The 72,089-nt window shown below is 43.7% G+C and overlaps 1 protein-coding gene across 2 annotated transcripts; it reads right to left on the reverse strand.

Annotated features, from left to right (window-relative positions):
* Positions 1-1,976: 1,976 nt before the first annotated feature.
* Positions 1,977-43,652, reverse strand: LOC147641218 (uncharacterized). Of its 2 annotated transcripts, XR_015269071.1 has the most exons (15): positions 42,837-43,652; positions 23,980-24,013; positions 23,473-23,495; positions 23,301-23,381; positions 23,010-23,157; positions 17,579-17,647; positions 15,302-15,409; positions 8,192-8,411; positions 7,919-7,974; positions 7,476-7,574; positions 7,171-7,257; positions 6,993-7,070; positions 6,673-6,758; positions 2,195-2,761; positions 1,977-2,138 (listed from the first exon to the last, which is right to left on the reverse strand). XR_015269071.1 is itself a non-coding variant. In XM_086819228.1 (14 exons), the coding sequence occupies exons 1-14, from the start codon at positions 43,595-43,597 to the stop codon at positions 2,548-2,550; spliced, it is 2,064 nt and encodes a 687-aa protein (XP_086675354.1). In that variant the 5' UTR covers positions 43,598-43,652; the 3' UTR covers positions 1,977-2,547. The 2 variants fall into 2 exon arrangements, 1 of the variants encoding a protein (XP_086675354.1); XM_086819228.1 differs by having other exon boundaries at positions 1,977-2,761.
* Between the last annotated feature and the right edge of the window lie 28,437 nt (positions 43,653-72,089).

The raw sequence follows: 72,089 nt of genomic DNA on the forward strand, positions 1-72,089 counted from the left end.
TATGTGTAGTCCAAGTAGATCTAACCGGATTATCCAGTTGATCTCATGTTGTGAGAAGTTGAGGTAGGGGGAATCTGATTGTACATGAAAACACTCTCTGCCCAAATGTGCTAGAGAGACATGCCCACTATGAGGTCTTGGTACCGCATCCTGGCTGAAGCAGTTGCTTCCCAGAAGGTGAAGATGTTGTCCAAAATGCTTTGATCCTCCTCGCTAGTCGATTAGTGGCAATTATGGTCATGCAAAACTTAGGACACATAAAAGTAACTCCAAGGTATATTTACTTCTGCATAATCTCTTATAGGACCTCTCTATATAGAAAAGATAATTTTGAGGTGACTACATAAGATGTGCGTTGAAGGTATAACCTTAGTTTTTCCCAAATTGATCGTAGTCCAGGCAAAATCTATCCAATGCATCTAAGGGTTTCTCCAAACCCTCGATTGAATCTGACATCAAGACGATGCTATCAAAACATAGCAATATAGGCACTAGAGATGGACCAATGGTGAGCTCTTGCCCCCAAAACCATCCACAAAGACTGCAATATGACCAATGTATAGACCAAAGGGTGCAAATGAGAGTGTGCATACCACCTAACCCCAAAAGTGCTACATATCTTCTTCCTTGCCCTCAACTAGCCATAAAAGTCAAGATACAATATGGCATGGAGTTTTTCATGATGCCCATGTCCCATCCTCTCTTCCATAGATTTTATCATGTAGTATTTCTCCATAGATTTACGCCATTATATGGTCAATCATGATAGTCTTTTAGTTACTCGGGTCTATGGAGTCTCTTGATTTGTGGATGGAGATGATGGTGTTGGTATTTCGAGAGGGGGGAAACCTTCACGCGATGCTCTGTTTTTTTTTTAAAGACTTGCAAGAATGGGAGTCAATACATGGTGCCCATTGGCAAGTGTTCCCCGCATGTAGATCCTCAAAATCTTTTGCTCTTCCATTATGCAACCTTCACACAAGGCTTTGTTAAGAAGACATGCGAGAATAGGAGTCAATATGTGGTGCACAAAAAAAACACAGCTTGTGTGAGTCTACAAAAGATGCATTGCTTCTCATGGGCCAAAATCAATCCATGTTCCCTTACACGTGAGAAGTTGAGCATGATGAGAGAGAGAGAGAGAGAGAGAGAGAGTCATTTTGGTTAGGCATCATATGAAGTTAATAGAGATTAACCTCTTATAGATAGCACCTCACACCTTTATTTCTAAAGCATGACTTTTGTTTGGATTTTCAAATTGCATTTTTTCTTCTTATCAAGGGGATATTTAAATTGAGAGCCTAAGAGAAATCACTCATCTATTTATGACCCACTATTTTTCTTCACGAGTGGTGGTTTGAACTAAAGCGTATGTGAAAGTATACATTTGTTGGCCATCAAACTTCATTTTATAGCTCGCTTTTCATTGTCACTCTACAAAAAAGGGGGGAAATAAATTGATACTAATGCACCAACTTTGGGCAATCAACTGACTTCAAGCCTCTAATACAATTGTTAACTTCATTATAGCAAAAGCATCCATGCACCCTTCTAGGTTGGCCACAACATAACATGGGATATCACTTCATCATCTATTTTATGATTATCATTTGGGCATTAAAAACAAAGCTTCTTGTGCTGGTTTATAATTTTCACATGCCAAAAGAAAAATTAGAACAAGACCTAGTGCTGTATAGAGGAAAAATATCGTTCTAAATGTGTAATTAGATTCACATTAGAAAGAAAAATATCGTTCTAAATGTGTAATTAGATTCACATGCCAAAAGAAAAATTAGAACAAGACCTAGTGCTGTATAGAGGAAAAATATCGTTCTAAATGTGTAATTAGATTCACATTAGAAATGTACATTTAGTATTTAGCTTGCTCGCCATGGGTGTTTTGCTTGAGGCATTTGCAATCACTACCCTAATCAAATGTTTAAAAAAGATTGCTTACATAAAAACACAACAGGAAATGGAGAAACGCATAAGAATTTAAAATACAAGACCCTCTCCGACACTTTGGAGCAAAGCCATGGCATGAACCCATAGACATACATAGAAGGGTTTTGATCGTCTTCATATTGCTCCTATGGTCCACACACATATATAGGAGGGTCTCACTCATGTACATTGACCTTCATGGTCCACACACATATATAGGAGGGTCTTACTCATGTACATTGACCTTGACCTTCATGGTCCACACACATATATAGGAGGGTCTTACTCATGTACATTGACCTTTATGTTGCCCTTCATATTTGCTCATAAATGATGGATCCATACATGTAAATAGGAGGGTCTAAATCATTCATATTTCCCTTTTATTGGAGCTGCCTTTTACATTGACTTTAAGATTTGTGTATTATACACCACTAAACAAAAAGCCTGCAATTATCCCTTAGTGGCAAAAGCTTAACATCTTCACCCCTTCAAGGGAAGATGTGAGTCTCTATTCACATTGATTCTTTGGAACTCTATACCACTTATCCTTGTTAGTGTGAGTTTATGTACAGTTTGCCAAAGGGTAGTTACCTTCTAAAATCAGTAAGATCCTTTTGCCCAAAACCGCCCTTCACTGAGTGGTAGCCAACGATATGACATGGGGGCAGGGATGGCCAGACCAGTTCTGAGCTCCTCCTTTTGTTCAGAGTCCACAATAGACTCTAAATTCATTACTGCTTCATTTATACACTCATCAGATGTTCCTTTGGCATGTGGATAATCACCACAATACTTGTTTGGTAGCAGTCCTCCCCTGTGGTGATCGAAAGCAAAACCAAATAAAGAAGCATGAAGATTTGCCTAGCTTGCCCTCGTGAATTGAAATTCCAGCTTTAAAAATAAGTATTAGAAGCACACACCTAACATCTTCATACAATGTGTGCACTGAAAACCACGTTGTTGTGAAGGGGGGCAGGCAGTTGTCTACCAGACTTACTGGGTTACCAGCTGTTAGTACTGGCTGCCTGCCAGTTTCTGTCTCTAAACATAAGCAAGGTATCACAATCTGCAGTGCTACATGCTCATCAGCTTCTACACAACGTGTGACAAATGCTAGACCTACGAGAATGCAAGATCCTATGTCCATCATATCTCCTTGGTGATCCACATCCTGAAGTAGCAATCCAACAACACAGCTGTGCATACCTTGGGCATTCAGCAGTTGCAAACATGTTAACCCTTTTCTTCCTTATACTCCAGTCACTAAGTCTATTACTCCAGAAGCATATTTTCCCAAGACACGACTAAGTGTTAGCAGCTTTTAGAACACGGGATGGTAGGCCTAGTTGTTAAAAATTTCCGTTGATCGGGGGTCAAACCATTCGTTTTCTTTCAGCTATGAGGGGTGATCATTTTGCATTTCCTTGGAACAGAGGAAGCAAAAACAATGTCATGAAGAGGCTATTGGTTGATGCCTCCTTGCCTAGCTGATTGACAAGCCCAACTGCCCATCAATTAGCAAAGGTAAGCTGGGCGCAAGTCTGTAGCCGGGTTGGATCCATGCTGGAGTTGGGTGGGATGGATGCATCTTTGCAAGGTTGGACAGATTTTATGTGGATGATTGTGGCCTAGATAGAGGAGGCTCTATTGCCATCTTGCCAGGTACTACCAAATCAGATCACTGCCCCGTTGTCTTGTGCATCAGGGAGGCAGAAGGGTGTACCCCATGTGTGCATCCCAGATTCTCTCTCAGGATGCATAGACCTCCCTGGAGGTTAGAGAGATTTGGAGGCTTTGTGATCATCCTGGCCCCCGGGAGAGGCATGCTTTGGCCCTAGAGCTAGCACTATCATTCTGTTGCCTTGGCCAAGAAAGAAGAGGCTCTGGACAAGGAGCAAGCTATCAAACACAGGTTGGCTGTGCTTCAGAGGGAACACGAGAAGCATCCTATGTCAGCATTTTGGACACAGATGGGTGGTAGGATGCAACAAACCGTTTTTTTCAGCACATGGACCTATGCACATGAGGGACAGTTTGAGATGCTTGCAGGATTCTCAGGGAGAATTTCTTACTGATCCAAATAAGGTGAGGAGTATTGCCTCAGATTGTTATCAGACCTTGCTCTCTACAGAGGCCCACTCTTTGGATAGAGATGTTGCACAATAAGAAAGTCTCGAAGTGCATGCCCAGGCATATTACGGATGATATGTGTGCCTCTTTGGATGCCCCCTTTTCGAAGGATGAGATGGGACATGCCTTGCACACCCTCTCAAAAGGCAAATGCTTAGGGGATGATGGCCTCTCTCCATCCTTTTTGCACTTTTGGGATTACACTGGTGATGATGTTACTACTGCTATGCAGAAGATGTGGTGTACCGGTATGATGCCCCCTTTTATCACAAAGGGTCTTATCCACCTTGTCCCAAAGATGGGGACGAGACCAATATTAGACAATGGAGCCCTATGCTTGGGATACCATTATTATGCATAAGCAAGAGCGAGGATTGAACATCATTGACCTGGAGGTGCAGTGTAACGCTCTACTTTGTAAGCTGATAGTCACAGGATTTCTTCCCGGCACTGAACCTTGGAAGAACTTTCTTCTGCAAACGGATTACGAAATAAAATTAGGGGAGGTGATTGGATTTACAGCCCACCATTTATCTTGTCGGATGCAGAATACCACTATGGTGAGATCCCTTCTGCGAGCCTGGGATTGCATGAGGAGCTTCTTGGTTAATATTCCTCCGCAGTTAGTTGAGGAGGCTTACAAGCATCCCATTGTGTGGAATGACTTGATCTTGGATGAATTTGGTAGACCTCTTGGAGAAACCATGCATATCCAGTGGGTTGTCTAGGTGACTCTTGTCCCCTCAATGTTGGATTGGAAGAGGAGGCTAATGAGTCTCACAGAGGATGAGAGAATGCTTCGCACCCAACACTTGAGAGGCACTAGTCAGAGGATTATGCACGTGAATTTAGCCATTCCTAACCACTGGATCACAGGGAACTTTGTGGAAGGTCCTCATCACTTATGGTTTGGGGTATTTTTCACGGATAAAGATACCTACTCAGGTCATGTGCCTTCCCACTTCGGGTGAGGACGGTGTACCGGTCTTTTACTCCATTCTAACTAGATGGCTCTTGGAGAGAAGTCTTGAGCAGGATGTGACTGATCCAACTCAAGGGATGATTACAAACTCTGGGAGCCTCTGGTTATATGATGGGTGTCCTATCAAATACTTGCACTGGGACCGCAATGAATGGGAGTGGAAGGATGCTATTAACCCCATGAAAAGCATGCCCTTCTTCAGTTACAATGTGCGGAATGCCAGACACTTGGTTCCGGGACAAATCTAGAGAGTCCCTACTTCTAGACCACATTGGGAGGCTTATGGGATCACCCTTGACATTCAGGGAGCTTTTTGGCAGAGGTGGTGGCACTCGTACAAGAAAACGAAGATTTCCTCTTTTATTTGGCTTTCTCTACACGGTGGCCTTGCCACCAACCAATGGAGATCGGTCATTGGCGCTAGCCTAGCTTGTTCGAGATGTGCAGGAGCTTTAGAGTAAGTTTACCATTGCTTATGGGAGTGCACGGAGGCATCGAGGATTTGGACCGCAATAGCACACCTTTTTGGAAGGATAAGGAGGGATGCCTACATTTGTTTTGGTGCTACTGTTTGGTTGACACAGTCAGGCCCGCAAATTAGGTTTGAAACGAATGACAGAGATATGATCATGCACGTTACTCAGGGAGTGGGTCAATGGTGTTGTCTTCAGGACATGCCAGAGTCAGGCTACATACCTCCAGCACAAAGATTGGACATTGCATGGGAGATCATTGCTAGCATCACAGCCTGGCACATCTGGAAGGCTAGATGACTGAGGCCATGGAGAGCACTTTGATTTATGATACATAGTGCATTTGCAGGATCTGGTGTGATATTATCCACACGCTCATGGCCACTTGGGCCAAGATTCAAGGATCTTCGACAGCTGCAGAGAGAAAACGTGGCTAATTTTATGAGAGAATGGGATCATGACACTTTTTTCACTCTCATATGGGGCCTTTCTGGCAGCACAAGGCACCTTATTGGTTGAGATTTCCCTCTTGCTTGGTCTGAAATCTCCCTTCCTGTAAATTTTTTTAATACTTAATAGAAGTCTCATGCAATCCATGCATGAGACAGCAAAAGAAGTAAATTGGGACCAATCTTGAGGCATAAGAAAAGTAGTGGCCTCCCAACTTAGAAGGTCTCTATAGTGGTAGTCCAGACATCTTTTTCCATTCCAGGTCTCATAGCCAGAGTAACGAGTGCCACCCCTTTCACCTAAAATCTGGAGCTCATTTGAATGCCTGCTGAAACTTTGAGCTATAATGACTCGTGTCTCTCTAAACGAAATCACGGAAAGAGTTAAACAGGTCAAGAGCCTCTTGTGAGGAGTTTTAAAGAAGGTGGGAGATCTCTTGGCTGGCATCTACCCAAGTCCATCAAGCTCTGTCTAGAAAGTGCAAGTGAGATGGGAGGGGGTTGGTTTCTTCTTTTATTGGTTTCTACTTTCAAGCAGGCAGAAAATGTGGGCATGCATGCAATTTACAAAAAAGTTTGTTCTTTAATGTAAAAACTATGTTAATGCAACGGAAAAGACACAAATAAGTCCCAGGCGGGATGGGGCAGGCAGGAGGGGGAGGGGGAGGGGGGGAAGGGTATTATGACATACTGTTTTGAGATATCGTATCGCTTTGGTGTCAAATATTTTGCTACTGTCAGCTTCAACCCACTCCCATCATCCATGGGAAAGTAGTACTGCTTCACCAACCATTTAACCGAGGAGCAAACCATTTTACAGAAATAATATGTTAGTAGATTAGGGGATAAAAATATACTAGCAATTCAAAGTTCAGGATTTCCTACTGCCTTGATCCAAGTGATTATCATGCTGTCCTTTCCCTTACATGAAACAAAATCTGGTCATACACAGCTGACAAAAAAAATGCCTGTGATGCATTGTGACTGTACAGTGGAAGCACATCTACTCACCTGTACAACGCCTTTGCCGAAGGTTTTCTCTCCAAGCACAAATGTTCTTCCATTGTCTTGCAGAGCACCTAAAAGAACCTGCCATCAAAGACCAAAGTTTTACAAATCACCCAAATTTTATATGGCACAGTTGGCTAGCCAGCATAAGTCTATATACAATGACGTTAAACTGCCTTACTTCACTTGCACTTGCACTATTCCGGTTGCTGATTGTCACCAATGGAGCATGGGTTAACACACCAGGATGCCTCAGAAAGATTGTTTTCTGCAAGTACATTTTTGGTACAAGATTCCAGTAAATTCTTTCAATTTGATATGGTGCACTGTAGAGATTTTGTAAAAACCTTTGTGATTGTTTATCATATATAAGCACACGTCGGTATCTATAAGGGCATCCCTAAGTGCACCCTCTTATGTGCACCTGTATCTGTGCAAAATGCATTGTTTCATAGCATGCAAGTGTGCTTGGAAAGTGTTGTATACAGGAAGGTTGCCGGCCACGTATGTGAAATCGTCAATGTCAGCCGTATTGCTACGCACAGTCTCCGTGATACCACAATCCTTGCAGTCCAACCAAAGAGCCTGGAAAAAACCAGTAAGAGTCATAGTTGAATGCCACTGATGGATGTAGCTTAAAAATTGTAAACCTGAAAGGGTCCACTAAAGGAGTCAAGCTACTTCAATAGTGAGTCCACTAAGTATAGAATCAAGCTCTTATGCCAACAGGCGCGTAAGGCGCGTAGCCCAGTGGTGAGGGCTTGTGACTGGGAGCAGGGAGGTTCTTAGTTCAAATCCCCCGTAGGCCCCTGTTGGTATTGTGGCCAACCACAAGTTGTAACGTCTTCAGGCGGGAAGACCAATCGGGCAGGTACCAAATTATGACTTCAGAAGGATCTACTCAAGGGGGTGAAGGAGCAAGCTCTTACTGCCATGGCTATAGCTTCCTCGAAAACACCACCAGGATTATTTCGCAGATCAAGTACTGCAACAAACGTCATCACGAATCACGTTCAGAACAATGAAAACTCCAAACTGCAGGTATTTGTTGTTGTCAAGACTAATGTAAAAGATAAGCCAACTATGCAGACATTACCTAGATATGAATTACATGCCTTTACCTATTCTTTAATATACATAGACTCAGTATCTGAAACAGCAGCATTAAGCAAAGAGATGCACACAGTGCAAAGGATCCTTACTATAACCGTCCACACCAAGAGCTTCTCCTTCTCTGATCGCAGAAGCCATTCTCTTAGTGCCATCATGGGTAAAATAATGCAGCCGCATGTATGCCATCAAGCGCCCATCCCCAGCATCTATCATTTGCATCTTCAATGGAGGGAGTGGAAGGGCTCTTCTCTCCAAAAGGAGTTTTCGAGCAACGGCAAAAGGATTTGCATCGATAACCTCCAATTCCACCTGGAACCATAAAAAGAACCAAAGAGTTAATTACTGGAGCACCGTGCCCATGAAAATAGCATCACCATATTCATGAAGTTTTTTCTTCCTATGCCAACCACATGACAATATGGCACTATCTGAGCAGGCCTGACACCCCAGCCCTCTGAATGACGGTGCAGTTTTTTTATTTACTAGGATGGTCTCTCAAGTCTTTTAAAATTAGATTGTGACCTTCAACAAGATAAAACCAAATGTCCTTGCAAGGGTGCATCAAATACTTTCTAGAATCTTCAATACCACATGGTGAAAAAAATTGTGTACTGTGACTTAACTTGAAGTTATTTTTGTTCCAGCCAAATCCTATAATTCATAAGAAAACTTAGAAGCTGCTCGTATATACAGTGAGAATCGTGAACGAAAATGCTCGACAACAACTTGGAACCAAGTTCTCACCATGCAAGTACATTGCCACGGTATATAGCTCTTTAGCACTATCCACTTTCAACACGAAGTGTTTATCCTACACTTTCAACACAAAGTGTTTATCCTACACTTTCAACATTGAAAGTGCTTATATAACGAAACAGGGGAATGTCAAGTTACCCTATGAGTAAAAAAAGGGGAGACTTGTGCCACCTCGCCACCATACCTTGTGTATGGTCTTTTTTATTTCCCACTCACACACAGATGCACATAAGAGTTGAAACAGTTAACGTCATTGACAGCTAATGATGGTCAATGTGTAGATTTACACAAGACCATACATGTGCAAATCCCAAAATCTCTTTAGGCACTTCAAATCAACCCGCTTGGATCTCTGCTCTGTTTTCTTATGAGCAAGAGAGGGTCTTTTGTAGCCCTACGGGCATTTTTTATATAACTAATGAAAGGATCTTTTCTCGGGAAAAAAAAAAAACTATGAATATTGATCAAGACATACTCAAGGTGGATCAAAGCTTGTAGAAAACATCATGAATATGAGGGACAAAAACTAGTATATGCAGAAAATTGTATTGAGATTAACACAAAAGGACACTAATTATGATTAGGCATGAGCCAAACTTACATAATCACTTGATCACGACTTGTACCTTATTTAGAGACTCCTCTACCCTATTTTTAGTTGCATGAGTTGCATGAACCATATGCACCAACCATTTGTAGGCTTTACACCAACCACTGACTACTAGCCTAGCCACCACACATTAAATTGGACTAAGGAGTTGGGATTACATTTATCCAACAGCAAGGAATGCATCCTAAATTTTGAAAATTGATGAAGTATTAGGGTTTAATGCTCTGATTTAGTAGGATTTTACAAAAGAAGAGAAATGCCCAATATTGATCTGCTGAAATGATGAAAAGCCCCAAATGTACCTTAGAAATGATATTTGTACTTAATTTACCTGTAAATTGATCTTGCGAAATGTTGAGTTGCAGGTGCTTACGAGGACTATTCTTCTTGTCTCTTTGCAGGTTGGGCTGCAGTATAACACCACGTACAGCCGGGGAAAGCTTCATGGGCAGCAGCTTGTTGCTGGTGGAGAGCAGTGCATAGATGATGGGGGGCGGCAACATGTGCATCAGATGGCGAGGGCTGCAACAAAATGCAATGGTGGAGTGGCATTGGGAGGATAGAACAATGCTCTAATACCATGTTGGATATAGTGGAGCTTGAGCTGCAGGCTATAGAGGTTGATAAACAAACATGGCTGAAGCTTAAGCATAGACAGTGAAAGCTTAAAGAGAGAGTGTTAGAATATACTCTAGAGAGAGAGATTTGCATGAGTCAATGATGGGATAGTTGTGTGTTTATTTCAATGAAAGCACAAGACCTTTATAGGCCCAACGATTCTTCTCTTGACATCATTGCTTATGTCACGTCATGTCATGTGCATCACTGATGCCATGGACATTCTCAGAGCAAGATCCAGAAGAGGCAAGCAGATAAAGACTAGGAACCAGATAGAGTCAGACTGTGGAGCACAAGTGGCCAGTTTGGATGTGGAGAAGAACCAGGGTACAGTCGGCTGAGTAAAGGAGCTGCTGGCTGTACCAGAAAACATGTCGGCTGACGTGGCAGCAGCAGGCGCATCAAAGACCAAAGGCACATCCAGTCGGCTGGATTTAAGGGGTATTAATGGACATGTAACTGGCCGACCAGCAGTCGGCCAGTTCATCATTTATTCCAAGGGGCTATAAATAGCCCCTCTTGCTCTATGTTTTACTCATTCCACCCACTAGGGGTGTGGGTCACTTAGAGGTCCCATAGGGGACAGTTTTAGGGTTAGCAACCTTTTTTATGAAGGCAGCCCATGGCTGTACAGATATGTACCTTTTGTACCATAGTATATACTGAAATTCCAGCACTTCTCACTCTCTCTCTCTACTCTCTCTCTACCTGCGTTTTTGCATCATGGTGCGTTTTTGCATCAGAAGGTCTTCAAGAGTGTTTAGGGCTGAAAGAAGACTACCCAGAGCTTCCGCGCGTTACATTGGTATCAGAGCATCAGGCTCAGCAAAGCTAAACACTGAATCAGTCCCAGATGATGGTGTACAGGTCCAAGGTACAGGAAAGTACACGGATTTGAAGCCTAAGGCAAGAACACAGATCGGGAAGAACTCCCAGGAGGTTTGTTGGTGGTGTTCCACAGTGCCAGATGGGGATGTCAGTTCCGTGAGCCAGATGGGTTCTAAGGGAACGGTCCCAAGGGAGGTTGATCCTCCAAGGGTGATGTGAGAGTGCCAGACACAGTTCCAGGAACGAAGACCAAGACGGTGTTCAGAGTCAGGGCAGGAATGGATTGTGGACTAGAGGAAGACCAGATGCATAGATCTTCATCAGAGACAGAGTGGTTTGGAGAACAGACCGGATTTTCATAGAAAAAGGTTTGCCAGGGATGGATGATGACAGAGGGACTTCAGGACAGGATTGGGATGATGACAGTCATCCAAGAGCAGGTTGGATTCCCGTCATCAAGTTTAGCAGAGGGGGATGTCATGTGCATCACTGATGCCATGGACATTCTCAGAGCAAGATCCAGAAGAGGCAAGCAGATAAAGACTAGGAACCAGATAGAGTCAGACTGTGGAGCACAAGTGGCCAGTTTGGATGTGGAGAAGAACCAGGGTACAGTCGGCTGAGTAAAGGAGCTGCTGGCTGTACCAGAAAACATGTCGGCTGACGTGGCAGCAGCAGGCGCATCAAAGACCAAAGGCACATCCAGTCGGCTGGATTTAAGGGGTATTAATGGACATGTAACTGGCCGACCAGCAGTCGGCCAGTTCATCATTTATTCCAAGGGGCTATAAATAGCCCCTCTTGCTCTATGTTTTACTCATTCCACCCACTAGGGGTGTGGGTCACTTAGAGGTCCCATAGGGGACAGTTTTAGGGTTAGCAACCTTTTTTATGAAGGCAGCCCATGGCTGTACAGATATGTACCTTTTGTACCATAGTATATACTGAAATTCCAGCACTTCTCACTCTCTCTCTCTACTCTCTCTCTACCTGCGTTTTTGCATCATGGTGCGTTTTTGCATCAGAAGGTCTTCAAGAGTGTTTAGGGCTGAAAGAAGACTACCCAGAGCTTCCGCGCGTTACACGTCACACACAAATATCTAGATATTGTTGTGACACCTCTAAGAGGTGGTTCACACACACACATACACAAACACATAAGTGACCCCTCAAAGAGGTGGTTCACATGCACAAGTAAGACCTTGATTCCCAACATAAGTTGTAAGGGATGAACAAACAGCCATAAAAGAGGCTAGAATAGTCCCTAGATGGCTGATCCGTACCCTTGAAGAAAGCAAGCTTGGTGCTGCTTTCTAGAGCAGGACAAGGGCAACAAGAAGAGGTAAATCTAGCACACATGAAATGGATTATGCTTCCATGGGTAGCATGTTTGATTTTGAGGAACCATCCTGTTATGAGCAGGCTCATGGCAATGAGCATTGGGAGACAGCCATGCAGGAAGAGTAAAGTTCCATACACAAAAACAATACATGGGAACTAGTTGACTTACCTCCATGCAAGAATGTGATCACTAAGAAGTGGGTGTACAAGATCAAGCGCAAACGAGATGGATCCATTGATAGGTACAGCGTAAGGCTGGTTCCTAAAGGCTATTCCCAAGGGAAGGGGATAGACTATGATGAAACCTTTGCCCCACTTCAAAAAAGAAAAACCATTCGAACAGTCACTGCATTGGCAGCTCACCATGATTGGAGTATGCATCAGTTGGACATAAAGATTGCATTCTTAAATGGGGATCTTTTGGAAGAGGTGTATGTACAACAACCTCTAGGCTGTGGTCACAGGACATGAAAGCAAAGTGTCTTTTAAAGAAGGCACTCTATGGTCTCAAGCAAGCTCCTCGAACATAAGATTTTGGCCAGCCAGAGATTTCAGAATAGTCCGTGTGCAAAGAGATGGTTCAGACATTGTCTTAGTCATCCTATACGTGGATGATGTGATCTTGACAGGGAACAGTGAGCTGAAATTTCAGCTTTCAAAGCTGAATTGCAAGGCATTTGAGATGTCAGGTCTTGGCTGGTTGCATTTCTATTTGGGCATGCAGTTTATGCAGCAGGATGGTGGCATTGTTATGTCTCAATTCGGTGTCTTTTGAAAAGGTTTTGTATAGAGGATTGTGAGACTACTGCAACAACAGTTGAGGCAGGTATAAAGCTCAGTAGCTTTGAAGCAAGTGAGCCTTTTGACACTACCATGTATAGCTAGGTTGTGGGATGCCTTATATATTTGTGTTCAACACGGCCAAATATAGCTTATGGTGTTTCTCTGTTGAGCAAATTTATGCACAGCCTAGAGACTGAGCATTGGCAAGCTGTCAAGCGCATATTCATATACCTCCAAGGTACACAGACTTTTGGATTTATGCGAGGGGGGTTTATTTCAGTTATGCACTTACAGTGATTTGGACTGGGTTGGAGACTTTGATACACGACAGTCGACCAATGGTTTTTGCTTTTTGTTGGAGACTTCTTCTGTCTCATGGCTTAGCAAAAAGCAACTTACAGTGGTGACATCTTCATGTGAAGCTGAGTACATAGCAGTCTTCACACCCACGGTTGAGTGCATATGGCTGAGGTTACTTGATGGCTATTGCATGGAATCTAGTTTTTCACACATGGACCAAGCACATAGAGGTATATTATCATTATAGGCGGCACAGGCTTCATGCACGTGATATTAGCCTTCATGCACGTGCGGGAGAGGCTTCACGCACGTGATATTAGCCTCACCTATTGTCCATCGCACGACAACCTGGAAAACCTCTTCACCAAGGCGCTTCCTCATGAGAAGTTCGAAGCTTTTCACAAAGCTTTGGGCTTGATTCCTTTTGGGGATTGGTCTACTATGTACATATACATTTCCACTACAAGGGGGATTTGTAGGAGATATGCACATTTGTAGTGGAATTATATGTAGGAGTTAGGAGGTAATAGTGCTACGCACACTGTGCCTCATAGCATTTAGTTTGAATGGTTTTTAAATCTTTTAGTCACTTACACTTATAGAAGGTTCCCACCACCATCTCTCCATCTCTGTGACATGTGTACTCATCAAGTTCGGCTCTATCTATGTGTGTGGTAGCTACCTGCGACAAGGTCTTCTCAGCCCTGCAAACCCTAACAATTCATTCAATGACATTGTCTGTGCTAATGACGGTTTACACTGGTCTTTCTATCCTAATTCTCCATGTCTACCCTGTACATGTCCTCACGTAGTCATGACACATGCATATGAGAACTGATGCATTTGAAACGACATTTCTGATCACACTTCTCATTGTCATACTTTCACTTTTGCAGGGCTGTAGCACATAATGTAGTATTTCAATGTTTAAATTCTCTAACGATAACCATTGTAACCCCACATGCGTGCCGGTACAACTATGTCCATGCTTGTGCATGTGCCATATGACTATCCTTCTGATTCACGGCTTCCTGTCATACTTGTGCTAACTCTATCTCAATATTGTTGACACATTTACTGCTGGCTCAAGGATGAGTCCCGAGGAGGGTATCTCAAAAGAGAGGAGGATGCAAAAATCCAAAGTGATAAGAGAGGGAATTGTTTGGTGAGAAAAAAAAGGAAACTTTTTTAACCCTTCTTAAAGACTAATTTGTAGTATGATACTATGCTTATTGGATGAACCAGAACTGATCTGCAGCTTTAAGTTTTTAAAATTATTTTTTAATTAATAGATAGAACGTGATAAAAAGTAATGTGTTAGGTTGAAGTTGTCTATAAATTACTTTTTAATCTATAGATGCTACAACTTTGCAAAAACTAAGTTGCGCATCCAAGAGGGTTATAGGCAAGAAAAAGCTATCTTGAGAAACTGCTCCACTCTAGTGGTGTTATTTCATAATCCCTCTTCAATGCTCTGCAAGGAAAAGGGACCAACAACGCCAAATCATTTCATAGGCACTGGTGTAACCATCCCATACTGTGTTGTTGCTTCTATTATGTGCCCTACACAACGAATTTAGCACACCTCCATAAGCATCCTAAGGGCATAACAAGAAGGCTTCAGCTTTTCACGTGTGCATGTAATACCAAAGAAGCTCTCTTGTAGTCTTTATAAAGGCCATGCAAACTCATCTATCCTCAGAGCATCAGCTTTTGGAGAGACTTGTTGATCCAAAGATTACGTGTGAGTCGTGAGTCCGATGTTTCAATGCTTTCAAGAAAAAATTGTTACTGTCCAGAAACTTTATTCCCTATTCTTACTCTTGAAAAATATGACTATGAAACTGAAACTTCTTTCCACACAAACATTTCTTATTTGGACCAGGTTCATTGGTAGTATTGAGGCACTCTTATTTACATAAAATATCAAGAATGGAGAAAAGTATTGAGGCAAGGAAATGACCAATGAACCAATTGGACCCCGTAGCAAAGTCACAGCCTCATCAGCCGTAAGCAGATTAACTGAAAAGCCATCCACAGAGAGGAGACGCTCTCCACCCAAGATCCCTGCCTGCAAATAAAGTAACTCTATTGGAAACGGAATGAGAAAGATATACATTTTGTCAACATACCTTACGAGAAAAGATATCTTTATTTACAAAAGATGAATGCAAATGTCATCTGTGCAAACACCCAAATTCAAGAAACATTGTCACTTGAATTTTCACAAGATTGATTCTCAATGACTTGTCAGCACATGGCATGCAGCCAAGCGTACAGTGGTTATAGTATACTTTTAAGATAAATATTCAATAACGACACTCGAGTCTCTCCATGAGTGGCACACTGAGCACACACACATGCTCTTTATACGTACACATATACCACTTGATTCCCATTTCAGTACAATCCATATTGCTATTATTATGTTGTTTGAGTATTTTAAGAGGGTGGAATGCAAATGGTCTCTATTCATCTGGGCTATACTTTCTCCCATAGATAACTATGCCTAAATCACGCTCTAAAATGCCAAATTACTGAAAATCTAGCATCCACACGTGTTCAAGAGCTTACCTTTGCCAAATCATCTGTCATTGGGTCTTACCTTCAAGCCGCAATAAATGCAACTCTGCCTGATGTGGGTGTGCTAGCTCGTCCGTCACTCCGTTGTCACATGGAGATGAAGGAAGAGCTCTCTTCACCTAGATGGAGGCGAATAGAGATTCGTCTTCCAAGTGGTTCTTTCTTACATAAGCCGGGGAAGAAGAAGAAGCCAATGCAAGAGGGAAACCTACAAAAAAACCTATCTAGCATGCATCCATCAAGCAAGCAAGATTCAACAGCATACATGCAAGCAAGAATAGAGAAGAGAAGAGCTCACAAGTATTCTATTGCAAGGGAATGAATGTGCATTGCTTAGTGTTAAAAATAACTTATATAGAAGTGACTACTTTCCACACTAGGTCGGCCAAACTTAATAATGGTTCAGCCACTATTACTAGTCTTCAACAAGTATGTACACAATTTTTCAAACTAGGTCCGCCAAATTTAAAAGTCTTACAAAAGATAAGAGCCTGTTTGAGTGGGTAAGATGGCAAAGTGCCTTATGGTATGTTAAGCATGTGAAACCATTTTTAAACCTACGAAGTGGTTAACATACCTCTCTTCCTAATCGTGACCGTGTCACCCAAGTCAGTGGTGAGTGTGTGGATGGTCCAAGATACACCATTGAAGTTGGCATGTGAGGTTAAGTGGTATGGTTTGGGACCAATTCACAACCGGATGCACAACGTATTGGTGGTTGGTGTTCGGTAGGCCCCATGGTAGGCCGCTGCATGATGCTCAGAGATCGGGTTTCTTCGTGGGGCTAATATGTCGGCCAGGGCGAGGTGGACCATTTCGGTGATGTATGAGAACACACCACGTTCTAGATAGCTGTACAGCGTCACATTCTAGAGTATTTTTTTCCCACAAAAGAAATTCTATAAGTATAACAAAGCAACAAGCACTCAAGTATCAGGAATCATCTGAATAAAGAGACTCCATGTACAGTCTTTGCTGGCAAAGCCACTCAGGAAGCTGAAAATGCCAAATGATCCCCGTGGCAGAAACAGATATAAAGGGAGTGGTACCCCACATAGCCAAGATTGCAGTCCGTCTAGCCACTGTCAACCTGGAATTTCCCTAAGTTTTTCTCCAAATAGCCAACGGTGTATGGGCACTGTTAGTCCAGATCATAGACAATGACTATATATGGAAGGTCTCTCAGTACCCTCAATGGCTGCTATGCATCTTGCCCTATCTGCCAAGCTGTCAGACTCCAAACAATATCCCAAACATGAATCCACTACTAATTGATAAGGTTTAAATAGATAGTAAGGGTTATGTGCTAAAGTTGTGGTGTGTACTATCCCATGAACAACATAAAGAGGACAATGCCCTCATAGAATATTTGGGGTCCACAATCTGTAATCCATGCATGATGCAACCATACCCAAGTATTTCTTCAAACACAGTTAACAAACTCATCCTTACCCTGAGAAAAAGGCCAACAAGTTACCATTGCACCTAAGGCCCTTTCGCAAGAACAGCTAGCAATAATAAGATCTCTAATCTTTGAAACATCATTTCAATAGAAAGATAAGCCTTCAATAACCAATAATACTTTATTTAATTTCAATTGATTTACAGATTATTGATTAAAACTCAATGCAACAGTAAAGAAAGATAGTGAAGAAACCTCCTCGGCAGGAGAGCCAGCAAAAGGAGCAATGATTTCAAAGCCACCTTTTGAATGCCGTTTTCCGATCTGCAGAAAAATTTGAAGGGAAACGAGCAGTTAGAAACAGAAAAACCATGTAATGAACCTGGCTTCATGGATCCACAATGCATAGAACTTGAGATTTAGCTAGACACCCTCCCTGCTGCATCTTAATCATGACGCAAAGATTAACATCCTTCCAACAATACTCCTGTAGAAAGTAATAGACATTCCAAATGTGTCTAGAAGGTTATTCATAGCCCTAGCAAGCAGTCAGTCTCTTGTGAGTTCATCCATAGCCAATGGTCAAGTGGTCTGTCAAACCTCATACATGCAAGCCCTAGCACTAGTTCTGCACCCATCATGGAAAAACGTGATTGAAGAAGAAGATGAACTCCCAAGATAGCAAAACAAAACCTAGCATGGTGTACTATGATTAACCACCCAACCATTTGTTGGGATCGAGGTTTCATGTGTGTGTCCCTACGTGTGTACACACTCCCTATGAGTGTGTGTATGTGTGTGTGAACCCACTCTTCTAGTTGGGTGGATACGTATGCATTAAATGTGAGTCTATGAAGTAGATGAACCTCTAGGCTATAAAAGCAATGTACTTGGTGAAGGCTATTACCAATTGTGTCAATCATCATTGAGTCGTGCAATTTTTCTCTGTCGAGCAATGTGTCTCTCTCTCGCTCTCTCATACACACCATGGATACCTTCCATCCACCCTATCTCCTAGCTGCACTGTGCAAACCTTAATCATGAACATGGTATCAGAGCCTCATCTCCTCACCTCTCCAGCTGCGCCTCTTAGCTCCTGCTCACGCCGTACAGCTGACTGACCTCTGCACCGCCCACCACTGCCAGTTCCTCTGCCGCTGCCCACCTGCATCGTACAACTACCACCCACCTGTTGTACCACTAACAACCAGCACCACCTGTTGCATCTGATGTCTACCCGACGCCGCCCACGCTGAGCAGCGCCTGTCATGTGCAGCATCATCTATCTCACCTCGCCATGAGCGCGACATTGCATGAGGCAAAGCTTCACCCATATCTGCATCGCCACATCAGCTGCTCCACTGCCGATTGTACCTACGACCATGGGCACCCAGGACGGGCACCAGCCAGCAATGGGAGCTCATCAGCAGGTTGATAACTTGGCACATCTGGGGTGCTTGCTGCAGCAAGACCATTGTATTGGAGGTAGGATGATCTAGAATCCAAACCTTAGTCTTAGTGGAACTTTGTGAGGGTTAATACTACTTTGTGATGGTACAAGTATTAGCCTAAGGTAGGAGAGTGCACCAAATAACCCGTGGATAAAGAGTCAGCTGGCTACCACCCGTACGGAGCTCAGATCCATAGAGGCGCGGAGGGTGCAGTACAGATACCATGCCAGAACCTCTTTTTGGACGCGGGTGGGAGACAGGGTCATTGGAGATTTCTTTGAGATTGTAGGCCCACATAGACGGAGAGAGGGTATCCGCAGGTTGTGTGGCCCGGATGGATCCATTGTTATAGACCCCCCTCATGTGAGAGCCATCACCACAGATTTCTTCAGCACTCTTCTCACCCGTGCCCCTATTTCCTCATAGGTGCTGGATGTGCATCAGCCGGTGTGGTGATGCATGAGAGAGGTGGTCCCTCACACTCTCAAGACTTTCCTCCTGACCCCCTTCACATTTGAGGAGTTGGCAGATGCTATGACGGCATTACCTAGGGACAAATGCCCGATCTTCCAGCCTCTTTATTTCTGCGGCATTGTGATCTCATGGAAGGTGGCCTCAAGGCTACCTTCAACGAGATAATGTTTACAAGAGCCATGCCGGAGAGGTTGTCGGAGGGTTTGATCCACTTGATTCCCAAGGAGGATTGTCACATGCACTCTGCACTAGAGTGCATGGTGACAAGATGGCTCATCATCAGTGCATCATTATACAGCAGTAGGACCCTTTAGGATATGAAAATGTCGTATGCCGCGGCCCCATTGTAATCCTCAATCCAAGATAAGTCAGGCACGAGTTACGTACGTCATTCCTCAGCCTTAGAGTGTCAATCACCAGTGCATCCTTATACAGCAGTAGGATCCTTTAGGATATGAAAATGTCGTATGCTGTGGCCCCATTGTAATCCTCAGTCCAGGATATGTCAGGCACGAGCTACGTATGTCATTCCTTATCCTTAGAGTGTCAGTCAGTCAGTCAGTCAAGTCCCTTAACCCACTTGAAGAGAATCATTCATGCATCTAGAATCAATAGAAGCCTTAGGGTTTGCATCAAATCATGGTCTGCATTTGCATAGCATTCATCCCCATATGCATGCAAACCATTGCAAAAGCCTTAGAACATTATTCAGCATTTTTACCATATTTATTAGCATTTTTATCATATTATTTCAGCATTTATCTCATGAGCAAAGTCATGTAGCATTTAATGCTACAGTTGGCCAGCTCTATAGCCAGCCGACCAGCACATAAATAGCATAGTTTGCATCTCATCATTCCATCTCAGCGTTCAAGCATAAGCGATTCAGCATTCAGCGTTGGATCATCATCGCTTGGAGCATAGAAGCTTACATCAGCATAAAACGTATCATCAACAATCAGCCCAACGAAGAAGCGCTTCATCCCTTGCATTTCTCAGCCTACAGCAGATTTCAGCATTCGCATTCATCATCATCCTCCTAGGTGAAGGTAAATACATTCATCTTGCATATTCACAGCCTAGAACAGTCCCCAAACAGCCCATCTCTCAGCCACAGTTTGCAGCCTTCCTACAACCCCTTGGAAGAGTGCATTGGCATTGAGATTGGACATCATTGGTGCTTCTACAGCCATGTACAATTCTGCCCGACATCTTGTGTTTGGCTTATCTACAGTCCCAAGTCAGTCATTCTCTTCAAAGCAATAAAGCAAATACTCCTAGCAATAGGAGGGGGCCCTTCAGTGGGTAATTTGGGACCCAATAAGGTGTACAGATCTCTATCTCTCTCTCATCTCTTAAATTGTGAAGTGAGAGTGGATTGCTAAAGATTCGTGAAACTCAGGATAAAGAAGGCAGTGTGAGACTTTGTGTGACAAGATTCTACATCTACGCATAATTCCGCTGCATGTTACAAGGGTGGTGACAGATTGGAGTTCCGGTAGTGAAGACTCATCACCGCCTACAAAATTATGGCCAAGGCCATTAGCCGGAGATTGCAGTCCTTTCTCCCTGACTTGATTCATGGTACACAGACCGGTTTTGTTCAGGATCGGACTATTTTGGATAACATCTTCACCTTCTCGGAGGCGACCGCGTCGGCTAGGATGCGGTAGCAAGATTTGATTGTGAACCTTCTCGATTTCAAGAAAGCCTATGGTAGAGTAGTTTGGGGCTTCCTAGAGGGGACAATGTGCAGGATGGGTTTCCTAGAGGAGTGGGTCCAAAGTGTATCGGGACTCTACTCGGCTTCTCATAGCCACGTCCTTATTCAGGGTGCTAGAGGTGACAGATTTCCTCTTTCACGCTCAGTCTCGCAGGGGTGCCCTCTAGCACCTTAAATCTTCCTGTTCGTCGCTAAGGCCATGAGAAGTTCTCTTCGCCCAAGAGAGTGGACTCCAAGGACTTGATTCCGAGTTCGCCGTTCCGAGATCGCAGAGGTGGAGGGCACTCCAACAGCAGCATCACATTTGCAGTACCAAGGCCTTCGCCGCATTTTCTCGCAGATTTTTGGAAGCGGTTGTGGGACAGCTTTCGGCCACACAAGGTCACTCTTTTCATGTGGCAACTAGCACATAGAAGCTTAGCAATTGGCACTTGGTTGGCCATTGGGGGCAGACCAGCATTATGTCAAAGGTATGGCCATCCCCAAGAGTCTTTATGTCACTGTCTTTGGGATTGCCCGAAGGCCCAGCAAGTCTGGCAGAGGATCCTACGCATTTTCACTATCGATAGGGCTCCTGTCCGTATCGTTACATGGGACACTATTGCTTGGGCCATTGAGGCCCCGATCATCATGCCATATGAGGAGGAAGGTGGGGGACTAGCCCTTCAGGTCTCTCATCTTTGTATTTCCATTGTGCCAGTTCCAGCTCCGCTGTCGTTGGACGCCATGTTCTAGCCAGAGATGGGAGATTTGCAGTAGTATATGTGGAGAACTCGATGCAGCGAAGCCATCAAAGGCACCCTCACCCTAGCGGGCAGCTTCAGGGTGGCTCAGACCGCATGAGGAAGCGTTGGGAGGCCTCCCTCAGGATCTGGCAGCACGGTCCCTTTCTTACAGATAGTGGTGGCAAGCCCACTTCGCATTACACACCACCTGGTGGTTATTTTCCCCTCCCCCCATTGTATAAGATAGCCTTCTCCTCCTAGAGCGGCCAGCCAGAGGAGAAGTGCATCTTCCCCTTTGTTCATCTTGACTAGCGTTTCCCTTTGGGGACGGATTTGTACTTAGCCATTTTGGCTGTTTTTCTCACTAACTGATAGAAGGATCTTTTTCCCATTTTAAAAAAAAGTATTAGCCTAAGGTCTAAGGGTGTAGGTGACTCCACACATGCATCATCAATGATGTAAGCATCTCCCCTTGGATCTAGGGAGGTGGAGAGAATGTAGGGGAGGTGGAGAGAATTGGGGGAAATAAGCGCTTAGCTCTTGTGGGCCTCTAAATACTCATGGACACACACTATGTGATGTGAGCAAACTATGAGATGTACCTTGCTTTGTAATCAATACACTTTGTGGTTCTTTGTGTATTGTGCTCTTGCCATTGTCTAATCTCACTTAGATTATGCTTAAAGTGTTAATGCTGAACCCCCGGACCCTTCCACTCCAGGAAGGATGGAGGAGTTTCCTGGCATTATAGGTCCCCAGTGTGGCTTTTACCCCCTAGCATTATAGGTCCCCATTGTGGCATTTCCCCCCTCCCCCTCTAATGCAACCTCCCTCCGAAAGCAGCCATCCATGGAGGAGCTCCCCTTTTAATGTCTTTTGTATATTTGTATATATTGACTGCTTTTTTGCAGTGTTTGTACTCTGCCACTCTAGCAAGCTTTTCTTTAACTAACAAAAGGATCTTCTCTTGGAAAAAAAAAATGCTTCCAGAAAGCATAACGGGAACCGCATTTACAAAGAGCCTGAATCACAATCTTCCCCATTCCAACACTAGTTTTGCTTGTCATGGACCACATGACTAACACTTCAACATGTAACTCATCCAGTGGCACCTATGTTTACAGTTCATGTTCCTGCCCTGCTCACTTTAAGAGACGTATCCAATTAAACAACACTAATGACTTCACAACAAGACAAAGCCTCAAGCAAGAGGAAGACGGGCCGTTATAAAAGATAGAAAAGGGAGTTGAAAGGAGTCATCAAATCGTTTCTTGAAAAAGATGGAAATCAATAGACTTGAAAAAAATAAGCACCTCCATCCCGACTCCAGTATACTGATAAGCCAAATACTTCAATTCTGACTGGATGGGCCGATGAAGCGCAAATCTGTACTCTTCAGGGTTAAGAAATGAGCTATAGCGATCCCCAAGCCGTGCAACCATTCGTTTGGCAGCTTTATACCTGCAAGCAGCATTTACAAATTACCTATAGACACAATAAAAAAGAAATACACTCTCGGGCTCACATGCATACACACACATGCATGCATGTGTGCACACACATATGGTACTAGCAAGAAAATGGTTCCAGCCAAATTTACTTACGTTTTTGCTTTAGAATGCAGCAAACCACCTGCCCCATCTAGACTTTGAAAGAGCTCCCCTGCCCATTCTGCTTGAGAGAATCTATTTTATACAAAATTGATGTCATTTAGACATGGCAATGAGCTTTTCCTATCCAACATATCACCATCCTTGCTTATGTAAAGTAGAGCACCTTCCATACTGATCAAAATATTCCTGCAACCATTGAAAGGTATAGTATCTTAAGAAGCCTGGGATCTTTACTGAAGAAAATCGTTCAGCTTTTCATTTTGACAATATGTTAATCTTCAAGGGTACCAAAAAAGAATATGTTGCTTTAATATGTGGCACAAGCTCTCCGTTCCTTTCAGAAAAAAATCAAGAACAATCCTAAGTGTTTCTATCAAAAAGACCACCTGTCACTACTTTGGGTTTTTCTTTGCGATTTAATGTACACTTCAATAAAGTACAAGCAAAGTTCTACCAAAGAATATATATCAAATGAGCAGAATACTGAACTTATGCCAAAATTTTCATTTGGAAAGTTCACAAGCTCACTACCTCTGAGAAAAAGACAAATGTTACAGATATATACCTAGGAACATGCCCAAATTCACCTTTTAGGAACGTGCATGTCACATACTTAATATTTAAACAAGAGAATGACAAATGTTAAGTACATAGGGGACAGGTGGCCTACATTGGACACAGTTTGCCAAACCTGCTCCAACAACCTGAAAAAATCAAGAACACTAGTAAGGTGAATTGGGCAGTATGAAACTCTCTCTCTCTCTCTCTAGGTTGCATATCATGATTGTATACTCCATGCATATAGCTTTGCATTCTCCTAGTAGTAGAGCTCCATCACCTCCCCCACTCATTGTACTTATTGCACACCCAGATTCAGCTTTTTTAGTTCAGTACTTTTTCATTTTGTTGAGATGACAGAGGATACCCCACACAAGTACACTGATTTGTCTCATAGGCTGAGTTCGGTCTTTTGGAAAACGTTAATAAAATCTCTCTCTCTCTCTCTCTCTCTCTCTCTCTCTCTCTCTCTCTCTCTCTCTCTCTCTCTCTATATATATATATATATATATATATATATATATATATAATGGCCATGATCCACCCGAGTTCAAGTCCCATTGTTGGTCGTATATGCCCTTGTGTTGCCATCAACAGATTGCATACAGGGAGGGCGCAGGATCATGAGGGCATTGTAGCCAAGCATTTCATACATGCTAGAGATATGATTGCGGACTTGCTAGCTCTCATGTTTAATAGAGCCATGTGTGAGGGGTTTCTTGGGACTTGAAGTACTTCCACAATTGTGCCGGTACTCAAGTCTGGAGATCCGAGCTTGCCGACTAACTACCGCACCATTATGATTGGTCACTCGCTGGCCAAGCTATATGCCTCTATTCTTGAGCAAGAGTTGAGCAGATGGGCAGAGAGACAAGGGGTCCGAGCTTAGGGACAGGCCGGTTTCAGAAGGAGATTCTCTACTTTGGATCATATCTTTACCCTCAGGGCTATCATTGAGGAGGGCAGAGCACATGGGAGGAGGATCTACTGTGGCTTTGTGGATTTCCGCAAGGCCTTTGACACAGTGCCCAGAGCTAGACTGATGTGCAGGTTGCAAGACTTGGGGGTTCCATGTGAGAACATTTGGGGTATTATGGCACTTTATGAGACAGTAGTTGGGCAGGTGCGGACTTCAGAGGGTCTCTCCCAGCCAGTACACTCCACTATAGGGGTGAAACAGGGCTGCCCGCTCTCTCTAACTCTATTTGGACTATACATTGATGAGATCTCTGATTATATTGGGACACGAGGGGACAGAGGAGCCCAATTGGCTGGCACTTGGATACCTTTGCTCTTATATGCTGATGATATTGTGCTTATAGCAGACTCACCAGAGGGTATGCAGAGGCACTTGGATACTTTACATGCTTATGCACAGGACAGTGGGCTCTCAGTTAACCTTGGTAAGACCAAGGTTATGGTGTTTAACACTACAACTCAGTGGGTCTGGAGATCAGGGCCTATTTTCACATATGGGCAAGAGACAGTGGAGTATGTTGACTCATACACATATCTTGGAGTGGTGTTCACTGGGCCCACATTTTCCATGAGGGGGGCAGCAGAGGCCAGATTGACTAGAGGATATGCAGCACTAGGAGGTCTAGAGAGGATGTGCTCACAGGTACAGTTTCAGGAGCCACGGACTAAGCTGTGGCTTTTAGACACATTGGTCACATCGGCTATGTTATATGCTGCTCTCATTTCAGTTTCAGTTTTAGCTTTGTCTTTCCCCCATTTTTCCTACATGGTATCAGAGCAGGTTTATCCTGGCTCCCTTCAACCCACCATAGCCTCAGCTCACCAACTATCTACTCGCTGCTCTTGCTTTCCACAGTCGCTTAGTTCAGAACAGGCTGCCGCCTTTGCTGTTGGCCGTCCAAATGCATGCCACAGCGAAGCTCGCTTCTGCGCCGTCTCTCTCCTCTTCATCTCCTTCACCTCCCATGTCTCGTTCTTCTTCTGTCTCTCTGCCTCGCTTCGCAGGCTTGAAAACCTACCCTGTTTCTACACAGACGCCATATTCTGCTTCTTCTTTCTTTGCGCGTCGTTTCAGCCATGGCCCTGTTTAGCCCTCAATTCCTATGTATATGTGCCCCTCTCTCTCTCTCTCCCTCTCTTTCTGTCTCAGTTTCGAACATTCTCTTTCTTATGCACTGCGCACCGGCCTCCCCCTCATCAATCGCTCTTCAACCAGCTCATCTTCGCCTGGCCTTCGCCTCATTTGGGACCGTGCGGAATCTACTCTTCCCAATTCAGTCCTCTCCTCGTTGCCATGGTGGGATACACGCTCACGACAGCCGCCTTGCCACAGAAGCCAGAGTGGCTAGAAGCTTTGCTTTCCGAGAAGTTCTTTGCAGCTTGCGTTAACGATCACCTTCATCTGAAGAAAAATAAGAGGAATATCTTCTGCGTGGATTGCAGCGTGGGCATCTGCCAACACTGCCTTCCAAACCATCCGCCGCTACGTATACCACGATGTCATCAGATTGCACGATATATAGAAGCTCTGTGGCCTCCTTGCAGCTTGGGTCTTCGCCTACCTCATCAGAACCTACATGGTAAGTCAATGTCGGATCTGTTCTCATCTCTGCTGCCATGTTAGGGTTTGCAATCATCTGCATCCATGCCACTCTCTTCTTCATCAACATGTGGGTTAGCTGTCCATTGGACCAGCCAGACCTACAGCAGCAAATTTAAAGCAGAAATCAAGTGTCTGTCTACTCTCTATCTCTTGAAAAATTAAAAATTAAAAAAAAATAAAAATCTCAATACTGAATTTCATTTACTTCTCTATCTTGTACGGGATTAGACACTGCCAAATCTGGTAAGACCTTCCCATCTCTCTCATAATTATCTATGTTTTTCATACTATCTACCACCATTGATCACCAATGATGTAGATCATGGGGTGATATCATGTTTATTTGTCTACATGGACTTATCTTGTCCCTATCCAAGAGGCACCCTTGCATTACCCACTCTAGCAGGAGGATTGCCCTTGAGGAGGGATTATCAATCAAGGTCCATCTCTCTGTCTATCTACAATCAGTCAGTCTCTCTGTCTATGTGTCTACCATGTGTGTCTATCCTGTCACATGTCTTTGACACTCTTTCTATCAATCTATATGCCTCTCTTTTGTGGATTAGCTACCCACATTCTCTTGGCATTTTTCTGTCCCCCATTTATCTTCTATTTGTCAGTCTCTCTCATGTCTATCTGAAAGTCTCTCTCTCTGTGGGACCACTCTACTATCTGAATGTCTCTCTCTGTCTGTCTATGATCCACTCTTGTCCCTACCCTTGTGGACCCATATGAGGATATCACTTGAGGAGGGGTGTCTCAGGATCTTTTGTCTCTCATGTCTTGTCTCTCAGTGGATCAGTCTTTATGTCTGTCTTCTAGTCTTGTCCATCTTGTCTTCTAGCTTGTCTCTCAATCCTTGTCTAGTCTCTCTGTCTTGGTCTTATCTTTTGTCATGTTATAGTCTTGTCTGTTGTCTTCCTCCTAGTGTCCACTTAAGGAGGGTGTTGGAAATAAGTGCTCACTAGGAGTACTTTTAGTCTTGGTCATCTCAGTGTATGCCACGTGGCACTCAAGGATTTATCCCATATGCACTCATGCTCTATCTTGTACTTCTCACCTATATATTGTAGGTGTCACATCAATGAAAGTATCAATCTTGTGTCTTGTCTACACTCATCTCAAGGTATGTCTAAGCTTTGTGTTTCCTTTTAGTCTTGCTCTCATTTCAGTTTCCGTTTTAGCTTTGTCTTTCCCTCATTTTTCCTACACAATTGTCTCGTTTGGGTTACTTGCCTTCTCTAAAGTTTTCAAGTTTTCAGTTTTGTGAGCATTGTATATATGGTAGGCAACTACAGTGTCCCCACAAGAAAGCTCTTGGACAGAAAGATGCTTAGTTAGAGCTTGTGCATACAGATGTATGTGAGATGCCTCAACTTTCTTTGGGAGGGGCAAAATATTTTGTCTTTTATAGATGATGCCACACGCAAGGTGTGGGTTTATCCTCTTCGTTTGAAGAGTGATACATTCTCAGTGTTTCAGAAGTTTGTTGCTCATGTTGAGAATCAAACTGGCAAAACACTGAAGGCTTTGCGTTCCGACAATGGGGGAGAGTATATATCCAAACAGTTTCAGGACTTTTGTGATGCTAAAGGCATCAAGAGGGAGCTCTCTACTCCTTATGATCCTCCACAAAACGGGACAGCAGAGAGGATGAAGACGATCATTCAGGAGAAAGTCCGTTCTATATTGTCACATGCTGCATTACCTCATGGTTTTTGGGCTGAAGCTGACAGCCGTTCATCTAATAAACAGGTCACCTAACTTGGTGGGAAAGTGCCAGAGGAAGTATGGACAGGGAAGCCTCCGTCATACAAGCACTTGAGAGTGTTTGGTTGCATTGCGTACGTGCACATACGTAGGGAAATGCGCACCAAACTTGATCCTAAGTCTCACAAATGCATATTCCTAGGATATGGTGACAGAGGTGAAATGGGGTATAGACTTTGGGATCCCGTGAATAGAAAGATTATACGCAGCAATGATGTCATTTTTGATGAAACATGCATGTATAAGGAGCCTGCAAGGCAACAGGAGCCTGGCAGAGTCATCTTTGATGATGATGGACATCATGGACAACAACCAAGGGCTGTAAATCAGCCATTAGAGCAGCAAAACCAGCCCTTAAATGGTGCTGAAAATGGTCCAAATGGACAGCCAGAGATGGCAGAAGATATCCCTATGGATATACCACAGTTAGAGGAGATACCGGGCATGATTTTTCAGCCTTATGGCACGGAACAGGAGCCACCAATGGGTGATATGCAGGCTGGACAGCAACCTGCAAATGATGGTCATTGGGTACGGAACAGGCTGGTCCAGGTGCTGCTGGTACAGGCTGGTACAGGCGGCGCATCATACAGGCGGCTGCAGGGCTACTGGTACAAACAGGTACAGGCGGCTGCTGCAGTTGTCTGACGCAGGCGGCTGTAGGTACAGATTGGTACGGACAAGTACAGGCGGCTGCTGCAGATTTTCTGATGCAGGCGGCTGCAGATACAGACTGGTACGGACAGGCCAACTGGTGCAGAACTGTGCAGGGCAGTTGGTACACACTGAACACTTCTTTTTCTCTCTCTCTCTCTCTTCTTCTCTTCCCCTTGTGTGAGCTCTGGAGGGCAAAGGCGGGTGGCTGCAAATTCAGGACAGCATACTCTGTACTCTCAGAGCTGGTGTTTTTGAGGAGGATTGGACTGAGGGACAGCAGTGAATCTGCTGAATATCTTTCTCTCTCTTTCCACTGGCTTACGACTGCTTCAAAGTTGTTTCTTCTGGCCCTTTGTGAGAGGAGGGGTGTGGCAGTTTGAAGGGTGGAAACAGAGTTGGATGTACAAGGTTTGGAATATAGGTGTGATTACATTGAGATTTAAAACAATTTCTCAGTGGAGTTAGAGGTTGATACAAAGTTAGCCTCTGACTCTTTGTTAGGACATTTAGAAGTGATATGTCCCGTTTGTTTGCACTTGTTACATTTCATTTTGTTGGGATATTTGATCCAACAATTATTTGCCTGCACTTTGGTTTCTACCAGAGGCCGGTTTCAAGGTTCCGTTGCCGGGACCCATTATCAACTTTCCTAAGGGGGTGAGCTCGTGGTTGTCTCGAGGAAAGCCATTGCTGAAAATTTCAGCAACATGTCAGACACAGAAGATGAATATTTTTATGATGAAGAGAAAGAGCAAGAGACCTCTCCTGAGAGAAATGAATCTAAGGATATTCTTGCAGGAGAACAGGCTGCAGAAGATGCATAATATGAGGATGTAACACAGCCAAAAGACATGCCTAGTAAAGAGGAAGATGATGCTCACTTTAAAGCTCATTTGGCACGGGTAATGGATGTGTTTATGTAGCTCACTCAAAGTGAGAAGTTTGCTGAATTTATGAGATCCCGTTCTAAGCCTGAGCAGAAGAAGAAGGTGCGTTCTAGGAACCCACCTCAGGGCAATAGTGGTGCCTTCCCAAAGGATCCTTCTTTTGGACAGTTTCCAAACATACAAAACACTTATGGTGCAAACTCACAGAGTTCCTTTTCCGAACAGCCACCTATTCCGCAGCAGTCTATGCATCCAAGCTATTTTGGTGGTGGCTCTGTGTTCCAATCTATGACTGGGGGCTACCCTCAGGGAGGCATGGGTATGCAAGGGAATTTTGGAGCTAATTTTTAGCCTGGTATGCAAGGAAATATGTATGGTGGTATGTAGCCCAGAATGCAAGGAAACATGTATGGGGAAATGCAGCCCAGAATGCAAGGAAACATGTATGGGGGCATGCAGCCCGGTATGCATAGTGGTATGTTTGGAAACATGGGAGGAGTGTATGGTATGCCAGGTGTGGGAACTAGCAATGTTGACCCTATGATGGGCATGAATGCTGGGGATAACAATCTTGTGAAGCCACTTCCTTACGATAATCTAACACCTCTGGGTAAGGCGAAGGATTATAAGGGGGAGCTGCACTGAAATTTAACACGTTCAGCGGGGCCAAAGACGAGCTAAAGGCACTTACCTTTTTACAGCAGTTTGATGCTGCTTTTTTTGGTGGAAATTACACAGAATCCTCTAAGGTGAGAAATGCTACGACTTTTCTCAAGGGCAATGCATTGCATTGGTGGTCCACTCTTCTTTTGTAGGGCATAGCACCATCTACTTGGATACAGTTTAAACAAGTGTTCTCTTCCGTATGGCTCACATCTACTTTTGAGGTGGATGTAATGACAGCATGGCACAAGTTGGATGCATCGAAGTGTGAAAATCTTGAGGATTATAATAAGAAGTTTTGGGAAGCTTTACTCCCAGTTACTTCTTATCGTGCAGTGCCTTTGCCAGAGCAGGTGGAGAAGTATTGTTGTGGGCTGCCCAAGGAAGTGCGTGACTATTGCATAAAGACTCGAGTAACAAATATGTCGCAGATGATAGAGAATGCTATGACGGCAAATGCATTACTCACTGGAGTCTCATCTGGATTTAAAGGAAGTAAAAGCTCAAGCAAGAAATCTGAAAAGTCAGGGCATGCGTCACGTGATGCAAAAGGGTCTATAGAGAAGCAGTATAAGAAGTTACCAATGCCCAAGAGAACTCCTGAGGAGAGACAGGCTTTGATGGATGCTCGGAAGTGCTTTTTCTGTACAGAGGAGGGACATATATCTTTTAATTGTCTCGAGCGTACGTCCCAAAAGGACTCTGACACTAGATGGGAGCCCAAGTCTAAGAAACCAAAACCTTCTGTAGGGTTAGTTCCTGATCTTGTTGGGGAACAGCCAGGTGGTGAAGAGACTGAGTTGTGCAGGGCATGGGGCAAAGTGAGAAATCAGAATGCCTTGATTTTCTTTGACACAGGTGCTAGAGTCAACTTTATCTCACCGGATTTGGCTGGCCGATTGGGGATCCACGCAGAGGAGATGGGGCCTTTGTATGAGGCTAATATGGCTTGTACTGGGTATGCAGAACCCGTTACCCCTATTATTGGGAAGCTCGGGCTTCATGTCCAGGGTTATGTGGACAGTGAGGAGTTCTTTATCATGCCACTTGATGGGTGTGATGTTTTGTTGGGTATGCCATGGTGCCACAGAGTACATGCAGTGGTGGATACGTATAACAAGAAGATTACTTTGACTCATAGAGGGAAAGAACATATTTTGGATGTAAAGCTTAAAGGGAAATCTATTCCTATTGTATTAGCTTCGGCAATTTCATCAATAATAAAAAAGCACCTTTCCGCATACTTGGTTTTTATAAAGGATGTAAAAGATGATGAGTCTAAATCTAATTTGTCTATGTTAGATAAAGACAGGACTGATTTCTTACGTGAGTTCCAAGATTGTTTTTCCAAGTCATTGCCAGGAGAACTTCCTCCGGAAAGGCCTGAAGATCATGCTATTGATCTAATTCCGGGGAGTACCCCACCAAATAAACCGTCGTACCGTGTTAGTGCAGCCCAACAAGAGGAAATCATGAGCCAGGTACAAGAGGAAATTATGAGCCAGGTACAGGAGTTGTTAAAAAAGGGGTTGATCCAGCCTAGCTCATTACCCTTTTGTTCACCTGTGCTCTTAGTGCAAAAGAAAGATGGTTCTTGGCGCATGTGTATACATTATAGGGCGCTAAACAAGAACACCATCAAATATCGATTCCCTATTCCTAGGATTGATGACATATTGGACCACTTACAGGCCTCCACACTCTTTAGTCGAATAGACTTGAAAAGCGGGTATCATCAGATACGCATTAGGCCCGAGGATGTGCATAAGACAGCATTTCGGACCACTTTTGGGCTATATGAGTTCTTGGTTATGCCCTTTGGTTTGACAAATGCTCCTGCCACATTTAACAGGATGATGGACAGGATTTTCCGGCCTCATAGAGTGTTTGTGGGCACATTCTTTGATGATATGATTGTGCATTCACGCACAGAGGAGGAGCATAGGAAGCATTTGGCCATAGTGTTTGAAGAACTCCGGAAGCATAGGTTGGTCATTAATGGCAAGAAGAGTGAGTTCTTCTTGGAAGAGATACACTTCTTGGGGCATATCGTGTCTAAACATGGAGTCCGTATGGATACTTCGAAAGTGGAAGCAATTCTCAATTGGCCAGATTTGAGAACCGTGCATGATGTACGCAGCTTTTTGGGATTCTGTTCCTATTACAAGCGGTACATACGGTACTTTGCTGAGATTGCCTCACCCCTTCATGCTTTAACTAAGAAAGCAACTCCGTTTCGATGGGCTGATCGGGAAATTGCAGCCTTTAAAAAGCTTAAAGAAAAGCTTACTTCGGATCCCGTATTGGTATTACCGGATCTCCGAAAGGCTTTTGTTATCCAGTGTGATGCATGTGGGAACAGCATTGGGGCAGTTCTCATGCAGGAAGGACATGTGATAGCCTATGAGAGTCGTATATTACAGAATGCCAAGAAGCATTTACAGGTTTATGAGAAAGAGATGTTGGTTGTATTTCATGCTCTTTCTACATGGAAACACTATTTGCTTGGAGCTTATTTCACTATGTAGACAGATCATCAGACGTTGCGTTATTTCCTCACGCAAACTAAACTTTCTGAGAAGCATATAAGATGGGCCAACTTTTTGTCTATATTCCACTTTCAGATTGTACATATGGAAGGCAAAAAGAATACTGTGGCAGATGCTTTGTCACGCAAGCCACAGGTCTCAGCAGTTTCACTTTCTTATCATCATGAGCTTGATGAGATGAAAGAGCAGTATGCCCAGGATGAGGATTTCGGAAGGCTTTATGATCAGATGTCTGAGGGTCAACGGCATGATCATTATACTCTCAGGGATGGCTTTTTGTCGATGCATAGTAGACTGTGTGTTACCAGGCAATTACGACTCAAGGTTATGATTGAAAGTCATGCTCCACCGTATGCAGGTCATAGAGGTATTGACGCCACGGTAAAGGCAGTTGAGACTTTCTTTTATTGGCCGACCTTGAGAAGAGATGTTGATGCTTTTGTTAGACAATGCATCGTATGTCAAAAGGTGAAGTTTGACCGTCAAAAGACACTAGGGTTACTTCAACCTTTACCTATTCCAGATAAACCATGGGAGAGCATTGCCATGGATTTTATATTTGATCTTCCGAGGACACAAACAGGGAATGATGGCATTTGGACTATCATATGCAGGTTCTATAAGCAGGCTCATTTCATTCCCGTGCATAAGACGATCAAAGTTGATCATATGGTGAAGTTGTTCATGGCAAACATCTTCAATTATCATGGTTTGCCTTCGTCTATCATTAGTGACCGTGATCCATAGATGACGAGTTTATTTTGGAGAGGGTTGTTGGACAACATGGGTACAACTCTCAAGTTTTCATCATCGTTTCATCCACAAACAGATGGTCAATCAGAAGAGGCTAATTCTACAGTGTTAGATCTTCTTAAGTATTATGTGTCAGAGCACAAGCAACAATGGGAAAAGTATCTTCCTTTGGTGGAGTTTGCTTATAACAACACCGTCCATACCTCGACCGGCAAGGCGCCTTTTGAGATTGTGGAAGGAGGGAAGCAGGTATCACCTATTTTGCACACAAAGGATAAGATCTTTGAGGCTGACCAATATGTGGAGAACATGGATGAAGCTTATCGGAGAGTTAAGTTGGCACTCCAGAAAACTCAGCAAAAGCAAAAGAAAGCAGTAGACCGTCACTGACGTGCATTAGAGTTTGCATTGGGTGATTGGGTTCTCTTGCGATTTGAGAAAGCTAGGCTCAAAAAGATGAAGGGTAAAGAGCGCTTATTCCCTAAGTTGAGCATGCGCTATTATGGACCTTTTCAGGTATTGGAAAAGCTTCGTGAGGTGGCCTATCGTTTGAAGCTACCAGATCACTGGAAGATTCACAATGCATTTCATGTGAGTCTACTTAGACCTTTCTGTGGGGATGTGCCTGAGGATGTGTCAAATGAGGCTCAGCCGGAAGTTGAGGAACTTGATGAGGTTCTTATTCCAGAGCAGATACTGGCACATAAGGAAAGAAAGGTACGAGGTAAAGTTTCCTGTCGCTATCTTGTGAAGTTCAAGAACTATTCACCGATGGACGCGAAGTGGATGGAAGAAGGTGACTTAACAGATTCACCTCAGGTTTTGCAGCTCTATCTCGATGCCTTTGAGTTGGAGCCGACTCTTGTTACGGCTCATTCAGGTTCAGCAGAGCATGGGTCTGGAACATTGCCTGATGCTCAAGAGGGGGGTAGCACCTCCACTCCTTTGATACAGACAGGCTCAGATAACATCTAGAGGTCGCTTGGTGCAGTTTTTGTCTCACCCGAAGATACTGATGGCTGACAGTACATCTGTTTATGGGACTTCTATGATATATGTGTACTAGTCACATTGGATGTTGTGGTTGTGTATGGTTCACAGTGGTATACAACTTGGACTACTACTACACTCTCTTGTCTCTCTCTTCTCATATGTATTTATTAGATCATTTGGATTAGTGTTAATCATGTGTTTAAGTCTCCCGCTATTAGCACTCATGTCACATTCATATCATAACGTCTAGGTTTCTCCTAGGTAGATTAGGATTTGCAAGAGGTGCTAGCAACCAATTAGGTTTCGCGTTTATGCCTTTGCAACCTGTTTCTGAATGTGCATCAGGTCACCTCGAGGATCTTTCTGCATGTGTGTTTAAGTCTTTCAACCAAATTCATGCAGTAGGGTTTGAGTTTTCAGCCCATATTACTTTGAGGGCTGCATTTAGGGTTTGCAACAACTGTTTGCACTAGTGCTCACTGCTATGTGTCTTAATGTTTTTTGCATGTAGGACTTGCATGGATTTGCATGAGTCTTCCAAAGGATTTGCATGAGTCTTCCATGTAGCATTAATTTGCATGCAACCCAACCCTGACATAGATCACAAACCGTTGGAGAACACAAAGGAGACAATGAAACGAAGGTGTACAGGAGTGGGACTGGCAGGAAACGGTATTACAAGCAGCCGAGACTCGTTGAAGAAAAGAAGACCTCTAAGAGCAGTACTGTCGGAAGGAAAAGGAGCTTTCAGCCTGTCCTTGATACAAATGGCAACAAGAAGAATATGAAGCATGGAAAACCCACATGCATCATGCGCCCCATTGTTCCAAGTTTAGTAGGAGGGGATGCCGCACCCGTCACCCACGCGAGTGCCACGTGGACATGCTTCCCACTTGCAACCGCTTTTTAGGCAAGATCCAAGGGAGAGTGTAGACCGATTGGGGCAAGTTTTGACAACCCTATAGACTCTTGGAGGGTACCCAGGACATGCACCAATGTATTGGGCAAATATAAACATGTATTATGGCCTTTTTGATGATGTTTTATGACCTGAAAATGGATGGCTGACCTCTGCTGTGTGTTTGCTGGATCATTTGGATTAGTGTTAATCTAGTTTGCTTGGTGTTAATCATGTGTTTACGGCTGCCACCCCACCTCCATAGGATCTATCTTTGAAAGCATGGCTGTGTCTGCATGGAAATCATACATATGCACATGTATCTCCTCTCCGTCAGCCAGGTGGCCAGGCATGATAGGCTGCCCAGCAGCCAGTCGGCCAGGGCCCTGGTGCTGTCCAGCAGTCAGGCACAGCCTGGACAGCAGCACAAAGCAACCAGAGCACGTGCAGAAGGGCCAGCAGTAGGCCAGTGTGAAACGATTGCATAAAAAAGCATTTGGACTAGGTCGTGGGGAATAAAACAGCAGGCCGACCCCTGTAAGAGCCAGCCGATCAGCATCGGAAGCTGGTATAAATACCCCAGGCAGAAATCAGTTTTAGCATCTCATAATTCACAAAGGGCTTGTGTGTTCCAACTTCCGAGGGCCAGGACAGCCAAGGGGAGTGCTCCAGCCAAGGTGAAGAGTGCAGGTCACGATCCAATCTTTATTTGCAGATTTACATCATTCTAATAAAGCAAATTCACTATTCGTGGTGGGGGGCCTACAGAGGGTATTCGGGACCCAAGCCTATGTCCACTTCTCTCTCTTTTTCTGCACATCTCTCTCTATGTTTTGCATTATCTTCGTCGTGAACGATTGCTGATTTTCTGAACATTGAAGTTACCGATTCTTCCACCGAGCTTCCGCATGTTACATTGGTATCAAAGCCTTCTTCAAGTGTGAAGATTCAGCTAGAAAACGAGAAAAAAATAAATAATTTTTTTTCACTTGTGTGGTTGGTTTCTAGACTCCGGTGGACCACCCCTTTCGGTGTGACTCCTGTCCCTAGAAGAACGGTTGGTTTTTAGCCTCCGGAGAGTCTCCCACATGCAATGGATGGTCAGATTACATTCTGGAAAGGAAGTGCATTTTCCTACTATGGCGAGCTTTGACAAAAAGAGAGAACGACAAACTTCAGAACAAAGAGCACTAGGTAGTCCTTCGAGGGGTGTGCATGACATGTTCCAGATGATGATGTGAGCAATCGTAGACTAGAGCATCAAATTGGAAAAGCAGAAAGCGCAAATCTTGGCCCTAGAAGAAAGAACCCATTTTCCAGTCCCTTTTTCTCCGTCTCCTCCTCTCTCTCCTTCTATTTCCCAGATCCCGATAGCATATCCTCTACTGGATAATCCTTTTGAGGGGTTACGACCACAGCCAAGTTCGACCCTCAATTTGCAAATGCGAGTGATGGAGATTCGATTGATAGAAGACCGTGCGACAACATCCCGTGCTGCTACTGCTGCACAAGAAGACGCCAGGCAATGTGTAGAGCATGAAAGATTTCTTGCGGCTTTAGACACAAGAGCGACACTAGCGGCTTCCGTGAGTCATCCTCCCGAGAGGATGAACTTCAATAAGTATAAGGGTAAACTCGACCCCACAACCCTTTATTCCTAGTTGCATCAATTTGAAGCTTATTTTCCTGCAGTTAGAAAGAATGATCCTAACAGAGTGACCTTGGCTAGTTGGTATTAGAAAGAAGAGGCCATTTCTTGGTGGACCCATTGGGCTCATGCCCACACCAAATTAGGTATGGCGGCTTATGTCTGGAACGAGTTTGTGTGAAAATATGTCCAAAGTGATATTTTATCCAGCCCAAAAGAGTGTGATTTTTGGCATATTTTTGTCTTGTTCTTCAAGCTGACAGCCATCCTTGGCTGACCAGCACTCCTTCCACATATATATATTAAAAGCCTCACCATTCAGAAAAACATCTGAAGAGCATCGCACATGATCAACTCAACGCGGCCAACACTTCAGCAGCCGGCGCTCTGCTCTAGCCAATATCACATCGACGAATACGTCAACTAACGCAACCAGCAGCCATTGGCTCCAGCACTGCAGCAACCGCCAATCAATACGTCATAACTACAGCAGCTGGCTGAACCTTCATAAGCGCATCGTTGATCATCATCATCTTGCTGGTGCATGGCTCCACTACCTGCTTATCATATGACAGCCAGCTACCCGGCTGTATCAACCAATATATTGATCATCGTCTTTACTCTGTTGCTATTGTTGGTGTCTACAAACGCAGCACTCTCTACCTACAGCTATCATCAGTCTTCTCTTCTGGCCCTGCAGTACGTGTGCTTCTCATTCTCTAGAGCAGTACCTCACATCTGCAACAGCATACGTCTACAGTACTTCATCGTTTTACATCTCTGATTTCCGACAGCAGCCCTCACTCCTACACATCACAGGGACAATAGCCCTCTCTCCTACACATCGTTGGGACAGCAACCCTCTCTGCTCATTCGACACCGGCTATGCTTCACCTCTCATCTGAGGGTCTTTGTACTGGATTTCATTTATTAGTATACATGTCCTCACTTATCTACTCCATGATGTATTGATTTGCTTTGATCTCTCATACATCCGGTCTTTTTGTCTTTTTGCCCTCACAAAGTAACGATTTGGTCCTCCTAGCTCTCATGATGAAATCCATACCCAGACACCAAACGTGGAAGAAGACTTGGGGACAGGGTCCATAAGGTTTGATTAAGAAAAAACAACATTCTTGGTCAAAACGCAAGAAAAAGCAAAAAGTCAAACAGGGTTGACCGCGAGCCAAGGGCACCATTGCAAAGAGGAGATTGAGCCGGACCAAAAAGCTAAAAGGCACTTTCTCAAAAAGCAGCTCTAAGGCCTTAAAGCCAGAAAAACAAAGCACCAAAAGTTGAGCAATATTTTATTAATAAAAGTAAAAAGAGCAAAAGCAAAGACAAAAAGAGAAAAGCAAAGTATAAAAAGCTTGGACATGGAACATGAAGCTTGGACATAAACATGGAACTTGGACATATAGCTTGGACACATAGTTGTTATGAGGCGCGCCTCTAACAGTTCGAGGCGTTCGACTGCCTGATCGAGGCGTTGACAAAAAAAAAAAAAAAGTTGGCTAGTTTGAGTCTTTAGATGGGGGCTTTAAGGGCCCAAGGCAGCCCCTCTCACACACACACTCTCTCCCTCTCTCATACATTCTCTCGCTCCCTTAAGCCTTTCTCAAGACCCAATGTTCAAAGTTCAAACTTCAAAAACACTAGGATGATGATGTTTTTTATACCCACTGTTGGAGCTATCTCTATACTCTACCGGTTCATTTCAATTCATTTTATTTTACTTTGTACCCTTGAATCTTGATGATGTATCCAAATGATGAGGATGGACTATTTTGGTCTCATCAGTCATTTTGGCCTTTTGCAAACGTTTAATACAGCTTTCTTTCTTTCACACACACACACTCTCTCCCTCTCTCATACACACCCTCTCTCCCTCCCTCAAGGCTCATACATACACACTCTAGTCTCTCTCTCTCTCTCTCTCAAGTTTCACTATATATCTATACATACGCACCCTCTCTCTCTCAACGTTAGAGGCGTCTATTATATATATCTATATATATATATATATATATATATATGTATGTATGTATGTATGTATGTATAACAGACGCCTCTAACACGCCTCTAACGTCTCTAAAAAAATACGAGTCTTTCGAGACGCTTACCATACCCGCCTCGTACCAAACGCCTCTAACAACCATGCTTGGACATGAAGCTTGGACATAAACATGGAACTTGGACATATAGCTTACGCATGAAGCTTGGACATGAACATGGAACTTGGATTTGGATCTGAACTTGGATTTGGATCCGAACTTGGATTTGGACTTGGATCTGGACTTGGACTTGGATTTGGATCTAGACTTGGACTTGGATTCATTGGATTTGGATTTGGATATTAGATTTGGTACTAGCCCGATGAGAGACACTTGTGGGTCATCCCCGTGGTGTGCTCGGCATCAGAGATCTCGTGCCTCAACATCGACATCACTCGGATATCCTACATCGGCATATCTATTTGTTTTGTATTCGTTGATTGTATTGATCCTGGCCAACGTGCCTGTGGATTGTTCCTGAATAAATTCTTGAAAGGGGGCGGGGCCTATTCCCCGCTCAATGTGGTGTATTGTGCAAGATCCCTATTCCCTTCTCTTTCCCCTCTCTCTCTATATATCTCTATCTCTTGGACACGTGGTTGAGTCTATCACGGCACAACCCGCTGGGCTTACACAGAGTTTGTCCTCGATCTTAAGCGGTAATTTCTACCGCCCCATTACCTTGAGTGACTCAAAGACAAGTTTAGGGGGGCGCGTCAAAACGCGCAACCAGTTCTGTAGTTTGTCAATAAAATTTCGAACCTATGTTTGCAATTGGGCATATCTGACAAGGACAAGGAAGGGCAAGGAAGGGCAGTTCCTTTATAGCCTTGACATGCAAATTGAGTGGGAAGTGCGTATGCTTCAACCAGCCACCTTCAAGGATGCACTCTCACTTGCGCAAAGTGCTAAAATGAAGTACAATGGCAAAAAGTCCAAGACTTCACAACCTTCGACTCCCAAGGCACCCGCCTCGAGGGAAAAGGCCAAAACTAGATGGAGTCTTCCCCAGGACACAACACGGGAGCTTTTGGCTCCAAGAACTCAACCAATGCGTCCAAGCTTACTTCAAACCAGAAAGCTCAGGCAAGCAAGACCAGGGGGAAACTAAGTGCCGAAGAGAGAACTCAATACAAGGAGGAGGGAAGGTATTTCTTTTGTCACACAAAAGGATACACTTCTAAGGATTGTCCAAAGAAGACTACCACTCCGTAGACAACCACCCCAGCCTCCACAGCTTCTGTGGTGAGCCCAACTCCCACACAAATCCCAACGTCCGTCCCTTAGTTCTTCGGATCCCATGCATTAATCCTCCCATGCATGTGCCAGGCCAACTGGGACTCTATGTGAGTTAAGAGTCCAATCATAGTTGCATGAAGCGAAAACTGCAACGGCAATGGCCAACCTCCAAAACACCATCAGCTCAAAATTAGGAAATGGAAACGGCTAGGAAACGGTGAATATATGATACATAATTAAAAAATAATGAGAAAATTATTAAGTTGGGAAAAGTTTGAGAAGTACACCATCATAATTTGAAATAAATAGTGAGCAAAATTTGTAGAAAATCACTAAACAAGCACTAGATGAGTCAAATCAATGGGTGATATTATGATCAGAGATTAGGAAATGGGGAAACGGAAATGGTGTCTCTCAAGAAACGGTGTTTCCGCGCCTTCCGAGCTAGGAACCAGTCATTTCCTGTTACTATGGGTCCAATACACCGATTATAAGCCCTCACAAAGGGACACGGTCATTTGAGTGACAAAGAGGTTAGGATTAGGGTTTGTGCACACAAGATAGTGTCGATGCATGCCAATGATAGGAACGAGCCACCGTGAGGCACATGGCATATGAAGATGAACGAGCCAAGAACTCTAGAAGGCGGTTTGAAGCAAAGATGCTCAATGTTGTATGTGGAAATGTATAACTTAAAAACACAAAGTCTAGAGTGATTTGCAAGAAGGGAGAGGCAAACCAAGACCATAAGAAAATAGAAAAGCAAAAGAAGTCCACAAGGCGAGCAGATCATGTAATGCAGTGTCTCGTGCATGTGCATATGAATGTTTGTATTTCATTTTGTTGTTCATGAGTCTTTGCATTGTTTTACTAGGCGGAGTGTTGTCACGTGCATCACCGATGTGAATGCCATGTCAACATGCATAGCAAAGAACAGGGCAGAGTATGGCTCATTTTAGGCAATTTTGGCAACCCAATAGGGGCCTCGAGGTCCCCATTATATGGACCAATAGTTGGGACACAAGTTGGACACAATATGAACACTAGAAAAGGCCTTTTAGATAACTTTTCAAGGTCATAAAAGCCCTAGCCGACCTGAGCCAAGGACTTGCTATCACTTCCCTACATAAAGGCGCGTCAAGAGTCATTCTTGAGCATTCAGATACAGAGGTTCCCAAGCCAAGGGCTAGAGAGCCAAGTCCAAGGGCAGCACCAAACAAAGCGTGTGGATCACCACAGAAGCTTTGAAGCAACAAGATGGAGCAGCCCTCATGTGCGTTAGAGCATGCACGAGTGGAGGAAAGTCGATAACCTTTTATATGCATCTGTAGATAGGTATGCGGCATAAGCAAGATCTAACAACCAAGTTCATGATAGTAAATATAGCATGTTTTGCAATATACAACTATTGTGTCTTGCTACATTTTGATTAGCATTAATCTCTCTTGTGCTTAGCATTATTCTATGTTTAAGTCTTTCCCTACGTCACTATGTGAGTCGAGCGCCTAGTGACCGAGCAGCCCTTATGTGCGTTAGAGCATGCACGAGTGGTGGAAAGTAGATAACCTTCTGTATGCATTCATAGATAGGTATGCAGCATAAGAGATATCTAGCATCCAAGTTCATCATTGTAAGTATAGCATGTTTTGCAATAGACAATAGATTAGGGTTAGATCTCTTTTCTTTATTGTGTCTTGCTACATTTTGATTAGCATTAATCTCTCAAATCTATGTTTAAGTCTTTCGTTGCATCACTCATGTGAGTCAAGAGCACCTGGTAAGTCGCTAATGGCATCTGAATGTGTTGTGGCGACCACCATGCCAACCTACATGACGCACACATTAACCTCTAAACCCTCTTGCAGTCAACCAATTATAAACCCATGACCTCCCCACCATCGAGAGTCATGGAATCTAACCAGGCTATTGCCTTGGGGATGAGTTTCATATAAAGCAGATGATAACATACCACATAAAGAAGAATTTCTTGGCAAATCAGTAGCTATGGTACAAAGTAAGTTTCAATCCCACTTTAACAAACACTCAAGAACAGATTTTTGTTAATTGATAAGCAGCTTAGAATTTTCTGCACAGTTTGCTGCATTGGCTTTAGTTGTGTAGATGTAATCGCCTCCATAGGGTCACATTATTGGCCAAATTATACTGATAAGTTAGCTGATATTGAAACAATCCAATCACTGCATGTCTTGATAGCAATGTACACACTTTTGTTTAGCATGTCCTGTTCACACAAGAAAGTCCATTACGAACAATTACCTCCGGTTGCGTGTGCATTCTAAGCACAATTTCTCTTGTTCCTCCAAACTGTCCAGAAAATCATAATACTTTCGAAGCCGCATCATACCCAGCCAAGCATCCCCTGTAAACATTTCCCTTTTCTGCTGCCCATTCTCATGTTCCTGGATCAGTTGCTCGTAATTAATGCCCGCACTCTCCCCAACCTGTTCTTGAATGATCTGCTGCCCACTCAGTAGACAGCTATGGGGACTAGACGCGAATTCAGGTGGCAATTTGCTGAGTCTACCACTGTGAGTGAAGAACTTAACCTTCTTGAGCATGAAATTTGCAATTTGTGGCGCTCTGAGTGATGGTTTCGGGTTAAGCTGGCCTCTTAGTAATGGTGCTGGATGTGTTTCTTGCTTAAATTCAGAAGAGCTGCATGCCAGTGTCTCAGCAAGAAGCCTTGATGGAAAGCCAGTCATGGAGGCATCAGCAGGGCTAGCGTACAAAGTCAAAAAAGCCACCATGCTAGCCATTGCTCCCACCATAGCTAGTCTACGCGATGAGTCATCTTTGTCATTTGTTATTGATTGAAAAAACTGCAAATCAAGTGCAGGTTCTACCTGTTTAGGGGCGAAGTCTATCTGTGCAATTTCTGCTCGGGTGAGCTTGGAGCTATGGCGATGGTGGGGACTCCAGAAAGAACTCCTTCGAAGCAGAAAATTGCTAACACAGCTGGGCTTTGTGGAGACAAGATTGATTGGTTGTGCCTGCTGATAAGGCGAGTGTTGCTGCATGTTCGTAGAGGTTGCAAGCTTCCTGTGATGGCCCTTGTCACAAATTAACTTTTTTTTTTATAAACCAGTTCAAAAAAAGGTTTTCATTTAAAAATGCATGGGTTAACCAATTTTAGAACTAAAATTTCGAAAATTTGGATCTTTAAATTCAAGGCAAGGCAAAATTCTAATGAATGTTTTCAGTTTAAATCATCCCAAAGCATCTCTTCCTAATTGGAGTGTTCAATCCAACAAGCATCACCAAATTTAGCATGTCAAGTGACAACCTATTTCGAAACTTGTCTTTGATCTTGTTCATTTTTTAGAATCCCCTCTCATATACAACTGATGAAAGAGGTAACACCAGTAACATGCTCCAAAGCTTCATTGTCCATGGAAATGATTGCTCCCATTCTTCATGATTGCAAAAATCTTGCCAAGCTAAGTGCAAACAATTCTTCATTCTTGTTATGAAAGACTTGCATTCCCCTCTACACTCCATCTCATTAATAAGCGGACATGAACCTTGCCCAAACTGTTCGCATAGAGTTTCCAACCATCCTCTTGTCGAGACATCGAGCTTTGATAAATCCTCATCATAATCCTTTGGACTAAAAAACTTTGTTAACTCAAAAAGATCAAAATATGTCTTGAAGCGGTCCCATAATGCTTGAACGAATCTTCTAATATAATTTTCAGTCATAGATCAAATAGTTTACTATGCCATTAATTTTCAGCCATAGATCAAATGGTTTACTATGCCACTAATTATTTTATGTGGATCCGCTTGCATCATAATCACACATTGGTCCCAAATAATGATAATGAACAATTCATGCTTTATCTTCAAAGCTCAACACCCCCTTTTGACCATGCATTTAGAAAAAGCTTCGATGTGCTTTGTATCAACTCCGAAGCCATTCCCAAGGAATGTCATTCGAAGGGTTTCAACAATGGATTTCAAGTGACTTCCAATGGTGGAAATGTCAGGGTGCTCTTCTTAGAGTTTATAATTGAGGACATTGAGCTCTTCTTAGAGTTTATAATTGAGAACATTGAGCTCTATAAGTACATCAACAAAAAAAATGTAGAAGAAATTGTACCTTTGAGTGATGAGTACAAGTTTACTTCTTCGCTCTTTATAATAGTGAGCAATGCTGGCACAATCCATACAATTCTGGCCATGACTTGTTCTTTGGAAAGCCACCTCACATCATGCATTTTTAGTAGTCTTTAGTTTCCCATTTCTACCAAGACCAAATGCCTACACCACTTCAATAAGAATTCCATGTTGTTTGGTAGATTTGCAAACCCATTCGTAAAGTCTCCTTACTATTTTGTTTATGAATTTGAACTCTTTAAAGATCTTGAAGGCATCCCCAGTTGCAAGTGACTCCCTGTGTGCCATGCAATGAAAGCTTACTAGATGTGAAATGATGTTCTTCAACCTTGTAACCAAACCTACAATAGATGTCATCACACTTGCTCCATCTGAGTAGGCAAAGGTAACTCTATTTTCTTTAAGAAAGTTATTAAAGTATCATGTAAAGCTTCAACTGTACCATTCTCAACTTGCAAAAGATAAGCAAACTTTGTAGTCACCAATCCATTTCCTCCTTTCTCAATGGAAGTGATGTAAATAATCAAATATTGGTGCATGTTGTGTTTGTACTTTCATCAACCTGAATAGAGTAGAATGGACTATCATTAATGTCCTTTAATGAGCCTTTAATCTATCCCAATAGACTAATTTGATTACCTTTGCAAATTCCTTCCCTACATTTGTAGTAGAGTACTCACTAATAGGCATATTTGGTGTCCTCAAGAATCTCTGAAAGTTACATTGGTTATGAAATTCTTCAAAAGGTAAATTTCTCTTTATGACATACCATGAAGTTTGCATGACCATGATAATCATGTCCTTCTCTATAGGAATGACATACCTTTTCTCATGCTCTTGCCACACATCCCTCGCCTCACGATGCTCTCTTGAATTGCCATGCACCTGTAGAGCATTCTTTTGCTTTGTTGAAGCCCCTTTTGATTTCGTAAAAGGAATGCTCTTCTGAGCAAATGTACACCACTTGCATCTCAATCTTTCATTACCATCCTTATCAACATTGGATAAACCCAAGGATAAGAGATCTTCCAATTTTCCAAAAACACCCTTTGAAATCTTCTTTTTACACCAATCTCTTGTTGGACTAAGAGTGGAAGTGTTACCATGCCCATGTCTAGCCCTAGTTGTTGAAGTATTTTCATTTAAGGCAAGCAATATAATCTAAGAGCTTGTTCAAGTGTCTTTTGCTTCTTACTTATGCAAACGCACACTCTCTCCCCCCACATCATGCACTCTCTCTCTCTCTCTCTCTCTCTCTCTCTCTCTCTCTCTCTCTCTCTCTCTCTCTCTCTCTCTCTCTCATGATAGCAAGAGGGCATGGAAGATGTTTCAGGAGAGACAGTCTGGTACTCCGATTGCTGCACTTGAGGCATGGCATACTTATGCTAGAGAGCTATATGATGCACCAGGGCAGCCCCCCACCCCCCCTCCACTGGGAGCTAGACCGGCTAGCAGCACCTTTTTTACTATGCCGATGGTGCTAGATGCGATAGACAAGTTATAGAATGGAAAGGCACAGGATCATGATGGGCTAGTTGGAGAGCACTTCTCATATGCACGAGACACTTTGGCTCCGCTCATCATACATGCGTTTAATCGTGCCATTTGTGAGGGTTTCTCGACCAGCTAGACAGAGCATATCATTGTACCACTCTTTAAGAGTGGGGACCCCATGGTACTAGCCAACTACAGGACGATCATGATTGGTCATTACTTGGCCAAATTATATGGCTCTATATTGGAGTCGGAGCTCAGCCGATGGGCAGAGAGGCATGGTCATCGAGCACATGGACAGGCTGGCTTCAAGAGAGGATTTACTACCTTGCATCACATATTGACACTTCGGGCACTTATTGAAGAGGGTAGGGCATAGAAGAGAAGGATATACTACTACTTTGTGGACTTCCGCAAAGCCTTCGATATACCGTACCACGTGCCAGGCTTATGCACAGATTGCATGACATTGAGGTACCCGAGGATATGCAGTGGGGGATATATGCTTTGTATGAGTCTATGAGACAGGTAGAGTCCGGACTATCTGATAAGGTGACCAGCACGATAGGGGTGAAGCAGGGATGCCCGCTACCTATCGCCCACCCTCTTTGGATTGTACATTGATGCGGTCTCTGATTATGTAGACAGATTGGGAGGCCCAGGGGCATGCCTGGCAGGGGTGTTGATACCCATCTTGTTATATGCTAATGATATTGTTCTAATCTCAGATTCTCCGGAGGGATTACAGAGACACCTCGATGCATTATAGGCTTTCTGTGCGGATAGAGATCTGACAGTGAACCTTGGGAAAACCAAGGTTATGGTGTTTAACACCATACATGGGTGACGAGATCAGAGCCTCAGTTCACTTTTCAAGGGGAGCCGGTTGAGTACGTCAGGTCATATGTCTACTTGGGAGTTACTTTCACAGGACCGCGTTTCTCCCTAAAGGAGGCAGCAGCTGGATTAGCTCGAGGGCATGCTGCCTTGGGGGCACTTGAGAGGCAGTGTTGTGCACACTTGAGAGGCAGTGTGCACACAGAGTTTCAGGAGCCATGCACCAAATTGTGGCTATTTGATATGCTTGAAACACCGACCCTCCTATACGGAGCTCCAATTTGGGGGCCTAGTATACATCACAGATCTCAGAGAGGGACAGATGAGGGATGGAGGCAAATGGAGAGACCACTCATTATGATGATTTCCCACATGATTCGGAGCAAATCATCAGTACCACATTAGATTGTTCGGGCTGAGATGGGTGCCCCACCAGTAGTAACCGAGGCCCTATTCTAGGCAGTTACCTTTTATAATGGCTATGGGAGCTCCCTTAGCAGAGGTACTCCTAACTGGCATTGACCTCATCCATATAGTTGGCAGAGGATGGAGATACTCATTGTTGGTACGCTCATATGAGATCATGGTTTGTGGATTGACCTACATGGTTTGTGGATAGAGGCACTACCGCCCTTTCAGTACAGTCTGGATTGTCCATTTTTGGATCTCACCCGCTCAGAGCAGAACCGCGTGATCAGGATGGATATCATCAGAGTGGACACAGAGAGGACATGGACTAGCCCCCTTGAGCCCTTGGGCACGAAAATGGCTCATTACAAGAGCCATTTTCTACACCTCTCACCGGATGATTTTATCACCTGCCCGGCGTACATGGATGTACACCTATCACATGGGATATGTTGTGCCATTGGACAGATCCGGACCTCATCACACCAGCTGCTGCTGCGGATTGAGACAGGGCGATATGTGCATTAGATCTTGGATGACCGCATTTGTCAGCTATGATACCAGGAGGTAGAGACACAGGAACACAACATTTGCCGATGTACAGTCTATTATGAGATCCGAGGGAGATATCACTGACTCTTCCGAGAGGGTTTTGGGCCGTTACGCAGGATCGTGGAGTTTGAGGATTAGAGATGCCTGGGATTGTTTCTACTTGAGCTCAGGAGACACAAAGAGACCCTCGGCAGACAGGAGGCCGAGCCATGGTGTACCTAGACAGAGGACCTTGACAGATTTCTTCGGCACCAGCACCAACAACCCAGGCCACACACCTCCTAATTCCTCCTCATTGGGCCATCAGGGCACAGACCATGCTCCCAGGGAGTCACCACTGATAGAGTAGTTATCTTATGTCGTGCTTGTCGGCCATGCCCACCAGGATCTCGACCACCACGGCAACCTCACCATTGCCCGATCAGAGTCATCAGAGACCTCGCTTCTGCGACCTCTCCATTCTAGACAGCCCCATGGCGGAGATACTTGATCTAAGGAGAGGGCAACACTTCAACTGATCAGCATACATGGATCTACCTGATATACATTTTTCAGTATTTTCTACTCAGTATCATCTCGGAGTCTTACAGTTCTGTTCTTATAACTATAGGACAATCAATTTATTGTACTTTTTAGTCTCATTTAGTTATTCTCTTTGATGAGACACCAACTTCAGATGTACTCTCAGTTTTGTCTCATAGGCCACTATGGCCTCTTAGAGAGACGTTAATATATCATTTCATTTCTCTCTCTTGTGCACCTGCGCCTCTTGCTGCTGCATTGTGATTGTACATCCATGCCGCTGCCCTGCTCACCCGTTGCCTTGCCCTTGCCGCATTGTGTGTGCACCTGCACCTCTTGCCACTGCGTTGTGACTGTGCACCCAAGTCGTTGCCCTACCCTTGCCACACTACTGTGCACCTGTGCCTCTTATTGTTACGTTGTGATTGTGCACCCGTGAGCTGCCACAAATGTCATGTGCACCCACGTTGAACCTTGCTCGCCTCCTTGTTCCCACCCACCCTCAGGCCCCCAAGGCAACAACTAAGGGAAAATAGCCACAATAAATCTACAGGAGCTGGAGGCATAAATCAACTAAGGGGAAATAGCCACAATAAATCTACAGGAGCTGGAGGCATAAATCAAGATATTGGAGGACGACACCAAGAAGGCCTTGGGCGAATAGAAGAAGGTGTTGTGGACACGGTCCTGAACCAACATGAAAAATAGTTGGAAGGCCTTCGCAAGGAGGTACAGGGCAAGAATAACAAGATTGAAGAATTGGCAGCAAAGGTGACGTTCACTAAGAGGAGGAGATTCAAGCCCAGATGCAACAACAGGAAATATAAAGGCTGCCCCATTGATAGGGGAACTCTGGGCAGAAATGGAAGCCCTAAAGGACACGATCAAGGACCATACAATGGAGGAAGGGGAAATGAATATTTAAGAGGGTCTAAGGACAGACTTGGAGAAGCTGAAGGTTGCGAGTGATAAGCTGTGGGGGAAGAACTGCATACCACCAAGAAAGATTGGGTGGAGGTGGTGAAGAAGCACAAACCCCCACGGAGCATCATACATGAGACTCTAAAGGAGAAATGCAAGAAGGATAGGTGCCTCCATGTGCGAGTGCAGGGGCTACAAGTGGGGGCTTCCCCCAAGACGATGCCATGATGATTTGCTAGATGATAGGAGTGGACAAGACCACCCCCCCACCCTTTGTAGATACATGGAGGGCAGGCAAGGATATGACATGAGAGTGGCTCCTCATCATTAGATTCCTTGATGCCCTCATCATTAGATTCCTTGATTCCCTAATACATGGAGGACATGCAAGGATATGACATGAGAGCAACCCCTTATCATTAGATTCCCTGATGCCACCACAGCAGAGACATGCCTTCTTAGAAAGATGGGCTACCCTCAAGGGACACAAGTGTACATGGGAGATGATCTCACCCCACCAGCACAGGTGGTACACCGAGGTGAGAGGTGATGGTGATAGTTCATGAGGCTCGTAGAGCAGGCAAGTGGGCTATCTACAGAGATGGTACGGTCATTATCACTGAGTGTCATCCCAAATAAGGACACGGGGTCTATGAGACCAAACACCTGAGGCTAGCAGTATGGAACTACAAATGGCATCCTATGGTTGAGTCCAAGAGGTCTGAGCGAGATTCTCACAGGCAGGGATGTCAATTTTTATACAGAGACTCATCATAGCCCTGATAGGGGCTTACCATACATAGCCGGCTATGAGTGGGAGTCAACTTTTCAAGGCAAGACCTGCACATCAGGAGGAGTGTGTGGCTCTGGAGGGGTAGCTATCCTTTTTTAATCCCATCTCCCAACATTGTCCGAAAGGAAGAGGATGCACGGTATCTTTGGGTACGGCTACAACTTGGTAGTGACAGCGTCATCCACATTGTTGTGTGTTATTTTGCACCACGTCACTCCCCTTATGCCGCACAGCATGGCCAGTCACCATACTTACCATTATATGGGGATATTATGGAGTTCTCACAGCTGGGGGAAGTCCTCCTACTCGGGGACTTCAATGCCAGGACGGGAAGTCAGCAGGTCCCCTTACCATTATACGGGGATATTATGGAGTTCTCCCAGCTAGGGAAAGTTCTCCCTCGGGGACTTCAACGCCAAGACGGGAAGTCATCAGGTCTCACTACTTGATTTGGACAACCCTATCAGACTATAGAAGGTGGACATCACTGACACGGGGCTACAGAGATCATCAGAGGAGGACTGTGACGAGGTCACAGTGTATGGGAGATATTTCTTAGAGCTGGGAGGTGCACATGGTCTCTTTATCTATGGGATGTCCTGATGGCCCTCCTCCGACGCCCTCAATCCTTCCCTCACTCAGGAGGTACTAGCACTGTGGACTACCTTATGGGATCTCCGGCTTTGGCACACCTTATCCCCGACTTCTCCATATCGTCACCCCCCTTTGAAGCTGACCATGCCTAACTCTCTTTCACTCTTACTTGCACACCACCCGTTCCTCTGCCACTACCCCCCATCTCACATTACACCTAGGTCCATTTTAAGCATGAGCTTGACCTTGTTTTACTTCAACCACATCTATTGCCAACTCCAGGATGTGGAACCTATTGTCCCCCTACCCACCCTCACATCACAGCTCACCACCATACTCCACACATCCACCACAACTTCCTTCATCTGCACACGGTGGTTTACCACACCAAGCCACCTTGTGGTTCCATGCCCCAAAATTGTTGGTATGATGATGAAAGATGAGCCACATGCTCCCGTCTGAAGCATGAGGTACGGATTGGGCAAATCACAAAGCGCCAAGTGCAACAGATTTCTCAACGCCAAGTGCAAGAAACGAGAGTTTTATGCTCGAAAAGAGGATGAGTTATATCGACTTTTCTTAGGGTTGAACTACAAAGAGGCCTCAAGGAAACTCCGAGAACATCGCCCCCCCCAACACCTATCACCTACCTAGACACATGGCACTCCTATGCATGCTCCCTCTATCATATCCCCCATCAGCCACCCCTAGCCCCACCACTAGATCCCCACCCCACCACCTCCATCTTCTTCACAAAGGGCATGGTCCTTGAGGATTCGTAGGCTACGTAATGGGCAAAAGCCCAGGATCATGAGGGACTAACTACCGAGTACATCTCGCATGATGCCGATGATACCTTGGCGCCCCTAATAGCCTACATGTTCAATAGAGCCCTTTGTGAAGGATTTCCACCCTCTTGGCCCACCAACACCATCACCCCCATCCTCGATGATACCTTGGCGCCCCTAATAGCCTACATGTTCAATAGAGCCCTTTGTGAAGGATTTCCACCCTCTTGGCCCACCAACACCATCACCCCCATCCTCAAAGCCAAAGATCCACTTGATCCTAATAATTACAAAACAATTATGATTGGCCACACATTGGCCAAACTCTATGGATTAGTACCTAGAGGTGGAGCTCAAGTCATTTGCACAGAGACAGGGATGCAGAGCCTCAAGATAGGCAGGCTTTTAGAGGAGCTACTCTACCCTTAACCACATTTTCACCCTCCGTGCCATCATCGAGGAGGATAGAGCATGACATCAGAGGATTTACTGATGCTTTGTGGATTTCCGCCAAGCCGTTGATATTGTATCTTGAGCTTGCCTCTCCTACACTGTCTACAGGAGATAGGAGTCCCATCTAACATGGTTTGGAGCATCATCGCCCTATATGAGTCCGTCACTGGATGAGTGAGAGCCCCAAGAGGTACATCATAGGAGATTTCCAGCACTATTGGGGTGAAACAGAGGGCTGCCCTCTATCATCCACTCTTCTTGGCCTCTACATTGATGAGATCTTGAACTTCATTCATAGACTAGGTGGGGCTGGTCCCACACTAGTAGGCATATTGATCCCCGTACTACTTTATGCAGATGACATCGTCCTCCTCTTAGATTTTGTCGAGGAGCTTTAGAGACTTACAGGACTTTTGCACTCAGCGGACCTCTCTGTTAACCTTGGTAAAACAAAGATAATAGTCTTCAATACTTCTCGCCCTTTCACATCCAGATTGAGCTTCACATATGGAGGGGATCCTATGGAGATTGTCTCATCCTATGTCTACCTTGGTGTCACTTTCAGTGGCCCACACTTCACCATGCTTCCTCAACACATGCTAGAGTGACATGGGGATATGCAGCCTTGAGCCTACTTGAGCAGCAGTGCTTCCAGATACATTTCCAGTTGTTTTTCTCTCATATTTTGAATAACGTGCCTATGGGGTGAAGGAGGAGATAGGGACATATCCACAAAAAACCATCAGTCCCATACTAGATTATCCAAGCAGAGTTTGTTGTAGCCCCGATGGTAGTGGATGCACTCTTCGAGACAGTAACATACCTCTATCACATTAGTCACATGGATCCCCACAGGTACCTGAGGCATGCCCTGGAGTCCTCAAGACAAATAGCACTTGAGAGCCACTTTGAAGTATGGTATGCATTAGTTTCCACTGGGTTCTCAGTATACAGGCTCCGTATGGACTGGATACCACCCCTTCAAAATAGTTTGGACTCCCCTTTTCTCCGGCTCTCTCACGAGGATATCGATCGAGTCTGGTTAGATCTTCTCAGCCTCTACACCCATTGCACATGCATCACACCTCTGTAGCTCCCAACAAAGATGAACTTCTATATATAGAGATCACTTCCTCACGCCCACACTGAGGATGTATTCATCCAGCAAACCGGGCTACTTGAGTGTTCACATGTCCCATGCCATGCGGATTGCAATTGGCTAGATACGGGTTTCATCCCACCACCTCAAAAGTGGAGACAGGTAGAGCTGAGTGTGTCTTTAGAGCCAATGAGAAGCTCATACGAAGACCCAGAGAGAAGAGGATCTGCCGATTATGCCACACAAAGGTTGAGATGGAGGAGCATAACATATGCCGCTGCCCAATATACTATGAGATCTGCTAGAGGTTTCATTGTCTATTTCGTGAGGGATTTGGTCCACTCTCCAGGATCATCGACTTCCGGGACCAGCGTTGCTTAGGCTATTCCTGCTTGAGCTTTGCAGACACAGGGACACTTTTTTGAGAGAGCCTCGGCCCCAAACACCCCGCCCCCTCCCTCACCAGCCAACTATCACTAGATTCTTCCAGACCTAGGAGGTGGACATCGATACAGTGGATCTTGTGGACCCACCTTAAGCTGCTCTGGACCCACCTTGATTGAGAGGAGTTACCTCTTAGACAGGGCCTCGGCACTCTAGCGTGCCTGATGCCCCCGGCCCACAATCTTCTCATCAGCTTCTTCAGATCGAGGACATGCTCCATTGCCATCATCCAGCTACCTTTCCACGTGACATCGCTGAGGGAGATCTCTCGGCCATACTCATTAGCACCATGCTTGATATTTTGGAGACCATCTAGTGGGGGTTGATGCTGCTCTCATGTCTCTATGTTCCTAGTATTCCAAGATGAGCTTCCATGGACAGTTTTGTATCACCCTAGTGAGATAGATATGCTTATGTTTTGTTTATGTTTTATTTTCCATTCCATGATGAGACATGCCATGGAAATTACTGTATCACTTTGGTCTCATAGGTCCATTGGGTCCTTGGACGCTTAATCTCTCTCTCTCTCTCTCTCTCTCTCACACACACACACACACACACACACACACAAAAAACACATGCAAATATATATTATATATAATAATATGTTTTATTATATTTAGACACATATACCTGTACATACATATATATGTGTATTTATAAATATAAATAAACTTACACACACACACACACACATACATATATAATTTTAACTACTTAAATTTCAATATAGATTAAATTTGGGGATGCGTGGTGAGGTGTCCTGACTGTCAAATAAATGCATCTTACATGTATTCTCTCTCTCTCTCTCTCTCTCTCTCTCTCTCTCTCTCTCTCTCTCTCACACACACACACACACACACACACACACACACACACACACACACACACACACACACACACATGCACACACACATGTATTCTCTCTCTCTCTCTCTCTCTCTCTCTCTCTCTCTCTCTCACACACACACACACACACACACACACACACACACACACACACATGCACACACACACATGTATTCTCTCTCTCTCTCTCTCTCTCTCTCTCTCTCTTTCAACCACTGGAGGCAATGGTTTATATGGCTACAATAACCTTTTAATCTTTCTCCAAATCCATCTATGATTCAAAACCAAGTTATGTTTACTGCACACATATGGAAAGGATAGCAAATTCCTTATATCATTCGCAACATACTGCACGCTTATGGAAAGGATAGCAAATTCCTTATATCATCCACAACATACCCAAGGATGCCAAAAAGCATGCTTTACATGCCTCTTGCTTAGCTAGAGGTTTTGAAAACAAAGAGGACCATTGTAGACTTTCTAGTCACATAGAGTTACTGATTACAGAATCACGACCTACCCATTTGAGGTCTCTCAATGCAATCTTCCAATCTCGCACCATTCTTGTAGCATATGTACAGCCTGTAATGCGACCCTTAAAATGGCCTAACATTGCTTCCCAGTGTGAATTCACCCAAATTCTATAAGCCATAGTTTTCATGCATGCACACACAGTCGCAAAGGACAACCCGCAAAAGGACAACTGCCCAAGGCCACTCTTATGAAAAAAAACATTGGGATCATGGTAGCTTTTCAAGCCAAAACATAGTAGTAAATGGGTTAGGATCTTTATGACACTTGTAGAGAAGAAACTCTAATTCTCAAGCACAAAAATGAGAGCATAACATATACTTGCACGATTTGTCATGACTTCACTATTGAGAATACAAAAATAGATTGATACTAACTATTTGAAATATAGTAGCAAGATATTTAACATAAGTGTTGCTTGTGCGTGTAGTAGGGATAGTCTCATTTAACGATAGACTCAAGCACAAGATATTCTTCTTCATCTACCAATTCAGGAGGTTATTCTAATGTAGGATGAAAAGGTAGAGGTCGTCTAAAAGGTCTCAAAAGACTTATATGAAAAGAATTATGAATATGCCAATTAGAGGGTATCTCCAACTTATATGCATTATCATTTACCTTTGTAATTATCTTGAAAGATCCATAAAATCTAGGTGCTAATTTTACTATAGGATTGGTCTCTATATATGATCCATGGTGTTGTATTGGCTATCCTTTGAACTAAGGTGTTGTATTGGCTATCCTTTGAACTAAGATTATCAATTTTAAATGTGACATATAAAATAAAGGTATTAGCAAATCTGTTTGGTACCTTGTAGGTAGTATTTAAAAATAAAACTTTCAAATAAAAGCCTAATGTACTTTTATTATGAGGATAGCTTCAGATGCTATATGTTTATTCTACATAAAACCACCATTGGGTATATAGAAAGATTTTCAAACCAATCAAGAGCCTTGGTACACTCCCTCTTCTTTCATGACCAGTGGCTTTGGGGTGAACTCCCCTTCTTCCTTGAGATTATGGATTGTCACATTGTCAGGTAATGGTATGGATGGACCATGTTTCCCCTTAGGATGCCAATCAAGCATAATCTTGACCTTGATATCCAAGTCTCCGTGTCACAAAAATAACACATGTGAATTGTATAAAGTTAATGCACAAGTTCATAGGATGGCTAGAGGAGATCATGTATCAATCTTGGAATTTCATAGATTGGGCACATTGAGCCCTAAGCTTGCCACAAACACTTGCCTCACAATCTTTTTTGGCACTCTCCATAGCAAGCTCTCCAAACAACAAAACCACATAAGAGTTGGTAATGTAGGGATTCTGCCTATGCAATAGCATAGAGTCCATGGTTGTTCACCTATCCAACTTACTAGAATGCTTCAACAAGTGGGCACCATATGCATGCACACTCATGAAAGAAGATGGCCTTCATAGTCTTTGCATTCCCCATGGTTGCTACATGAGAGAAAGTTGTAATGGAGCAACATTGAGACGACAATGTAGCTCATAAGAAAACAAGCACTTTGTTATTTTGTAGAGATGCCAATGTTATAATGGAGCAGCATTGAAATAGTGATGTATCTCGTAAGAAAACTAGCATTTTGTTTTTAAGTAGAGATGAACAACGGGATAAACATGTGTAAGATCCCTCTTACCAGTAACAAATTTAAGTATATAAATATTATAAATGTGTAAATTCTTTAGAAGAAAGTTTTTTAAAGCTAATTAACTAGGTTCATAAACTTTTAAAAAAACCATGGCACATAAGGGTTTTTCAAGAGTGCACATGCATGTGCAATCTTGCAACAATTAATTTAGGTCAAAGTGAAAAATGGAAAAAATAAATTACTAAAGACCATTGTGTGTGGATGCACATTAATTTAATTTACAAGGTAAAGGTAAAGATTCCTTAAGGTTCACAAAATCATGGTTTGGCCAAAAGCTAGGTGGATTTTGGATAGTTTTGTAAAATTAGCCATAGTAATTTGTTAGTGATATATATGGTGTGTTTATGGCTCATGCAAAAGGGGAGTCGTGCTTTCTATATTACTTCAAAAGAGATAAAGTGCATGCATTTCAAAACAGGACTTTAGCCCTGAAAATCTATGGTTCGCATGGAATGCATGAAAGGTATGTCTTAACAGCCACTCATAGCCATGCGCATGTAGCCTAGCTCATCCGGCCTTTTATGTATACTTCTAGTCTTGAGAGTGGTGCCTAAGGTGAAGTGCTAGCTTTTAGTTTTTCAAAAATTTATCTTCCTTCTTATACATGAGGAGAGAGGAAGAGTTCTCTTATTTTTTAAAGTAAATTCTTTAAAAGAAAATTGGGAAGGAGAGAGACCCCTTGAGAGTGGTACCTCAGGTGAAGTGCTTGTGTATGACCCTTATGCCCATGAGATTTTGATTATAGCTACACATGAGTTTAAAAATGGGGATAGGTATGAAAAAATATAAATTTGGAAGATGTTGAATCATGTGGTGCAAGACAAAGGCTATGAGAAACCAGAATTCCAAGGATTCATGGTGGCAGATGAGGCCAATGCAAATTGGGTTGTAGTTCATGCTACTTACTTTGGAGGAGCAAATAAAAGGGTGCCAGAGAAGAAAATAACTTGCATTTTTCATTGGGAGCAAAGAATGGTGCGTCATAACCAAAAATGTATGTCCCTCTTTCATGAGGATCATAAGTCTTTATGTCAGAAATGGAGAAATTTACCATTTGAGGTAGCGGGCTGATAATTCAAAAATGAAATCACAAAATTTTGGCAGTTAAGGCATGCAAAAAAAGGAGAGATTCTGACATTAGAAACATGATTTGCTTGGTGGGATATCCGGGTGTTCCATTGGGGACCTTCGCTTGTAACTTAAGATGAGTCTGGTATTTTACTCCCCCACAACTAGCCTTTCAGAGGCTAAACATGCAAGCATGAGAGTAAGTTACAAGAGCAAGATTTCACTCTATGAAGTAACACGTGTAGACATGGCAATGGCAGGTTCTGCAAAGTGTTAAATACAATGTGTAATTGAAAGGGACACACACAAGAAATGTACCAGGGATGCAAGAAATGGTAGAGATATTTTACAATCATGGACTAAGTACTTCTACAAATAAGAGACTAGTTGATCTGGCACACTCATCAATGCAAGAGATGGGGATAAATTCTCTAGAGGTGGAATGTGGAAATATAAATCCAATTAGTGCTCACAAAAAAAGATTTGTACATACAGATCGAGGTGTCATCTTAGAAGAAGATAGCCATAGGCCAGAATATGTGGCTGTTGTTTGCTAACTTAGCATAAGGGGGATACCACAAGAGGCAAACGAGTAGGAGCAAAGGGAGAATTGAAGAGGTGTGCACAAGGCCTATTAAAGAGGAGGCGCTAACCATTGTAATCATCGGGCATTCAGTTCATAATTCAGTTATGGCTTGGGATGTATGGATTATCTCTCTCTCGTTTTTTTCTCTCTCTCGATCTCTCTGTATGAGTATAGTCTCTTTAAGTGTGTGTGTCATACGCTTAACACATGGCGACCACGAGGTGCAGAATCTCCTTCCTTTGGTGAAGAAGGGAGACACCGTCCGTGTGCTCAGAAACACGAAGTCACTCTCTCTTTCTCTCTCTCTCTTGATAGCGCCTATTCAAGTGAAAGCACCTGTCATAATGGTCAAATTTGCATCGAGTGTCTGGAGTCCGGGAGGAACAAAGCGTTCCAGGCTACTGCAATTTGGCATGAAAGGCAAAGGTGACAGGAGAATGGTGATTGCGGTGCAGATCGTGATGAGAATGGCGAATTCTTTGCGGTCAGTTTCAGTTCATACTCAATGCGGCTGTGAATGGCAGCTACTGCGCAACATGCTGTGGACCTTGCCCCTCAATGCGGTTGGATGCCGGCAGCAGCAAACAACGTACGGTCCCACACTGTTGCGGTGTGGAGGCGGACTGTTACGGCCGCGAAGGGTAGTGCAAGGATGCTACCTGTTTCATAGTGCGCTTATGCTACTTGTCCGGGTCGTTGCGGGCCGCGGCACAAGGTGATTGCGGTGATGCGGTTGTGCGAAGATAGTGGTGATAGTTCCAGCAAAACGACCACCAATCAGGAGGATGCGGACCAAATGCGGACAAGGAGTCATTGCGGGGTGGTTATCATCATGAGCAATGTATGTGCGCGGTTTTGTGGGGCAATAGATGCGAGCTTTTGTTCCGTTGATGCAAGGGGAGAAAATCGGTTTTTGCAGTAGCAGTTTGTGTGGTGAAGGCTTTCCCAATTCTATTGGCACACAACAAGCGGACATTACGACGCAATATTTATTAAACACGAACATTAGTGGCATACTAGCCATCGTCAGGTTCTGCACAGCAACAGAACCAGCTGGAGATCAGGAAATAAAGTGTCACTCATGCAGCCATTTTGACAGCATACAAAAGCAGCAGTGCGGGCCTATGTTGCGGGTGGCGATTGCGGCTTGCAAAGCCTGTACCGGTGTCAAAGCATATGAAAAAGCAGTGCTTGATGTTGTTGATCATTTTGAGACGAGAAGCCCTAGATGTGATGCAATAGTGCGGATGTTTGTGGTGTTGGTCTGAGTCATAGGACAAGAAGATGGAGATAGTGTGTCGAAGGAGCAGAGAAGCCAAAGGCAAGGAGTGCGGCCTCGTCAACTAGCCTCACGTCGGCAATTTCCTAAACTCGTCAGCATGTCGGCTAAGCTACAAATTATCACCATGTTGTGTTGATGTAATTTTTAACTTATTATGATGTAACACGTTCCCTGCCTTTAAATGGTTGCACTGTAAACCACTTTACTCATGTTTGTGGGAAGCACATCAAGGGATTGCACTATAAATTATGGGTTCGCACAGTCCACCTTGTGTGCCAAGTGTTAGGTGGGAACCTAACTTAGCATAAGGGGGATACCAAGAGGCACACGAGTAGGTGCAAGGGAGAATTGAAGAGGTGTGCACAAGGCCTATATTAAAGAGGAGGCACTAACCATTGTAATCATCGGGCATTCAATTCATAATTTAGTTATGGCTTGGGATGTATGGATAATCTCTCTCTCTTTTTTTTTTCTATCTCTTGATCTCTGTGTATGAGCATAGTCTCGTTAAGTGTGTGTGTGTGTGTCAATACGCTTAACAGTTGTTACAGTGAACAAGTGGCAAGGTGCACCGAAAGGTGCACAAGGAGGTGGGAAACAAAGACATATTGAGACAAAAGTTCCCAAAACAATGTGGGCTATTCGAAGGATAGAGCTAGAGAACAAAATGAAATGCTTTGGGTGTTTTCTAGGACAAAGTGGAAGATACATTAATGAGGGAGATGGAGAAAAAAATGATGGAGTTTCTGCACCAAGTTCTGGGGTCGACAAAAATACCATAGCGGTGTTGTGTGAGTGTGGGGGGGGGGGCTTGTATGGTTCTAGAACTCGGCTCCCACTCACTCTTGGGATGTTGATGAAAGCCACATGATTGGCACACCTCGTCTGGCTCCTGGGTGTGGTCAGTGGATGAAGGGACATGTCTATAGACCGTGGAGGTGCAAATGCTCCTGGAAAATGGATTTGCGCTTCAAAGTTAAGGACCACCTTTGCAAATCAACTCAAACCAACACAAATGCAATAAACATTCTAAGTGTTTTTCGTCCAAAAATTAGGGATGGCAATATTGTTAAGTGGAGAGCCCGATTGACTAAGGAGTGACATTGTAGAGAAGGGAAGGAGCTTGGTTGCATACGTTATTCGTGAGGTTGCATAGGTTATTTACAAGGCCATTATATTATGCAATAAATCCCACATCTCTATGTTAGTACTAAGGGGTCTAGAGCAGCCGGAGAGGTGAAAGTGGAGAGCGAGGGAAGCGTGGGCTAAGGAGGCCGCCGTGTTGTTGCAGTGGTGGTGGCTGGTGAGCGTGGAAGGCACGCTGTCGTGATGTGTGCGGTCTAGCCGGGAACACACTGGGTGTCTGGCTATGAGAGTTTGGTGTTCTGAATTTGCATACACTTGATTTGATTCTTCAGAGAAAATAAATCCTGTCAAACCTCCTCCCTCCTCTCTCAGAGATGCATGTACAAGGCAAAGCACACACTTCTTTATACACCAAGCTTGCTGTTTAGCTTGCATCAAACACACACACACGCTTCAAGTAGGTGAAGCTTCCAGGTTTCTTTTACACACACATATGCTTCACTAAATTGGCGATTAATTGCAGGCTTTGGTTTTGCACACAGACACAAATTTGCCGCCCATATGCTCACTTACACAAACACAAGATGGAGAGCTTACTGTCTGTAGGCTGCAGGGTATTCCCGAAAGATGCCACTTACAAAAGCTTGTAATGCCATTGCCAGACACATGCCCGTAAAGCTCCAAACAAGCAGATTCCATCTACCTTGGGTATCCATGAGGCATGCTGCTATGCAAGAAGCAAGAAGATTCACAATTCCAACAGAGACACTGGTAACCAAATCTGAGGTTATTCCAGCATTTCTGAACACCGTAGAGGAGAAGTAGAAAACAGCATTTATTCCTGCCAGCTGCTGGAAAGCAAAACAAGGCCGCTCCAATCACCACCACTTTTCTATAGCGAACAGTTCCTTGTAGGTGGCTTGCTCCAGAGACCTGCTCGCCAGCTCTTTTGAGTCCTCTTCCAGCACTAGGCCGCTCGCTTTTCGTATCTCCAGGCGGCCACGCATCGACTCCCCTCACAGCTCTTCTCTCCCCAGCCCTCTTCTCCCCAGGCGGCTCGCTTGTCTTCCACACCTACTTGTTCCACCCCGAGCCCTCCAAAAACGAGGTAGCCACCTCTTTTTACCAGCCTTGCGCCTCTGGTTGTCAACCTCGCTTCTCACCAGCCCGGCCCTTCCTCGCCTCTGCACTCTGCCTTCTAGACGACCCCCCCTTCTTTTTCTGCTCCTCCACCCCCCCAGTATTACCAGCCTGGCCTTCTTTCCAAGGCGGTCCCCCCCCACACCAGGCGGCTGGCGTTTCTCCCACGCCTACTCGCTCCACCCTAGCTTCTAGATGGCGAGTTGGCAGTCCATAAGGCCTTCCATGTGGCCTCCTACAAATTGGCCATGTGCATCATATTTATTTATTTATTTATTACTTCAAAATAATGGCCACCACTTGTGCTTCGGGTCATCACACCACGCCCACAATTGAGCTCATATTCATAGGGAGTGCTTGGTCTTTTGCTAGTAGACCTTGGTGACTACACATATTAACTGCTCCAACACATGCCACTCTATCTGAGTGGATACCTTCCATATCTGTCCTTGCTGCTCAGGGCCCAGATTCCACATAAGTTGTTCCATGAACATGCTTTCACTGAATAGACGTGCCACAACACGACAACGCGTAAGAAGAAGAAGCCGTTTGGGCTGGAGTGAGTAACTGCTGTAGACTGCAGAGAAGGTCGCCAGGGCGTCAAGGTGCAAGGCAGAGTGGAGGCCTTGTGAGAGAGTGATTGCCTCGTAGGAATGAAGGCTGGCCGAGGTTCTGCAGAGAGATACCTTTGGTTGGGTTGTTTTGGGGGTCGCTGGTGGTTAGGGGGGATCAATAATAATTATATATTAATTAACTTAGAAACTATCCAAAAACTGCAGTACAACCAAGTCAGATCTAAACTACTAATCTTTACAAATCATTTATGTCTTCATTTAGAATTTTACACATGGTGAATGGCAGCTTTTAGTTTTTCAAATATTTATCTTCCTTCTTATACATGAGGAGAGAGGAAGAGTTCTCTTATTTATTTTTTAAGGAAGGAGAGGGACCCCTTATTATAGTAGAGAGAGACATGGGACTTTACATTCAATTAGATTTTTGCCCGGGAGGAGAGAGAGAGAGAGAGAGAGAGAGGTAAATTTTTCCTCCCTTAAAGATATTAGGAAGGAGAGGGTTGCAATGGCCAAGGGGCCCACCAAGAGGAGAGAATAAGCACTAAGGGTAAGGCAAAAATGGTGGCCAAGGCCAAGGCAAGAAAAAACTAGGAGCCAAGAAAGGGCTTTTAGTTTTTCAAATATTTATCTTCCTTCTTATACATGAGGAGAGAGGAAGAGTTCTCTTATTTCATTAAGGAAATTCTTGAAAAAGGGTTTTGGGGAAGGAGAGGGACCCCTTATTATAGTAGAGAGAGACATGGGACTTTACATTCAATTAGATTTTTGCCCGGGAGAGAGAGAGAGAGAGAGAGAGAGAGAGAGAGAGAGAGAGAGGTGTAAATTTTTCCTCGCTTAAAGATATTAGGAAGGAGAGGGTTGCAATGGCCAAGGGGCCCACCAAGAGGAGAGAATAAGGGTAAGGCAAAAATGGTGGCCAAGGCCAAGGCAAGGAAAACCTAGGAGCCAAGAAAGGGCTCAACCAAGGCCCATAGTACCAACCAAACTAGCATGGCTAGCCAGCTACCAACACATAAGGCCAAGCTAGCAAACTAGCCCCACAACAACCAATGGTAGTTCAACAATCGGTAGGATCTAGAAAACATTGGACATCGAAAAATCACAATAGCAACCATCTCCACCGAATGTGAGAAAGAGAAAACGTGAGTCCCCCCCCCTCCAGCCCAAATCCCTATGAAAGGGATAAGGGGAGGCCCTTACTCTTTTCATATATATATATATTAAAGGCTTGTGTTGCTAATTTCCCATATGTTTTGTTTAAAAAAGAACAACAAAGGGGAGACCCCAAGGCATTAAGGATAAAAAGCTTATATATATATATATATATATACAGACACACACACATATATATATATATATGAGTAAAACTTAGATGTGATATATATATATATATATATAAACTTTAAAGGTTTTGTTTCTTTTACAAACCTTAGATAACATAATCTTTAAACCTTAGTGTTACATACATATAGTCTTAGACTTAGTCTTATATATATATAGTTACAAACATATAGTCTTAGACTTAGTGTTACATATATATAGTTTAGAACTTAGTGTTACAAACATATAGTCTTACACTTAGTGTTACACAAGGTGCTTTGGTCTCCTCCATCACTCCAGTAGCAAGGGTATTCTTTTCAACCTCTAGCTTGTCTTATAAGGTTGTGAATTCGTCCTCTGGAACTAGGGCTTGGTCTGCAGTCTCAACCACAATTTCCTTGACCAAAGCAATTATCTTTGAGATAGATTTTTCAAGGGGTAATATGACACTATGTAGGTGAGGACCAAGGTTGGACGTATCAAGGTCCACCTCACATCGTGTGCATATAATGCCCAAGTATTCATCCATTCTTAAGCCAGTTGTCTTTTCAAGGTCATGAAGAAATAAGTATTCTTTACCTTCTACCACAATGCTGTGCCTGATCTCAAGATCAGGCAGCACCTTGCTCTCCTCGTGTTGGGAAGATGGCCTTGCATCTTCCACTATAGCAGGCTGTTCAGCTACAGATTGTGCACCCTCTGCAAAGTGCTCTGATGCAAGCTGCTCTTCCACACTAGCACTCATACCCTAATGCCTTCACTTCCTTGTCATCCCTCAAATACCCTGCCAACTACAATGCAGGCATCTCTACCTCCTCATCCAAATCCTCATCACTCATGAGGAACACAAAAGTGGCGAGCCATGAGAGGAACTTAGTTCCTAAATTGCTCTTCCCCAACCTCTTCAGCTTCTACTTATTGAAGGTATAGTAAGCTCCTGCGGGCAGGGATGCAGATGTCGATGAAGCGTTCAAGGCGCTGGATGTAGGGACGGGCATGTGATGTGATGTGGATCTGGTTATATATGAATGGTCGAGATATGATATGGATAGATGAGATGTGATATGATGTGATGTGAACATCTATCATGTTTGATTGAGTTGGAAGTCTTCTAGAATGGCTATTGGTTGTGGGCTTGAGATTAACAAAGCATCAACTATTGCGAGGTAATTGCTTGAAAGAGAGCCTTCAAATATATAAAAATTATCCCCCTGATCATTAGAGGTAAGCTCTAGTGGGACATGGAACTTTTGGGACCCAATATTTACTATTGCTTACAATCCAGAGAATGACATGGGAGCTACTTATTCTTGTAAGAACTTTGCGCTCACGAGAACTCAACCATTGGTGAAACATAAATTCTTCTTAGAAGATGGGAAGGAGATTTTGAAGCTTGACATTGTGAAAGAGAAGTAAAAAGAATGTCACAACACGAAGAACAAAGTACACACCAAATGAATAGTGATTAACACCTTGAAATTTTATTGTGTAAGTTATTCCATCATTTATATTAACAAACTCTTACAAGGAAACATGTATATTTACATGTACTTCAACAAAAAAAATTTTTAAATACATGAAATTAAGAAGAATGATAAGCCACTCCGATGGAGAGGAATCATGGATGAGATCTAAGTAGTATAGAACGTTTGACTACACAATGAATATATACGTATGCATCAGATCTTGCACATGATCGATGATAGTGTGATGAGAGGGTGAGAAATGATTGTGTGAGTGAGAAAGAGCCCAATTTTTTGTGTACACTACGGAACAAAATAGAAAGAGGCAGAGATCTGATCTGTTTCTCTCTCTCCCATGTGTCCCCTCCACAAATTTGTGCTGGCTACAACATGGCTATAAATGCAATTACATCTACGGCTATGCATGTAGTTATGCTCTCGCAGCTATATGCACAGATGCAACCGCATGCATAGCCATGCAAGAAAATTTTAGAACTCTAAAATTCCTTTGTTATGTGGTTATGGACGCAAGTCTACTTGTAATCAATGCGACTTTGCAAGTTAGAACAATCATGATAAGTTTTGGTCTCAAAGATTCCAAGAAACTCTTGGAGATTAAAAGAAATTAAGTGGATATGGGCCAATCCACTTTTTGGGTTATGTTTATAAAGGAGACGCCATACCCTTATTTTGAACTTTGCACAATAATATATATATATAAGTAGATGAATTTTGGAATATCTTTTATAGGCAATAGGCTATATTTGATGAATTTTAGAATATATTATATTTTGAAAAGAGAATGAATTTTGGAATATCTTTTATAGGCTACTGTTTATAATTGCATATCCATTTCTAGGTAAGCTTTACTTCTTGAAGTGTTTAGGTGATAATTTCCAACATATGCCTCCTTTTCTTTTGTAGGTATGCCTCTTGTCTTTTCCAACATATACTCACGCTCTCTCTCTCTCTCTCTCTCATTTCATTATAATTTCCAACATATATCTTATTACTCAAAGTAGTTTTTAACTACTTAATCTAAAAGAAAAGACCATTATTTTGTTACATAAAATCATAAAAATACCATTTTCTTAATCTTTAGCTTATCAAGCCTAGAGTCTTGTCTTTTCCAACATATACTCACTCTCTCTCTCTCTCTCTCTCTCTCTCATTTCATTATAATTTCCAACATATATCTTATTACTCAAAGTAGTTTTTAACTACTTAATCTAAAAGAAAAGACCATTATTTTGTTACATAAAATCATAAAAATACCATTTTCTTAATCTTTAGCTTATCAAGCCTAGAGTTTAGCTTTGAATTACGAGACTATCATTGAGAAGCATCCTTTTTCAAGGGATTTAGCCATAAAGATGGCTATTCTTTTAGAGAGAGAGATTTACTTAAAGAAAGCATTACAAATAAGCATAAAGATTAACTTTCTCTTAATTAAGCATTAATACTTTAAGAGAAAGCTTGATTTTAATTAAAACAATTATATAGAAAGCTTATCAAGCTTGAGAGGGATTGAGAAGAAGAAAGTCATTAAGAGAAATTGGAAAAAACCATAAAAATTGATTTTATCTCCAAGTTTGGCTTGATTCTCTAATTGCAGTGAAGCCCCTAACCAATCAATTGGTCCACCAAGAGGAGAAGAGCAACTCCAAGAGTTGTTGTAGAGAGAGAGAGCTCCAAGCTCCCAAGAGAGAGGAAAATTTAAGGGATAATAGAAAATATAATTATTTTAATATAATACTAGCATAATATAGCTCTAATATTTTATTATAAATGACTGAGGGTCTATTTATAGGTGAGGGAGGCCACTAACCAAGTCCAACTGGGTTCTAGAATTTTCTAGGTTCAGTTTGACTCAATTTGAACAAGATTTGGATCAGTTTGGCTCTCTTTTTTATTTATTCAGAGATGCGGACCACGTAGTCGAGTGGTGCTCCCAACATTTGTGTGGGAGTGCAGCATCATTGTATCCCAAATGTGATGCTCGGATTTTCAGGAGATTTTTTTAGCATGTGGATAGTGGCATGATTGAGCTCTATCTTGACTAGATCTCTATCTTGATAGTGAACTGAACTCAGACTAGTTGGGTTAGCTCACTTACATTGTACTTAGATTTTTTGGGAGTGACTAATCTCAGAATAGCTGGGGTAGCTCATTTTCAAAATACCTTGATCTTTTGAGTTAGTGGCTAAACCCAGAGTACCTGTGCTAGCTCACATTCTGATGTACTTAGTTGATGTTTATATCATTATGAGTTTTCTCATTATTGAGGATCATTGCATTTTAGTTGTTCATGGTCGAAAAATCTGCACTAGGCGCCAATTACCAATCCAAACATGCTCCGATTATGACCAAACTTTGCAAGCATGTGGGGGTGGGTCCCCCCCACATACTTGCAAAGTTTGGTTCCCATCGGAGCATGTTTGGGTATGATGGTATGGGGAAGGCCCGGATTTTCCATGGCCTCTTAAGCACCAAGAGACTTGAAAAATCCACATTGGCTGCTAATTACCAATCCAAACATGCTCCGATTGTGACCAAACTTTGCAAGCATGTGGGGGTGGGCCCCTCCCACATGCTTGCAAAGTAGGGTCCCCATCGGAGCATGTTTGGGTACGACTGTATGGGGAAAGCCCGGATTTTCCATGGCCTCTTAAGTACCAAGAGACTTGAAAAATCCACACTGGGCGCTAATTACCAATCCAAACATGCCCCGATTATGAACAAACTTTGCAAACATGTGGGGGTGGGCCCCTCCCATATGCTTGCAAAGTTTGGTCTCCATCAGAGCATGTTTGGGTACGATGGTATGGGGAAGGCCTCGATTTTCAAGGCCTCTTAAGCACCAAGACTTGAAAAATCCACAGTGGGCGCTAGTTACCATGCCAAACATGCTTCGAATGTCACCAAACATTGCAAGCATGTGGGGGTGGGCCCCTCCCACATGCTTGCAAAGTTGGATCCCCATCGGAGCATGTTTGGGTATGATGGTATGGGGAAGGCCCGGATTTTCCATGGCCTCTTAAGCACCAAGAGACTTGAAAAATCCACACTAGGTGCTAATTACCATTCGAAACATGCTCCGATTGTGACCAAACTTTGCAAACATGTGGGAGCGAGACCCTCCCACATGCTTACAAAGTTTGGTTCCCATCAGAGCATGTTTGGGTATGATGGTATGGGGAAGGCCCGGATTTTCCATGGCCTCAAGCACCAAGAGACTTGAAAAATCCGCCCTGGGTGCTAATTACCAATCCAAACATGCTCCGATTGTGACCAAAGTTTTCAAGCATGTGGGGGTGGGTCCCCCCCACATGCTTACAAAGTTGGGTCCCCATCGGAGCATGTTTGGGTACGATGGTATGGGGAAGGCCCGGATTTTCCATGACCTCTAAAGCACCAAGAGACTTGAAAAATCCGCACTGGGCACTAATTACTAATCCAAACATGCTCCAATTGTGACCAATTTTTGCAAGCACGTGGGGGTGGATCCCCCCCACATGCTTGCAAGGTTTGGTCCCCATCAGAGCATGTTTGGGTACGATTGTATGGGAAAGGCCCGGATTTTTCATGGCCTCTTAAGCACTAAGAGACTTAAAAAATTCACACTGGCCACTAATTACCAATCCAAACATGCTCCGATTGTGACCAAACTCTGCAAACATGTGGGGGTGGGCCCCTCCCACATAAAGCAAAGTTTGCTTCCAATCGGAGCATTTTTGGGTTCGATGGTATGGGGAAGGCCCGGATTTTCCATGGCCTCTTAAGCACCAAGAGACTTGAAAAATCCACACTGGCCACCACTAATTACCAATGCTAACATGCTCTGATTGTGACCAATCTTTGCAAGCATGTGGGGGTGGGTCCCCCCCACATGCTTGCCAACTCTGGTCCCCATCATGGCATGTTTGGGTACGATGGAATGGGGAAAGCCCGGATTTTCCATGGCCTCTTAAGCACCAAGAGACTTGAAAAATCCACACTAGCCGCTAATCACCAATCCAAACATGCTCGGATTGTGACCAAACTTTGCAAGCATGTGGGCCCCTCCCACATGCTTGCAAAGTTGGGACCCCATAGGAGCATGTTTGGGTACGATGGTATGGGGAAGGCCCGGATTCTCCATGGCCTCTTAAGCACGAAGAGACTTGAAAAATCTACACTGGGTACTAATTACCAATCCAAACATGCCCGGATTGTGACCAAACTTTACAAACATGTGGGGGTGGGCCCCTCCCACATGCTTGCAAAGTTTGGTCCCCATCGGAGCATGTTTGGGTATGATGGCATGGGGAAGGCCCGGATTCTCCATGGCCTCTTAAGCACCAAGAGACTTGAAAATCCACACTGGCCGCTAATTACCAATTCAAACATGCTCCGATTATGACCAAACTTTACAATCATGTGGGGGTGGGCCCCTCCCACATGCTTGCAAAGTTGGGTCTCCATCGGAGCATGTTTGGGCACGATGGTATGGGGAAGGCTCGTATTTTCCGTGGCCTCTTGAGCACCAAGAGACTTGAAAAATCCACACTGGTCCCTAATTACCAATCCAAACATGATTTGATTGTGACCAAACTTTGCAAACATGTGGGGGTGGGCCCCTCCCATGTGCTTGCAAAGTTTGGTTCCCATCGGAGCATGTTTGGGTATGATGGTATGGGGAAGGCCTGGATTTTCGATGGCCTTCTAAGCACCAAGAGACTTGAAAAATTCACACTGGGCACTAATTACCAATCCAAACATACTCCGATTGTGACCAAACATTGCAAGCATGTGGGGGTGGGTCCCCCCCACATGCTTGCAAAGTTTGGTCCCCATCGGAGCATGTTTGGGTACGATGGTATGGGGAAGGCTCGGATTTTCCATGGCCTCTTAAGCACCAAGAGACTTGAAAAATACGCATTGGGCGCTAATTACCAATCCAAACATGCTCCGATTATGACCAAACTTTGCAATCATGTGGGGGTGATTCCCCCCACATGCTTGCAAAGTTGGGTCTCCATCGGAGCATGTTTGGGTACGATGGTATGGGGAAGGCCCGGATTTTCCATGGCCTCTTAAGCACCAAGAGACTTGAAAAATCCACACTGGCCGCTAATTACCAATTCAAACATGCTCCGATTGAGACCATACTCTGCAAACATGTGGGGGTGGGCCCCTCTCATATGCTTGCAAAGTTTGGTTCCCATCGAGCATGTTTGGGTACGATGGTATGGGGAAGGCCTCGATTTTCCATGGCCTCTTAAGCACCAAGAGACTTGAAAAATCCACACTAGGTGCTAATTACCAATCCAAACATGCTCCGATGGGGACCAAACTCTGCAAGCATGTGGGGGTGGGTCTCTCCCACATGCTTGCAAAGTTTGGTCCCCATCGGAGCATGTTTGGGTTTGATGGTATGGGGAAGACCAGGATTTTCCATGGCCTCTTAAGCACCAAGAGACTTGAAAAATCTGCACTGGCCGTTAATTACCAATCTAAACATGCCTCGATTATGACCAAACTTTGCAAGCATGTGGGGGTGGGTCCCCCCCACATGCTTGCAAAGTTTGGTCCCCAACGAAGCATGTTTGGGTACGATGGTATGGGGAAGGCCTGGATTTTCCATGGCGTCTTAAGCACCAAGAGACTTGAAAAATCCACACTGGCCGCTAATTACCAATCCAAACATGCTCTAATTATGACCAAACTCTGCAAGCATATGGGGGTGGGTCCCTCCCACATGCTTGCAAAGTTTGGTTCCCATCAAAGCATGTTTGTGTACGATGGTATGGGGAAGGCCCGGATTTTCCATGGCCTCTTAAGCACCAAGAGACTTGAAAAATCCACACTGGGCACTAATTACCAATCCAAACATGCTTCGATTATGACCAAACTTTGCATGCATGTGGGAGTGGGCTGCCCTCACATGCTTGCAAAGTTTGGTTCCCATTGTGGCATGTTTGGGTACGATGGTATGGGGAAGGCCCGGATTTTCTATGGCCTCTTAAGCACCAAGAGACTTGAAAAATCCCCAGTGGGCACTACTTACTAACCCAAACATGCTCCGATCATGACCAAACTTTGCAAGCATGTGGGGGTGGGCTCCCCCCCACATGCTTGCAAAGTGTGGTTCCCCCCACATTAGGAAGTGAATGGGGTCTTCTTGGGCCCTTTAATTTGCCCAAGCCTAATCAAGGTGATTAAGGAATAGCCAAATGGGAGGTTGCCATGTGGACTGAAATGTTGGGTTTTTAAGAGAGGTGTAAGAGTGGTCAAAGGGTGCACTTTTTTCCCAAAAAGGGAGAGGGGGCAATTTTACAATTTTCGGACCTCCATAACTTCTACATACAAGCTCCGATTTGAGCGGAGATTACAGATCCGTGATCTATGCATCAAGAGCTTTCCATAGATATGTTACATGATATGGTTTTATCTGTTGGATTTTAAATTCCATTTTTCCCCCAAAATTCAAATTCGAATAAAGTAGCCGTTTTGAAGCTTCTAATTAGAAAACGTTTCTTCTTAAGAGAAAAGGTTTGATTCCCTTAAACTGCCAACTAAAAGGGCCCAAGAAGCCTTCTATTGAGGTCCTAATGTCGGAGCATGTTTGGGTACGATGGCATGGAGATTTTCAACAAACAATATGATAGCCAAAGTGTTAAAAAATTTAAAAAAATCAAGAACATCAACTAAAATGTAATGATACTCAATAATGAAAAAACTCATAATGATATAAACATCAAATAAGTACATCAGAATGAAAATGAGCTACCCCAGTTAGTCTGAGGTTAGTCACTGCCCATAAATCTAAGTACAATGTAAGTGAGCTAACCTAGCTAGTCTGAGTTTAGTTACTATCAACGGCAACCCAATCAAAATCGTCATCTCTAGTTGTTGGGGGTCGACGTGCG

This window comes from Cibotium barometz, chromosome 2, assembly GCF_041138505.1.
Source record: "Cibotium barometz isolate CiBa-2024 chromosome 2, ASM4113850v1, whole genome shotgun sequence".
NCBI classification, from domain to species: domain Eukaryota; kingdom Viridiplantae; phylum Streptophyta; class Polypodiopsida; order Cyatheales; family Cibotiaceae; genus Cibotium; species Cibotium barometz.

Bases quoted from the DNA above. Each gene is read 5' to 3' on its own strand.
- LOC147641218 (XM_086819228.1), bottom strand. From the start codon at position 43,597: ATGCAGCAACACTCGCCTTATCAGCAGGCACAACCAATCAATCTTGTC. The intron at 23,382-23,472 runs GTGCTCTACTTT...TGTATAAAATAG, and splicing joins TATTTTGATCAGTATGGAAG to ATTCTCTCAAGCAGAATGGG. The intron at 17,648-23,009 runs GTGCTTATTTTT...ATTTTTCTGCAG, and splicing joins ATACTGGAGTCGGGATGGAG to ATCGGAAAACGGCATTCAAA.